This window comes from Ruditapes philippinarum, unplaced genomic scaffold, assembly GCF_026571515.1.
Source record: "Ruditapes philippinarum isolate M1 unplaced genomic scaffold, ASM2657151v2 ctg2817_1_1_1_1, whole genome shotgun sequence".
Taxonomy (NCBI): domain Eukaryota; kingdom Metazoa; phylum Mollusca; class Bivalvia; order Venerida; family Veneridae; genus Ruditapes; species Ruditapes philippinarum.
The window spans coordinates 2,079-74,167 of NW_026863189.1; the positions used below are offsets into that span (position 1 = coordinate 2,079).

The window sequence follows — 72,089 nt, forward strand, 5'->3', positions numbered from 1 at the left end:
TTGACAGTTTTGGAGAAATATGGAAAAGCAATAATATATATTTTTGAAAACATTTCCAAGATAAATTGCCAAGTTCATGAACTAACATTGCCTGTAGAGTTCTGACAATATTAAAATGTAATGAAAATAATTCCAAATGTTTATTTTATTGGCCAAACTATTTGGGTGTAAAAAAAAAAAATAATGTATTATCGCTTGTCTAAAGTCAGCACATGTGACGCGGTGGTAATTGTGTATAATTTATTTTTAAAATAGTGTTAAAGGGGAAGCGTACTCACACAAAGCTAAATTCATTAACGTTGCGCACTGGTATTCAGCGCGGTGGTTTCGTCGTTCTATTTCTTTTTTCGCTGTTTATCTTCTTTTACGCGAGTGTAAATTCGAAAATACGTCAGTGTGGGTAATAGCGAGGGAAAAATAAATTGACAACGATCTAAAATATACTTAAATCATAAACGGTCCCTACGCTGAATTATCAAATGCAAAATAGTATCCCTTTAAATAGAAGGACAGTGTATTTTCAGCTGAATTCAATACATCATCATTTTCTGTGCTTTTAGAATGGTTCCATATTATGAAGTCTGAAAAAACTACCTCATAATAGGAAATCAACCAGATGAGCAGTCCATTATTTGTTTACGGAGATAGGAAAATATTATTCGTCGAATGGGCAAAAATGTAAATAACCAATGTTTTTTTTGCAATGAATTGAAAAAAGAAAATGGGTACCAAAATGTTTGGCATATGCATGTGAATGTTTTTATATACTTTGCAAACATTTTTTATATTCGCAAAATTAATCGTGTCATTCCGCAGTAAATCATGCGACTTTTTCAAACTCGACTGCTTCGCAACCGAATAGTGCAACATTCTAGAGCAAAATATTATTTTCCATAATATAAATGTTCATATTAAATTACTAAGAACTGGATAAACATTTCTTTTTCTAAGAAATCTTTAAATTTATAAGAATATCTCAATGAACATTTTTATTGTTTGTCAACATTCCTGTCTGCCATGTTAACACAAATTAGCTTTTTGTTAATACCTTGGAAGTATACTTAAAAGTTATACGTTTTAACACTTTTTTGTAAATGAATTGATCGTTTGTGAATAAACAGGCGTTTACATGTTTATTTTATGGTGAACTTATTGTACAGACATCGCATTGATTTTCAGAATATTTATTTTCGTTGATATACGAGTAATAATACAAAAATGCTCTTATTAAAGGAGATGTTTCCTCTTAGCTGGTTTGTGATGCGATAACTGGTTATGTGCAATGGTAGATATTGATCTACGATATTTTTATATTTGGATTATAGATTTGAAATATTGTGTGCTGCGCTAAGGTTTTAATGCCATGACTGTAATAAAGCAGTGTGTAATTATCTCCGTTCTTTTGGCGAGAATGGCTGTTCTTTTTCAGACTATAAGTTTCATTATTCCTGGATGGTTTATAACTGACTTAAGTTATGTCAGTGTTAATATGGCTGTTTGGTATGTGATTTTTTGTAATGATGAACAAAATGGGACGTTTGTTGACTCATGTAAATCACTGTCATGTAAGAATTTTTTTCGGGAAGAATGGACACGTTCTGGCTAATTTAGGTAGGTGCATGTGTTATAAGGTGATAAGAATTGCCATACATATTAATTTCACTACGTCAAACCTAAATTTGTTTATATTCTTTCAAATTTCGAATTCTCTGGATAATAAGGACAGCTGTGAGACAATCAGATAATGTAATTAGTGACTGTAATAAGATCATACACAAGAAGGAAATGAATTGTCTTCCTTCTGATTAATTGAAATAATGGATGAGACAATTTGAAAGATTGTTGGAGAATTCTATTATGAGCAACTTGTATCTTATCGCTGTGGTAACGGAATGTATGTTTGCAAATCACAACTAAAATGTTAAAAGTCTTGAAATTGAAAGATTTGATTTGTTGTATATTTATATTTGATTCAATCTACTCAATTACAATGTTGTTCGTATTTAATATTTAAGACGTTTGTAATGCATGAATAATTAATATATTGTTTAGAATTAGGTCTTTATATTTATACATGACTTTGTAACTTATTGAAGTAAGACTCTCTTTTTATCAGTTGTTGTTTTCAAGAGATACTCAATGAACATTTTTATTGTTTGTCAATATTTGAAAAACTTATGGAAAATGTGCCCATTGTAGACGAATTCTTTTCATATTTAAGTTAGACTTCTTTAGTAACTTATAGATTTAAATGCTAGAAAAAATATTATCTTTTCAAAGCGTAATGTACCAACAGAATGTATTAACATCAAAGACATTTATGTTAATCTTGACATTTACAGGCAATTAAGCCTCATTAAAATGATTAGTATGAATTATCGTAAAGATTTCCGAACGGTTTGTTAAAACTTAATTGTTACGGTAATTTCACAAGAAGTAGGACATTTTATCTTCAAAGATAATTCCCCTTTTATAAAAATGTCTTTATATCTGACTTTCAAGACACGATTCTGAAGTCTCTTTTGGAGGCCGTTATATCTTTTTAATTTGTATGATACGTTCCAAAATGTCCCTAGCACTTTGTGAAATTTGAACGTTTTGATTGACTTAATGTTTAGTTAAAAAGCTCAAAATGCCCCCTGTAAAGCTTTTGTTTCTATTTCTCAAATGTTTTTTTTTTATTTATGGTATTATGTTATAGTTTCAAAGATACTCATTGGACAATTATCTGAACACTCTTTCTCCACTGTTTCCTTTTGGCATGCAGTTAAGTAATAGTGATTTGATATTTTGAATGGAAGTCAAAATACTAATTTCTTTTCACTTTGCTAAATACTTCATAATTGACTTTCAAGAAAAGATTCTCATGTCACGATTATAAGCTACTAGTATTCTTGAATTCGTTTTGAGATAATACTACCCTTACTATCTTAGACTGAAACAAAAACTTTAAAAAATTATCTTAGAAATTACACATTTTGGAATTCCTTATAACGTCATTATGGTATGAACCATAATTGTGATTGAACCGCAATAACGTCTGTGATGAATTGGTTTGGGTCGTTGACTTTGACTTTGATGAACCCCTCGAGAACAAATGAAACAAACAAAAACAGTTGTAAATCGAAGCTTTATCGTAAGCTATATTGAATCTGTTTAGAAGAGTAAATAAAAAGTGTAAGATCTTTCTTGCCCTTCAGCGGTATTTAACACTAAAATATATTGGAAATAATATAATAATCCTACAAGCAAGATATAACAATACTAAGACTGAGTACGAAGCAACCTTTTACAGCTTTAGCACAGTAAAAACACATGTAATTATGAGTATAAAATCTTTAAAAACGGAAATTTCTCGAAAATAGTTATAGTTCAAAAGTGCAAATTTGGTTTTATTGACTCTTTTATGAGAGATAATGAAACATCTGTCAACGGCTATTTTATTCTTAACCCTAAAATGTTGGAAGCAATGATGCCGTACATGCAGTCAATGTTGTTGTATTTTACGAGAGATTGTCCGGCGTTCATTGTTTGTTGGTCCTATTCATGTCCTGTCTGCAAAGACTTCTGCCTTTTTATTCATTTTGTATGTTACACGCCTCTTGTTCGGGGTTCAGTGTCGGTGACTGGATTTTGCCAAGGCTGTGTTTATTGAATGCCGCCCTTCCTTATTGATCACCCATATTTTAATATACTTTATAGTTTATTGCAAGTGTGTACCTAGTCACTATAATGATTATTCTTGAAGAGTCGATATAATTAAAGATCTACAATAAACAAATGTGTTTGTGAAGGGGGATATTTTTCTCTATTATGATCAAGTGAATGTTATAGGTAATAGACAACTTTTTGAATGTATATATGTATATGTATATAAATAATCAAAACAAATAATGAATTACATCGACATTCCTTTCTGCCATGTTGTAGGGAGATATTTTTTTCTAATAATCATGTGCAAAATTCTTCCAAGTTATAAATAAAAGACAATACATTGAATGCTCCACAATATACGTAACAAATAATGAATTGCATCAAAATTTCTGTCTGCCATGTTAACACAAATTAGCTTTTTGTTAATACCTTGGAAGTATACTTTACAGTTATACGTTTTAACACTTCTTTGTCAATGAATTGATCGTTTGGGAATAAACAGGCGTTTACAGGTTTATTTCATGGTAGACTTATTGTACAGACATCGCATTGATTTTCAGAATATTTTCTTTCGTTGATATACGAGTAATAATACAAAAAATGCTCTTATTAAAGGAGATGTTTGAGTAATTTCCTCTTAGCTGGTTTGTGATGCGATGACTGGTTATGTGCAATGGAAGATATTGATCTACGATTTTTTAAAATTTAGATTATAGATTTGAAATACTGCGCCTTGGTTTTAAATGCCATGACTGTAATAAAGCAGTGTGTAATTGTCTCCGTTCTTTAGGTGGGAATGGCTGTTCTTCTTCAGACTATAAATTTCATTATTCCTGGATGGTTTATAACTGACTTACTGTCAGTGTTAATATGGCTGTTTGGTATGTGATTTTCTGTAATGATGAACAAAATGGGACGTTTGTTGACTCATGTAAATCAGTGTCATGTACGAATGTTTTTCGGGAAGAATGGAGACGTTCTAGCTAATTTAGGTAGGTGCATGTGTTACGTTGATGTAAGGTGATAAGAATTGTCATACATATTAATTTCACTACGTCGAACCTAAATTTGTTTATATTCATTCAAATTTCGATTTTTTTTCATTAGCTTTATGTTGATTCAATTCACCAAGCATAGTATTTGTCCCTGAATGATAAAGACAGCTGTGAGACAATCAGATAATGTAATTAGTGACTGTAATAAGATCATAAACAAGAAGGAAATGAATTGTCTTCCTTCTGATTAATTCAAATAATGGATGAGACAATTTGTAATGATTGTTGGAGAATTCTATTATGAGCCAGTTGTATCTTTTCGCTGCGGTAACTGCATGTATGTTTGCAAATCACAACTAAAATGTTGAATGTCTTGAAATTGAAAGATTTGATTTGTTGTATATTTATATTTGATTAAATCTACTCAATTACTATGTTGTTCGTATTTAATATTTAAGACGTTTGTAATGCATGGATAATTAATGTATTGTTTAGAATTAGGTCTTTATATTTATACATGACTTTGTAACTTAATGAAGTAAGACTCTCTTTTTATCAGTTGTTTTTTAAGAGATACCCTTAGACTTTTATTTTTTATAGCCATTATTATAAACAATCAGAAAACATTTTCAGTCATATTCATACTATGTTTAATATCGTGTGCTGTGCAGTAATAATACAAGATACCATTTAGAAATGCAAACTGATAGTGTAAATACCTTCCTTAAAAAAGATTACTCAACAAAGGATGGCAAGTGGAAAATATATTTCAAACAAACTCATTGCATTGTTGTTGTTCTATAAATTATTTAACATCTACTTTTTTCTCTTTTATTGATTCTGCTTTCATAGTTGTTAGTAAACCATTCATTTCCACAAGCGCGAAATGAGATGGCTTTACGGAACATACACGAAAACGTTGGCGTGGGTGCTGCAGTTATGTTAAGTGAGTTATTTCATCAATGTTAATGATGCCACTGAATTAATTGCTGATGCTTAATTAAGTATATTCTGCTGATGCAAGTTGTTGTTGCCAAGTTATTTGGTTTCTTGGTTTTATATATATTTGCATAGAATGCTTACATTAAAAGAGCTAATATCTAAAGGTAAGAGGTTCACATTAACCTATTTATAACTAAAATTGAAAAAAAATGTTCTGTTTTATTGTAATTCTAGGACTAATATCTGCAGCAAAACGATTATTCAAAATAATAAACTAATCACAATGAATAATGTACTATTTCGCGTTTTCAAATATAACGGATTAATTTTAATGATATATGTGGGTGTTTGAGTATGTTTTGTTTTTCAGAGGGAAATTTGCTTTCAAGTCCACTTTACACCATACTTAACGATTTGCTTCATAAACTATCTTGTTTGGGGTTTATGTTTTTTTATTACAAAATTAGTGTGTGTGTGTGTGTGTGTGTGTGTGTGTGTGTGTGTGTGTGTGTGTGTGTGTGTGTGTGTGTGTGTGTGTGTGTGTGTGTGTGTGTGTGTGTGTGTATTGGGGTACTTTATTGTTCTTTTTTTAACTTTCTTTTGTTAAAGGTGCATTATTTACATTTCAATCAGAATACCCATCGTGTGAATTTTAATTGGAAATCTAACGGAATTTCAATGCTAGTTTATTTCTTGAACTTTATCGCAATGGTATCTTGTAATCTAGATTGTCAAATAAATAGTCTGGGTTAGCAGAACGTCAACAATAAAGTGGATGAAATGAAACATAGTCCCGCATGTATAATATTCTTTTAATATTCTGACTACTAAGATTATGCTGGCGACAGATCGTTTTATTTATAGACATTGATTAATGTTGGACATTACTACTCTGATTTTCCATATATAGTAAGAGAACGAAAATAGCTGTTCCAAAAAGTCCTTTAAAAGCGGACGCGAGTAATCTTCGTAAAATGACATGCCTGATACTTTATGTCTATAATTATTCAATAAATCATTTCCATAATACACTGACCGATATCTGATCATCTTAGTTATTGTGGATAGGAAATTAGCTTTATAATCAGTTCGTTTCCCGAAAAGATCTATTCTCTCCTTATGTTTTGTGTTTTTTTTTACAAAAAAGGGAATGGAGGACAAAGATAATTAGCATAATTGCATCGGTTTAAAACATAATTCATCACTAGATTATCAAGTTTTGTATGCAAATATTGATATAAAATCAGAAATGAAAAAGTCTAAATTGAACTCTTCAACAAATAAAATTTTACTTAAAACTAAAAAACTGAAAGCATTTCCTATGTCATCCATTGATTTGTTAAAATTATAATTACATTATAAAGATGGAATAGTTATGAATTTCAAATTATAATTTTTTCTGTTAAGAAATAGTTTATTTTGAAATTATGTGCAGTTAAAAAAGATATTTATTTTAACAGATGTTTGAACATGACATCATTATCACATGTAATTACTTACATGCTAGAACTATCATTCTTCTACCGGTTTAACATTTCATTTGTCTGAACTTATTTTAAGACATTGTAAATATGCTGTTATCCTGCAGCAAACAAAATAAGAAATCTCGTTTATATCAAATACTGTGTTGACTTTGGCTTCTCATTTATAGTTGGATTTTCGCGGAAACTTTAAATAATTCCTAATTGCCACCTTTGTAAGAATTATATGTTTGATTATTTTCAATAAATACTCGTACGTAAAAATCTATTTGGTGCTTGAGAGTTTCGTTTTTATATAAAGAGCAAGAAATATAATAATCTGTAGATACTACATAGAGCTATGATTGTTGCACTGTTGATATGAAAACCTCTTAATACATTGCATTTAGATTCCGATTGGCAGTATTGTGCTTGTACAAACACATTGTTCACACGTAATTAGCTATATTTGTCAGAATCTTGGTAGTAGATTTTACAATCAAATATAAATCACTTCTTTGTTAATGATTTGTAGATGCGTGTATTAATGGCACACATTAAGTGAATTGTTCATTGGTGAATTAAACGGTCGTTTACAGTGATGTTGATTTTTTTTTCATAGAGAGCTTATTTTTTCGCTTCGCATCTCATTGATTTTCAGACTGCTATCGCTGCTTGTAGCCTTCGTTGATATAGTAATACTAGAATAAATAGCTTTTATTTATTAAATATGTTGTTTAGCTTATTTACTGTTATACGATGTGCAGAGTGCTTTGAGATTATGGTAGGCACTAAGATTTTCGACTTTTGGAATTAGTGTTGACATATCATAGTGAAAGCGCTTCTAATTTATGCCATGACTCTTCTTAAGCAATGCGTAATATCATCCGTTATTTTAGCGGGAATGGCTGTTTTGTTGCAGACGATTTGTTTTATTATTCCTGGCTGGTTTATAACTGAAACAAAGGTTGTTAGTGTGAATATGGCTGTATGGTATGTGATTTTCTGTGAAAGTAAACAAAATGGAACTCTCAGTGACTCATGTGGAACAATGTCATATAAGGAATTATTTTCTGGAATAAATGGAAAGAATTTAGCACAATTAGGTAGTGTATGTTTCTTAACTTTAAAAAAGAGTAGACTCTGTGTTTAGAAAAAAAAGGAAATATAAATCAGAGCAAAAGTTTGATACACTTTTTTATGAAAAAGTTTTGTTCATTATTATGCTAATGAATGTTGTGAATATTAGTATGTACATCATATTTCCTTTTTTATTTTTGTTTTAACGCTTTTCTTTCTGTCTTTATTCTTAGGACTTAAGATACATGCAGTATCTAAAGATACTCTTATAACAAAACAATCATTACTGTTGCAAGACAATTTTCTGATGATAACACTTCACAGATGAAGTTGAAATGAGTTTCCAATAACTTGAAGTTTGTATCAACGTAAACAGTTTGATACAATAATTTCCGTTATACTTAATTATTCTTTTCTATATCCAAAACACCATAAATAGAGGCATTTTTATGTTTATATGAAATTGTTTCAATATGTGACATATATATAATTATTAGACTTTGTATTGATCTTAAAGTTATTTTTATACGGTCACCGTTTAACTGTTTATAATATTTTATGCCCACATAAAAGATTTTATGTAATTGGACCCTATTTGTGACGTCCGGAACTTAACGATGTTAATCAGATTTTAGCTAAATGCATAAATTATGCTATTACCCAATCAGATGTTTACATTTTAGCATGTGATGTTACTAAGCCAATAGATAGGCAGATAAGCCATATCTTTGTTCATTTTGGCGTACATCGTTTTGTTGCCAATTTTCTAAAAGAAAAAATAACGTTTTTCGTAAGATATTCTTCGAGGAAAAGGTTAAATTACATGTATTATTTTACTTAAGTGAATAAGTTATCATAAGGATCTAAACTTTTAGGACGGCGACCCGTAATTCAACCAGGCTTTGAGTTATATTGTGAAACGTTTAGCGAACATTTCGAACAAAGGAAATCCGGCTGGAAATTGGAATACGAATATGACTTCTGTAACATCACAATCGACGGTTCTTAAAGTACAACTGTTTGGTCATTCCTTTGTGAAAAGGTTGCGACACTTTATTCGTCTTAATAACTCTTTTCGATATGATTTAAAAATACAAGGCAATCCACTTGTTCAATATTCTGGCTTTCCCGGATCCACGGTTCACAAAATTAGGAACAATCCGGAGGTTGTAAAAGATTTCAGCCCGGATTTCGTTGTGCTGATCATTGGGACGATTTTCAAAATGTGCACTGTATGAATATTTCTAATGTTAAAGTAACGTCAATTTTTGGGTTAAATTCAATAGAAAGTCAATTCATTATAAATTTCCTTTACAAACAGTTTATTGATCTAAAAAAGACAGCTGCAAAACAACCATATAATGAAATTAGTGAATGTAATAAAAACATACTTAAGAAGGAAATTGTTTTTCTCTCTGATTAATTCCAAGAGTGGACAGGATACTTTGTAGGACCATTGGAGCTATTTGCTATAAGAAAAATTGGAGGAAGAGTTTCGTTTAACCTATAAAGAAAAAGTGAAGTCATTTATTAAGCACAAATACCTAGCATTTTAATCTCCTGACTTGAAACAGAAGAATAGGATTTTAATTCATATTTTACCTTAAGTTAGGAATGACCGCATTTCTTTTCGTTGTTTATTGTCCGAATGGTAATTTTAATGTTTGTTTTTTACTGCCAGATTTGTTGTATTTTCATTATTTTTGTTATTGTTGCTGCTGTTTTATAACATTTGCTGTTGTCTTTTCTGTCGTGTTATGTTTGGTTTTAAGTGAAGGTAATATGGTGACTTTCTATCTGTGCTGAAGAAAAAAGGTACCAATGTTTAATGCTTGAGACATGAACAGGTAACCAGTTGGTACACCGGTCATTGATGCTACAGTGAAAATAATTGTTTGATAATAAACGAAATTACGGATATACATGTATCAAAATACATTTCTTTAAAAAGACTTTGACCATAATTATTGTTATTCCTTTGTATATGTATGCATGTTTGTTGGCAATAACTTTCTGATATATATGATTTCCTACGGATAAAGATGTCATCCATAACTACCTTGTCAGATTAGATTATTGTCTTCTCAAGAAATAAAAAAAACTGTTAGGATAGACAACCGTAAGTCAAAAGATATTGTTTTATGTTAACTACAGGATACAACATTGTAAACTTTTACATTGTAATGATGAAGCTGCATTATTGGTGAAACTATCTTTTGAAGATTAAGACCTTTGCTACGGTAATCAATAACTCTTTAGCGTGTTCAATAGCCTATTGATATTGTTAAAGACTAATAATCAATAAACGCATTTGTAACCGTAGCACTGAAGGAAAATGTATTTGGTTAATATTATTCTATTAATTTATTCTATCATTTATATAAAAAGTACACTTGTTAATAAAATCGACATTTATGTTTAAACCACCCCCCCCCCCTTCCCCTTTTTTGAAAAAAATTCCCATTTAAAAATGGAAACCCCTTTTTTTTTGCCTCAAGCGGGAAAAGGCCCCTTCCCAAAAACCCCCTTCCCAAAATTTTTTTGGGTTGTTCCGGGTTTTTTCCTGGGACCGACAATCAACATCAAGGTCCTTTTTCCCTTAAACTTCATTTTTAATTTTCTAGAAAAGCCTCTTAATTTCAATAAAAATAAAAATTTAAAAGCGATATAAATCAAACATTTTTTAAAAAAATGTTTTTTTGCCTTAGTACAAAATAAGCGATGGTAGATAAAATGCAAACAAATGATAAAAAGATGTATGTGTATGTCAGACGAGAAAACAATTTCCTAAAAATGTTACACTTCAGGTGTATACACAATACTAGTACTATTGTAACAGAACATGTATTTATCTTCTCATTCTTAACTCTTGACAATACGTGTTCGAGTACACTATTGTTTTAAGAAGTGCTTTATTTTCCACGTACACTTATTGTATATTATTTTCTGCTGATGCATAGTTTGAAATTGGCACTAACTGTTACATTTCATCACTGTTTGCGCATACAGTCTAAAACTTAATTTAGTGGCGCAATATTGTTAACATTTTCCTGACGCTGTGTTTGTTGAATTCAAAGTGAAATAAGTCTGTGAAATGATATGGTATTTCTGTGTACATGCGTTGTTAAAAGGAAGTGTATTGGACAAACAATAATTTCCAAGGTCTACAAAAAACATTGTGAAACTTTAATTGTAATGAGCACCAATTTATTGCATTATCTTTGCAAAATCGAGCATAGTCATTCAACCGTTAAGGTTATCAATTTTAATTTAATTCAGTTTTAATCATCAGAGAAGTTTGTTATTTAATATACAAATATATGAGCAAAATCGAATCTTCACTGTTATGTGCACGATTAGAACATATACGAAAATATCTCTTATCTCTTATTAAGAGATATAATATACAAGAGAAAATGTTAATTACAGTACATACAATTGGCCACGAGTATAACAGAGACCAACACAAAGATATACTAAAACTCATACATATTAAGCAATGCATAATAATGAAAAACAATTCAAACACATATATAATTACTTTATACACATTTCAATTCAGTTAAACAAAAATCAAATATTTTCGTAAGTAATCTAATTGGATTGATTTAACTGCATTTTTTGCATGAATTTAACAATAATTTTACGCTAATTATATAGATTAAAATATTAAACAAACAATTTGATAAACATTAAACATCACTTTTCACCATTATAAATCAACATCAGTCGAGCTTTAAATATTAAGTATTAATAATGTAGTAAAAGTTTTGATAGTTTTACTACTATTGGTGTATGTTTATATTTAACAACCTATTTTAGGAAAAGTTATCAAATTCATTTAGATTAGAAATTCGTTACGACAACACGTCTCTAAAGATTTTAAAATTGTAATTCAACTTTGTAGTTATAACATTTTTATTGGCTTTCAAGTTAACACACTTTAATTTTCCTGCACAGTGGTTATCCGTGTCTCAAATGTTTTTGTAGTAGAATAATACTTCATTTACTGTACTTTAAGTTTTTTTTAATTTTCTTTAATTTTCGTTATTGTCCGTAAATGCCTGGACGTAGACTACAGTAATCAATGGTATGCAAAAGGTTTTATTCAAAACAATGCTCAGTTTAATAAAGGACTGAGGAATGAATATAGATAAATATATATACTTGTGTAACCTATGTCGGAGGAAACTTTTGCATACCTACAAACGAAAATACAATTAAGTGGTACTTTCATGGTTGACAATTGTATACCACTTAAACCGGCGCTTAGAGACGTATGAGACGTTGCACTTTCTATTGTTTTTCATTTGACAAAATTAATAACAATGAGCCTGCGATTTCTAAGTATCGAGAGTCCACTCAATTGATTTTATACGAGTATAATAACATACATTTTATACATCGAGAAAATAAATTATAGATAGGTACTGACTGTATAAATTATGTCATATTGAGCATTGCCAAAATAGGCTAATTATGTTTATTCCTGGTCTGATCGGATTTATAGAATATGACAATAAGAGTATAAATGTGAAAAGTTTCTTATACTTGATTTCCCCCATTCAACATACTTTCAATTAATAACCAAATGACTTAGTGATGTCATATTAATAGTTAAATGCCATTAGTTTTAATGTCTGAATGACTCAACACATTGTTATATGTTGTGAAATATTTCACTTTTCATTTACGGAATGCAAAAGGATAACATATTATAGATAAAACACAAAGCTTTGTTAATTGAAATGTTAAAATGACAACCTGTTTATTCATTGTCTGCCAAACAAATGTAATACACTCTTATCTTTGTCAATTATTCACAAAAGTGTGTCTTATTGTTTAATATTCTAACGAATGAGAATCTTTCTTTTGGAACAAATTGGACGTCATCAGTGTTGTATTCTTTCAATAGTCATCCTGTACTACAGACATCTCATTGATTTTCAGAGCACTGACACTGTTGCTTCCTTGATATAGTGGTTCTGAAATAAGTAGCTATAATTATTAAAGAAGTAGATTTTCGCATTTTCCGTTTTACGATTTGCTGAGTGCTTTGCTATTATGGATTGTACTAGAATGTTCAGGATTTTGAAATTAAACTAAGCAATATCGTGTTTGAAGCGTTTGAAATTTATGTCATGACACTTGTGAAGCAATGTGTTGCATCCTCAGTTGTTCTCGCAGGAATGTCTGTTTTGTTGCAGACTATAAGCTTTATAATCCCTGGATGGTTAATAACTGAAACGAGTTGTTACAGTGTAAATATGGCTGTATGGTATGTGATTCTGTGTGCTGGTAAACAAAATGGAACGCTCAATTACTCATGTAATTCAATGTCGTATAAGGAACTGCTTTCTGGAAAGAATAAAAACAGTTTAAGTCAAATAGGTAAGTTTGTGAATAATGTTATTAATACAACATTCGTTTAAAAAAAGAATTGTTGTCATTTATCATTACCGGTATATTACTTTTTGATTTAGTGTATATTAAGCACATCATGCTTGTAGGGGAAACTTAAAATGATGTAATTGTGTTGTTGTTTTCTCCTGCTATTTTTAGTTAGTTCTGTGGGCAAAGAATTTATATTGCTAGAAAAGTCATGTTTTTATTTGTTAATAACACTTTATAAGATATCCTTTTGTTTAGTCAGACAATGCACATTTCTCCTTTTTTAAACTTCTTTAATGTTTTGCTTGTCTTTCAAAGTTATGATTGTCAATTTTTTATTAAAATATATATTAATTGCACTTACTTTATATATATATCAAACACTTCATTGATTTGAAAACAAAAAGGAAATATATGAAACAATCAGATAATGCAAGACGAAATTAATTTTCTATGTGATTTATTCGAGAAAAAGACGAGATACTTTTCAGGACCATTGGAGATGCTCTCTAATTTCTAAAGCACATATGCTAATTCTGAGAACCATCTCGAGGTTTCATATACTCTACAAAAAGCAAAAAAATATACATTGAATTATTAAACCATATTTTACTTTAATTTGCTTTGTTTTATTTTGTCTCTATCTTTTGTCTCTATTGTACGAATAATGACTTTATGGACATATTTTTACCGTAGGAATGATTGTTTTTGTTATTCCAAAATATGTATTTTTCTATATATTTTTTTCATTTACAAGACACATGTGGGCAATAGGCCCACGAGTATACAGTGCTATACATTTTATACATGAATTTATGTCAAGATTGTTGTTCATGTTTATTAAAATGTGTCATAAATTTCTATCATGCACCTGATTAAAAAGAACAAAATCTGCAAAGGGTAAATGGGTAAAATTGTCACCGTTTAACATATGGTATCAGCTATAATATCAAAGTATCCTTGAAAATACTGAAAATGAAATAACGATTTTATTTCATCAACATTTCTCAATATTTTATTTATAAGACTTGATAAATCTATAGACTAGTACACATGTAAATAAGTATATAGTGAGAAAGTATTTTTTTTGTATTTTAAAAGAAAGGTCTCAGATATCCCCCAGGTCCTTTTTTCAGGAACGAACGAGCATCTTAAAAGAATCGTTGGATAGCTTTCTCACTTAAATGACTCTGAACTCAATGGCGGGATTCGAACCAACAGCAGAAAGGAAGGCAAACAAATTGAAGTTAGTAACCTTAGTCATACCACACAGGACCCCTACTATAATTATAATCTTTAAAATATATCAATAGTGCAATTACGGGTTAACTCATATCAAATTATATAAGGAGTTAACTCGTTACTGCATATCATATTGTATTAGACGTGAAAAATAAGATCTTCTCATCAAACGTCATTAATTCTTGATATAACTGTCAATATTTCTTGACAATGACGTTTTAATACGTAAGAGTTTGGGCTGTGTTCCTACGATTGATAAATATGACATCCATAACTTCCTTTCTCAAATAATGTTATTGTCTTAGACATGTGTGCGCCTCAAAAATAGACAGTATTAAAGCATGGTTTACTTGTAAAATGTGTAACAAACTGTCTGGCTAAAACTTCACTATTTCATTATTGATATATACATATTCTCATTTTCATTTAAAACTATATAATTATTCATATATTGTTTGTATTGAAAGCACAAATTTAAGACTTATGCACCTAAATAATATATGCATCATTTTTATAAACCTGGTGCTCAAATAAAGAATTAACAATATTTTAAGTAACAGAAAACTTGTCTTACAAAGATATGGTTGACATTCACAATTTCTGAAAATCAAGGGTGATCGTTGGAAATAAAATTAAATTATTGAAAACGTTTCTACATATTCTGCACAATTATCCGATGTTGAAAAATAGTGCAACGTTGGGAAACATAAGCAATTGCTTGTACAAGTAAGCCAGCATTAAACAGAGAAATAAAACACTCTCGTTTGATTCTTTTTTTACATTTGACGGATAAAAAGGCAATTCAGCATTCTAGACAAAACTATTTTCACTAACATATTCTAATGCTCTCGCTTGGTTCTTTCTTTTACATTTGACGGATGAAAAGGCAATTAAGCATTCTAGACAAAACTATTTTCACTTACATATTCAGATGTAACTACATTATTTATAGACGGCTTTCAGTTTCACGCCCAGCTATCAACATCAATTGTGTGGCAGGTGTTTAGCTGTTTTTCAGAGAACATCTCACTCTGCATTGTTGGAAACGACACTCGGGGGGTTTCATGAAAAAGAGTCAGGGATATTTGAAAAGCAGTTAAATGTCAACAATTCTTAAATGTAATTTTTCTTTTGTACAAAAATATTTTGGTTAAATTGAAAAAAAATGAAAATAAAGGCGATGTACCTGCATGTATATCTATATACAGAATTGTTTGAATGACAATATGAAGTGCAAATCGTAAGCGAAAGGACACAAACATATAAAAATTATAGACATCATATCAAAAAAAGTCATAATAATAACAATCTACTCAGCAATGTCGTCCGATGACTAATCGTTTTCCGGAAATGACAAAGCATATAAAATCTAACTGAGCGTTGTAGCTTTTATATCTATCTACTCGTAAATTCAGTCTGATAGAATAATTACTACTTTTAGTAAGATTGAGCAGGAAGTAGCATTTGATTACAAGTAATTGTACAGATATATTCGGGACAATTACATTGAGGCTATTGGTTGATAATGCAAATAGGTAATAATTTAAAGTCTTTATCATACCTTTCAAATAAAGAGTACATGTACAGTGCATGTGGTATTTCAAATAACTATATAGAGTTTAAAAGCAATCAATGTATACTTTTCCCACCATTTATTCGTTCACAAGTAGGGTTGCTATTCTACGTTGAAATATAAGGTTTCATGGTTGCACGATGCATATTAATTGAATAAAAAGAAAGAAGTGTTGCAATTAAGTATAACGTAGGATTAATTCTAAAATGTTAGGAAGCAATAATCGCAATATGTTTTAAGCGGGCACACAGGTCGATTCAAATAGAACAAAGAGGCAAAAGGAAATCTTTTCCTGGTTATTTTGCGGAGAAATCATTCTTCGGCCTATATAAAAACCTATACGAAGCGGGCAGTTTACTGTATTACTAAGGTATTGATTAATATCGGATCGCTACTCACTAAATGATTTTGCCTTATGTATATAGGTGTAGGAAAAAATAAATGAACCGGACGTCGGACATAAAGCGGAGGGTTATAATATAGGGAAAATAAGATAACAAGTAATTTATTTCTAAAGATATAAGAAACCCCGTTACAATAATAGTCTGGCAATTTATTATGCAAAGATTTACTTGTTCGTATTCGTTTTTTTAGACTCCAACCAGATATGAAGTACAAGCTAGGCAATTTCGATCCTAACTTCAATAATTTGATTTGCTCCGTGGCAGCATTTTGTTTGAAATTTAAGGAGCAAGTGCAATTGATAATTGAACAGACTATTGAGGACAAAAATTGAGAGTTGTGAAAACATAACGCTGAAGAATTTGTTATTGAAAGAGGACAGAAATAGAACACTGCAGTCCACCCAAGAATCATTCGTTGTTTTAAATCAAACAGATTAGAAAATCTGATAAAATACAAAGTAATGAATATATAAAACATTTGTTGTACGAACGTGCAAAAATAAAAGGATATAAACGTAAATATTTTAATCCCTAGCTTAAGAAAATATTTTCTTTATATAAACATATCATTCTGCATCTTAGAAGAAATAATACCACTACGTCTTTTAATATAAAAATGAGTTTTTGTGTAGACGTGATTCAATTTTAGAGAGAAAGTTAATTTGCAAAGCCTTTTTTTCCAGATTCAAGATTAACTGAAATGCGATGTGTCGTTATAAGAATGTAAAAGATTTTCCTGAAAAACAGTACTTAAATAAAAAAATTTCTTATATGACAATAACTTTCATACGAATATCAATATCAATACAATCGCTACCTTTTTGACGGTCAATTTTACGTCGTACAAAAGGTTTATCTGTCTGTATGTCATATATAATGTTCATATGATACCTAATAGGCTTATATCTGTGAATATGTAATTAATTTGTCGGAAGACACTGTCCGCATTATCCTCTTACTTAATTAACTAGTCTACATATCACTGCAAAATTTGAAAGTTGCTTCCTATGTTATGTCTACAATCTTCTAAATTAGTGAATAGCAAAGACGCAAATTTTCATAAACAACACATAATTCCAGGATCCAGAACACATTTGTTGGAGGAAACGTTCTATCGTAATGAGATAGTTTGCCCATCCAACGCTTCCTTTCTTGTAGGAATGACTTGTTAACATCAAACATAATGTTGTGATAACATGTTGCTTGACAGTTTTGGAGAAATATGGAAAAGCAATGATATATATTATTGAAAACATTTCCAAGATAAATTGCCAAGTTCATGAACTACCATTGCCTGTAGAGTTCTGTCAATATTAAAATGTAATGAAAATAATTCCAAATGTTTATTTTATTGGTCAAAATACACATGTCAACACCATTTAATGTTAAGCAGTTCTCCAAATATTTAATGTTAAGCAGTTCTCCAAATATTTAAGGTTAAGCAGTTCTCCAAATTGCGCTATGTTGAATGTTCCTGCTGGCGACTATTTTGATATTGTTATTTGATTATTTCAGCTTTTTAATTATGTCATTAGATTACGGTTTTGTTTAGTAATATGACGAAAGTTAACTATTCTTTTGATATATTTTAGTCTGGAAAAGGAGTTATCCATCGGAAGCAATTAAAGCTACAATATTACATAAAAATTGCATACTCGCTTTTATTGAGTCTGTTCCATATATGCCAATCATTGCCCAGTTCGTACCTAATCTTATTTGGACAGTTAAATCTCATTCAACAACTTGTACTTTTGTTGTCAATGATTTCGTGTTGTCGGTAAGGAGTGTTGTAGTGTAAAATGTGTCGTATATCAATTGAATTTGTCACCTGTAACCTTTCAGAAACAAAATCTTGGCTCTAAGTTTTCCTTGATTTCCTCATTTTCTTTATAAAAAAATACGTTTCGCATTTTATTTCAAGTTTTAAAGAAAACGATAATTATATGACATAATAACCAGTTTTAACCAGCAGAGTCTCTTAAATGGCTTTGTCACGCTTATAGTTTTTGAACTGTCCATTACCAATTTTGTGGATATCGAGATGAAAATTCGAAGTAAGTTATCCTTGTAGAACCTGTAGAGCCTGGTCAGAAAGCATGGATGTTCAGGCTTGCCAGGCTCTATACCGGTGGCAAATGCTGATCACCGTCTGTCCAAGCAGCTCAAAAGTAGATGCTTATATCAGGAAAACTTATTATGTAAAATCGAATTAAGTCAGCAAATAAGGCTCTTTACAGTTATCTGCACGAATAAAAAAATGATATGAGACATGCATAGTAATTTCAATAACTGCAGAGCATAATATATCTGATTAAGAATAAAGCATCATTTTACCTGAAGGGATTCATATAATAAAAGTTAAAATCACTCTTGCCTAAATGTACTCTATGTACCCCGAAGTATGCTCTCTGGTGTAACTGCATATTCTGAATGAAAATATTACTTACACAAAAAAACTTAACAACCTCTTGAATAAACATCAATCGAAATTTAGCGATAACTTTAATTAGAAATGAAAAAAATTAATACAAGTTTGAGGGCTGTATTTTTTATTGCTTTTTTTATTGTTTTTATTTAATTTTTGTGTTTCATTCAGCAAGCCACTTACAGAAAAGCTATCAATTTATGGAAATTTAAATTGAAAAGCGACGATACGTCTCTAAAAATCTTAAAATTATTTCATTTTACGACAAGCACTCTTAAATTGGCTTTCAAAAACAATTATTACTCTCTGTAAATTGGTTATTTCTTTTTCTAATTTATTTTTATAGAATTATACCTCATTTATTGTTATTAAAGTTGTTATTTTATGTAACTTCACTGTCGTTATTATTTCTAAATCTATGTATGTAGACAACTTTATTTGTTTTGATATTCAAAGTGTATGGAACATGATGATAGACTAAAAGGTTTTATCCAAAATAATGTTTTGTATGATACACCAGTGAGGAATAAATTTAGATAAATATGTACATGATCACCCAATGTTAGATAAACTCTTACATCAATGCTTTCTAACACAAACGCACATACATTTGTAACAAGTGTGGTAAATGTAATCACCTGTAGCAAGTTATTTTTATCTGATCATTCATTTGTTCTTTTGATATTTTGTTTACCGAGTTATGGAATCAGAGAAAAAAGGAAAAAGCAAATATACTTGTAGATTTAGAGTATTTAAAAAATCAAACAATTAAAATTTACAGGAATATCTGAAAATCTTAAAGGTATGAAAATTCACTCACTATTTTTTGTAATTATTTTAGTACATGTATAGTTCACATGTTGTATTATTTGAAATAAAATAAATATGTAAGACTTAATAGGTTGTTGTAACCCTTCCATGTTATATATTTTATAATTTGTTTTAACTAGTTATACATATAGAGGATATTTGTTTGTTTTGCGTGTAAGATTGAAATATAATTTCATTGAGTGAACACCAGTTGCAATATTTTCACGAGTGGCGTAGCCACGAGTGAAAATATAATAGCTGGTGTTCACGAATGAAATATAATTCAATCTTATATGTAAAACAAATAAATTTTCTTTTTATTTTATGCTTTTTAAGTGATTTTAAGTATTTTTTTACTGATTTTGCCGCGTAACGTCGTGCATTCTCCTTTGTGACGTCATTATATCATGACGTCACATCAACAGTTTTGAAATCTAGTTCCGTTAAATTTCACTAATTTTGTTAAATTTCTAACATGATGTATGATGACATTGACTTTCTTTTCCTAAAGAAGCAAAATATACGTATGGCGGCATTTATTTCTGCCTGTTATTCCATTTATTTATGATTTTCTGTTCATCCGCATTCAGATATAGTCCGGCTACAGTGAAAATTATATTTTATAAATTTCACTAGTGGTTTATCAGAATATAATCATCTGATATATTACAATAAAACACTGGAAAGCATGAAATAAATACATTTGTCAATATCTATTTTTGAGAATTGAGTTTAAAATTCAGAGGTCAAAAAACTAGATGACCTATACTAAGTTATGGTTGATATAATGGAATAATGGAATGATCAAATCGTCGTCGTATGTATAACTATTGAAAGTAATGTCGCCAAGGAACAGGTTATTTTTTGCTTTAATCTGATAAAATCATTTGGGATATTTTATGTTAATTATTCTTTATTTTGCTGATTACATTTCAAACAGTCTTTTATAAAGTAAAAGCGTTGTTGATTTAAATAATAGCACAATTTGTAAAGCATATGGCCACTCTTAACAACAAATAAGTCTTCTGTAATGTCTAAATGCCTTTGATAAATACATTGATCTATGGTGTGAGATATTTCTCTTTTCATTAATGGCGTGCAAAAAGATAACATATTACAGATAAAGCACATAGCTTTGATTATTGCACCGTTGACATGGCAACATCTTTATACATTGCATCAAGATTCAGAACTGCCTAATTACTCAAAAAAACTATCTCATTGCTAACACAAATTAGCTTTTCTGTCAGGCTTTTAATAGTATATTTAACAATCAAACGTAAAACACTTCTTTGTCAACTAATGGAAGTGCTTGTCTCGCTTTCATAAAGATAGGGAGTATTGTTGACAAGGGAATAAAACGGACGTTTACTGTGTTATTTCATAGAGCGCCTATTCTGCAGACATCGCATTGATTTTCAGCATTGGTTGATATAGTAATACTGGAATAAATAGCTCTCAATGTTTAAGAAGCTGTTAAGGTTATTTTCTGTTCCATGATTACAATGTATTTTGCTATCATATAGTATGTTGGAATTGTCGGATTAATCTAAAAAAGTTTAAAAATTTTGATCTGGAATAGTGAAGGGTGCGTATTCTATGCCATGACAGTTGTTAAAAACTGTGTAATTTTTTCCGTTCTTTTGGCGGTAATGTCTGTTTTGTTTCAGACGATAAGTTTCATTATTCCTGGGTGGTTTATAGCTGACACAAATTCTTTAAGTGTAAATATGGCTGTGTGGTATGTGATTTTCTGTGATGGTGAACGAAATGAAACTGTGTTCAGTGACTCATGCGAATCTATATCATATACACAATTATTTTCTGGACAAAATGGAGATAAGCTCGCTCGATTGGGTAGGTGCATGTTGCTTTATATTATTAATCTTCCTGGTTGCTTGGAGAAAAAAGAACTTGCTAATACATGTTCAACGATTATAGATCAGGGCCAGGTGTCACGTGTGTGTAGTTTGAGCATATTTTTCCTATTACCATAAGAATAAAAAATTCACTGACATTCACTGACAATAGATTGAATCTTTGAGCATTACAAGTTCAAAAGTGCATTAAACGAATTGAGCATATTAAGATTTGAAAAGTGTGCGTTATTATAAAATATGTATAAGTAACATAAAAGGAATGTTTATAGGCCCATAGTACACAGCTCTTTCTTTCATGGATATGTTACATTGTGTTTCTATAAATAATATCTCCCCCTTGTGGGCAACAAAATTAAAGCCATCGTTTATGCCTGCATGATCGTAGGAAGCGCCTTAATGCAGGAACCTAAGTATTTTATAGCTCCAGCAGGTGAGGTGGTTTTGCACCTATGGAATTGCTCTTTACCTTAAGTCATCTTTCCTGTCTAAATTGTGTTGATGCGCCGTAAAACCAAACAAAACAAGACAAGCATAAAATCTATAATGATTTGTCTACTCAATGATGTATATGCTATACAATAATAGATGAACGTTAAATGGAAACCTCATATTGACACATTTTAAATAGACCTTTTGTCAGAGTATGTAAGATATTGTTCTTAATTGTGGCATGTACATGTATATAACGATATTATAACAAAGAAGGAGAAAAATACAACCGGCGCATTGTGCTAACTAAATACATGTTATACAGGACCCTTCTTTTATTAATATAAAAGTAAAACAATTTATATTATTAACGCTTTTAAGGAAATTTGGGTCTTACTTAAGAATAATGAATATCAATATGCAAATAAGAATAGTAAATTAAAACGAATTGTTGTTTTAGTCATTTTAATACAAAATAATGATACATACCAATAAATGTGCATTACTTTATTACAGATAAAATCTAAACGTGGTGAAATAGGCCGAAAGCATATATGCTCTTAGAAGCACTTGAGAAAATGAATTCCTAAAGGCTTATATTCAATTAAAAATAACACTAGGATTGCTAAGTAATCTAATATTAATAAGAAAAGTAATGCCATTATTGACGACATAAATGTGTGTAAAATAGAGAAACGGAAACCTCCCAAAAGAACCCTGAGAACTACAAAAAAATAAATAAACGTTGCAGACTCATTTTGATTGAGTCTGAACAAAGACGGTACTTGAAAGCCCCCCCCCCCTCACGTACCGGCTTAAGCAGAATTCATCATTTAAACATGAATATTTGTGAAAATTTAAATTAAAGAAAATCCATAGATGTGTTTTTAATATCATAGAACCTTCGTTATAACACTTTCGTGCCATTACATAAAAATCGGTGTATGAAAAGTCAAGAATGTCTGCTCACTGATTAATATCATTTCACAAAAAATAAGTATTTTCTTTTTAACATACAGAGAATTGTTCAAGATAACAATAGCTTTACTTATTCCTTCTACAGATCTTTTGTAACTGTGAATAATGTTAAAGGTACAGCTGTGAGACACTCAGATAATGTAATTAGTGACTGTAATAAGAACATACAAAATAGAGAAATAAATTTCCTTCTTTCTGATTAATTCTAAGAATGAACTGGACAATTTATATGGACAGCCAGAGGATTATGTTTACAAGGAACTGACAGTGTTTCGTCACACTAATGAAATACATAAAACTCTTTTGTCTGGCATAGGTGCTTAGCGTTATGCGATTTATATAGCTGTACAGTTTATTTTAAAATTGATAGGCCTAAAATGGACATATTTTCCATAAATATTTAAAATATTCATAAAAATCATAGATATGGATCATTTGGATATTCTTATGAATTTTTGCTGGAAAAAAAGTTGATATGGTTTTGTTAGATTTAAGATGAGCTTTTATATCATGAATGCTACATTTTGTTCTAGAACATTTTATTATCTGTTGTATACATGTAAATAAATACATGTTGTTTCGGATAATGAATCTCACACATGCCAGCAACATTCGTGTACAATTCGTTTGGGGTTTGATAAATTGTGAAATTGTTTGATGAATTGTGTTGCATAAAATATGCATGATTTCTGAAAAAATCATATCCAAATCATTAAAATGATTGTGAATTCATGATTAGCAGTATTTGTTTACATAACTTCGTTATTAAGCGTGTGTCTTCTTGTAATTTGCTTTGTTACATTAACCAAAACAACTAAAGTTATTGCTTGCAAATGTGCTAGAATTCATAGAATTCACGGAAAGTGCAATATGTAATAATTATTGTTGGCGGATATATTGATAAATGATATATATTAGTCATTTGATTAATGTTTTATACCGACATTAATTGCCGAATATAACGTGATTTATGATGAGTATAGTGCACATTTTGTTACGCTACCTAGCAACCCGCATTTCTCATATTTGCATGGAAAGATAAACCTAAATATGGACAGTTTGTCTAGGTCAAATCTTATCGATATACTAATAAGATTTATAAGATTGAATAATAACTGTAGCATATGCATATCAAACCACTTGGGAAACAATTATTGTAATGGCAAAAAGTTTCATATTACACAACTTTTTTAGCTTTATTTACTATCATTTATTCCTGGTGTGAAACAAAAACATATTGCTTAATGTTTTAAACCTTCGTTTAGTTAAGTTCCGGTTTTAGCATATGTTTATATATTATTACAACTTTTCATATTCCCGTAAATTATACATGTATATGATTTTGTTTGTTTGTTTGTTTGTTTCAAAGGCGTAAAATGAAACAAACAAACAAACAAAATCATATACATGTATAATTTAAGTAAATGTATAATAAGTTAGTATCATTTAAATTCATCAAAGATTTATACAAAATCAATTTTCAGTCCTGAATTGACGCCTTTTTATTCATGTGGTTAACATGTAGTCTATCTTTAGGTGTATTTATCATTGTTTCCATGGCAACATTTTTTATTGTCTTTGCTTTTTCGCTTTTGCATTATTCAAATAATTGAGTTTGTCCTCGATGTCATATATCTGTATGCATGTGCAGACAAAGCAAAACTGAATTATGTCTATCAAACTGTATCTCTGTGATTTAATTAGCGAGTCTGCAGCACGTCTGCTGCACGTTGCTAACTAATGAATACACAAACAGATGTTGCATTTACATTTGTCTTAATAAGTGAATAACAAAAAGGATTTGTAGTTTGTTGTATGCTCAAAATAACGTATGAATACAGTTCAGTAAATTGCGAAGAGCGAAGACATTTTTATGTCTTTCTGGTTTTTTTTTGTTTTATTTTTTTTTGTTATTTTCTGGGAGCAACTAAGTTATCATCTAACAGTGAGATGAAAATAATTTGGTTCTAGATAATTACTCAGAACTAGATAGCATAAATAATTTAGAAAATAATATCATGTATCTAATATTTTAAGTATTTACTTTAATAAAGCACTTATGTTATCTTATCTACGATTAGATAACAACTTTTTATTACTCGTACATTTGTATTAATTTTTTGCCTGATGGCCTTTATCAAATAAGTGAAATTTATCAAGAAATGTCTAATATTAAAGTTTTATATTTTATCGTTTTTATAGTTATCAAAGTTACAATAATAATAATAATTTCAATTTAAGGTCATGAGGTCATAATGTAAATAAAATATATGATTTACAATAGAGATTTTATCATTGATGGTCTTTTCCAACTTTTATCAGCATATGAAATTATATTATTTGTTGTAACAATTAAAACACTTAAGGTATAAGCCCCCTAACAGGCACTATAAGAAACTATAAAATTGACAACATAGGTCAGTTAAGTACCTTAAAAGACACATGTATGCCAAATTTAAACAAAGTTAACCGTATGGTTTACGAATTCTAGAGATTTTCCTTAACTTAAACTTGGCTATCACAAGGGCTCTTTTTCAGAAATGAGAAACTAAATAATCTATAATATAAACATTATAAAAATTGTTTTCCTGTTGAACATTGTTAAGAAACAAAAAATAGCATTCAGCTAACAAATGGCACAAGCAAAACTATTGTTTCTACTCTAATTGTTATAAATATGTATGAAAATGTTATCCTACCCTACCCATTTTAAATAGTTGTTTGACCATTGTCCTACTTGGCGGACCTTATTCAAAATATCCCTAAAATATATCAAAATGAGAGACTGTTTTCCAAGTTTGCCTATTTTTTTTAAATTTTATTGGCTGAGCTTGTCAAATATAAACTACTTTTACCGTCTAGTTTTTACTACTTTATTAGCCTTTGAAAATATCAGGTGCCATATTTGTTAATAAATTAGAGATTTTTTCACATTTTTATTGCAATGTTGCAACGCTTTTAAATTGTGAGTCAATATTTCAAAATTACTGGAAAAACGAAGTGAGCGAGTGATCTGAAATTGTGCACACAAGTTTATGGAATAGACCTTCATTTATAGGTATATTTATCTTGAAAAATTATTTGCAATCCCATCATATAGAAAAACACTCAGTGGAGTCCCTTTAGAATAGTCATTCAAATGTATTGAGCGAACAATATCCTACCATATCAATAAAAGTCAATTAATTATTTTCACAAATGATAGAACAAACACCAGGCTTTTTTGTAAATAGTATCCTTCCTTTTAAAAGATTACATTTCTTGATTTGATAGTTTTTGTAAGCATAGACATTTTCATTCTAATATTATAATCTATTGTAAATTAGAATTTACCATCGCATCAGCTACCTTATGTTAACGCCAGGTTTCCTCATCTTTATTTTTTTTTTTTATTTTATTGAATCAAAGTTAACTTTGTTCATTTCTGTTATTTAAATTATAAAGTTAACATGTAAAACTTGAAGCGTATACCTTTGTGTTTCAAGTACTTTATAATTAACATTTTTGATTTTCTATTTACAGTTTGCATTCACATATTTCTTTTCTATCACTTGCTTACCGTCATGTTCTATGCATATTTTATTAACCAGCTTTAGACTGGCGTTTTGCTTGCTATAATAGTGTAAACTCGGTTTTACGCTTTAGCGTTGATAATTGAGTATCCTTCATGTAAAGACTCAATCAAACCGAGTTGCAATTTCATGTTATTTTGTTGTAATAAATGCTTCCGAGCGATCACATTTTTTTCCAGATTGTTTTTAACAGCTTGCGCAGTCAGTTTTATAAATCAATCAAACTGAGCATGCAACATTTTGATGTTGCCGTTTTGTGTTTTCTTTAGGAATTCAAATTTTCGCTACTTTATATTAAGATTATTTCACAATTTATCAGAGGACTTGTTTTGTATATTTTCAGGCGCAATGTTCACGTCAGTGGTTGGTACTCAAGTTCAAGTAACAGCATGTCTGATTTTGGCAGCTGGAGCTTTCATGCTTATCATTTTTCAATTTAAAACATTCCATCAGCAAACGCCAGGTCAACCGAGCATATTTGTTGACGAACCAAGAGGCACGTGTAATGTAAGGGCAAAGTTTATTTACAGCGGGGGATTTTCAGCAATATTTCAATTATTTTCAGGTAAAGTATGATCGTCTTTACGATTTTTTTATTTGTTAAGATGTGGAGTGATATTATTACTATGCAATAATATTGAAAAAAAATAGAAGGGAATTTAGCATCAAATAGTTAATAAGCTAACAAATTAGCTTACAAATGTAATAAATCCTAAAATTTGACAGGCGCGTTTGGAATAAAGTTGATACAAGGTTTGATGATAATATTGTTTCTAATTATGTTTGTACTGTATAACTGTAGAAATATATTTATTTGATGTGTATATTCACAACTTGGGCTTACAGAGCATATCTTAGAATATTCGACTCTAACATAATTCACATTATATGACTTTTTAAATAATTATTATCGCTTATTTTAATAAAATCTGGCAATATTTATAAAATTCATACCCGATTGACTTTTTGCTTAAAAATATATAAAAAAATTGAATTTGTTTTTTTGTTTCTTTTTTTTTAGTGTCTTTTTTTTAAGCTAGGTACAATGAAAGACTTTATAAGTCATCCATGTAGTATTTCGTTGTCAGTAAATTCGTCCATGTAGGTGGCTGAATTTTATTAAAGACCCACACACTCTGAAAGTCTTTCAGTTTGATATCCAAGGGAGGGCAACTCCTTTACACAAATTTAGAAGAACAAGGATAAAAAAGATGAAATTTTTTTTGATAGCTAACACGCAAATCTATTATATAATAAGTATTGTTAGTTTATATTTTATTACACAAAAGCTTACATAAAGTGTGTTAATGGTTACACGTAGGAATCCAGAACACTGCTTCATAAATAATAAAAACATATTATGAAAAAGTCATGATGTAAAAAATAAACTTTAAGCTTTAGTCAATTGTTTTTCCTCCATTTTTACGGAAGGGGTGTTGCGATCTTATCTTCCTTTTATACTTTTAATTGGCAAAAAAAAACAAGAGTGTCGTCTCGCCAAACTTGTTTTTGTTTGTAGCCTAGCTTCGGTATTTTGTTTGACAATAAAGTCCCGTAAAATTTAAACGGACTGTTTAAAACTCAAACCAGGAAACATTCACTAAATAATTTTTGCAGGTTCAGTGTTAAATGAACGATTTTTACATAGAAAAGATATCGAGGTCAATGGCATACGATACCAGTGATTGTTAATGTCAGGCAAGAACTCTTGGCTACTCAATCCAATTACTGTTGCTTGTTTCTAGTAATTGACTGGACAGCTACCGTCTCGGAAATCTTGTCTAGTATTAATTCTGGAAATTCGCCATTTGACCTGAATGTATTATGAAGACTTATTCCTGCTAGATCATTGACTAGATTATTGACTGGACTATTGAGAATAGATATATTTGGTGATTTATTTTCAAGCGTAGAATCAAAGCAAAGTTCACTTTTTTGTGTCAACAGCAAAACCATTTAACACATTCCAATGTGTTTATTGAAGAAGATATTTTTAATAATATTTGTTAAAACCCATGTTTAATTATTTTATAATTTGTGATATTTTAATAAATAAAAATGATATTTCCCTAATAAAATACAGGAGTTTAGTTTCATGGTAAGAAGAGTAATCTAAAAACAGTTATTTCTCTGTTTAGATATTTATGTATCTATGTTAACTATTTATATGTTTTAATCACATGGATTGTATCTTATATTAAACTGATTTCAGGTATTTTACTCGGTCTGGTTATCATAGACTTCGGCAAGAAGTATTACGCCTTGGGCAAGCCAAGGCCAGCAATTCCGTATACATTATTCATCGCGGGAATAGGAGCTGCGTGCTCTGGACTTTGTGGAATCATTGAGCTAGCGATAGCCTTCCGGACAAAAGAGAACGGTAGCCGACGCTCTAGCAATGCGGCAGATAAACACTGTTCTCCGCAGCAACTTATACCTCTAAATCAAGTTCAAGGTCAAGGTAAAGGTCCCCATCATCATCACCATCATCACCATCATCATTATGATAAGCAAGCCAGAACGGTATCTCTGGATGATGGAGATTATTATGGACAAGATTATGATGTAGAAAATCCGGCATTTCATACACAGGGTGGAAGGAAATCTGATGCATCCAGCTCACTTTTTCCAGGATATAGACTAGGTAGACAAAATTTACAAGGACATGACAAGAAGTGGTGGAGAAAAGTAACATTTGCAGCGTTTACAGTCTTGTAAAAACAAATTCCAAACTTTACAAATATATATTGGTTTTTTTAAATACTTTAACATTCAGTGTACATGGGTTTTCTTTTTCCTTTTCGAATATGAATTTGAAATGAAATTTCTTCCTGGTCGAAATATGCGTATTTTTTATTTTTCGCATTAAAATTGTCAAAAGTTTTATATTGTTTCGTATTAAAATACTGATTTGAGTTACTTTGTTCAAAATTTCGTATTGTAATATTTTAGACTTTGAAGTCATCTTCTTATCAAAACTACAGTGTGTACTTCATCACAGTGTGTACTTCTTATAAAAATCTAGGATATTTTGATTATTATTTTTCTATTTACAATAACATATAATTTTTTCTCGATTTTGCTATTATTAAATGAACAAAAATATTTATTTCTTGCTTTTAAATCTACAACTTTGTTTAATATTTATAAGAAAAAAGTGTTCTAAATTTGATAATATTTTTTTTTTTTGCAGCACTGATTAAGGGACATTGAACCGTAAATATGAATATATTTTTCTTCTGTTAAATAAGAAAGGGCAAACACTGTTGAGGACTGTTTTAATAATATGTTAAGAGCGTATAAAATGCTTTACACACTGAAAGTGAAATATTTTGTTGTTGTAAACAGAGTAATATTTTGATTTCTAACATATAATATTAAGTCACTATTTTGTACAATTTGCAAACAATTAGAAAAAAACATTCAAAAGATGGTTAATATTTATTAGCCAATGATTTAATATTTTTGAAATTGGAAGGGACACCAAGCATTACAAAAAATGACATGTAAAAAAAATAGTCTCATTTTTTGGGTGTTAACAGGCCTTTCTTTTCTTCGGTAATATGTATGTCCACATATATCTGGATATCTTAACAGACTTTTCAAATGACTTTGATAAGTAGACGTTTTAAGTATGCATCGTTTCATATATGTTCAGTTTCCAATCAAATGTCTGTTTTATATCGATTATCAACATTTAAACAGATTATTCTAAAATTAACATGCCAAATGTTTAACATGCCAATTCAACGTTTTATTTGAGGGTGGATATGAATGAAGCTGAATGCTTATAGTTATAAGAAATGAAATGTAAAAACTGCTCAAGTTTTCCTTTACATATATTACTTATATTATCAATTGTGTACGTATTTATAATACGCTATTTGTATTTATATTTTGAATATTTAGCTAGACTTTCTTAAAACCTGTGAAATGTAAATCATGTTTAATATTTATAAAATTTATTTAGAAAGTTCTTTATAGGCTTGGTATTTAGATTGTGTATATTGTGCAGAAATTAGTAAGAACCATATGTACCAAAACCATGGCTTAGTGAGATTCTGTCACATTTTTATAGCTATTTATTATTATTATTATTATTATCATCATTATTATTATTATTACTATTATTTTTATTATTATTATTATTATTATTATTATTATTATTATTATTATTATTATTATTATTAAAAATTATTATTATTTTTTTTTATATCATCATTATTATTCACAACATTTTATATAGTGGTATAGCAACAACATTTAACGAGCATATAGTACATAACGATAAAAGTCGTATATTGGTTTTATATATATTTAACAAATAAATGATGTAAACTGTCTTTTAGTTTAAATTATGTGAACATTTAACCCTTATTGTGTCCTAGTTGAGATTTAAAATGGTTTTGTTTGAAATATTTTTATCTTTCCTATTAGCATATTCCTTTTATTTCATTGTATCAATTGGGGTGGGGTTATAATAAGATAGTGTACCTTACAGAAACATAGTTGATTTTAAATAACAAATTATGTTCATTTCAAACCGTTGGAATATATTTTATATCTTGTTTTGTTTTGGGTTTGTATTTGTTTTTTGTTGTATGTCAAAAGATGTTGTTCACAAAAAGAAGCAAAGCTATGATTGGCTCAGAATAAAGTTATGTGATTTTACGTACAATTCTAAAAATCGGTGGTGGCGTATATAGATATGTGAGTAACCATTATACAGTCACTGAAATATACGACTTTTTTTAAAGATAAAAACTGTCGGACTTCCTTATTCAGGAGTGAGTTAGGTATACGGACTGTATACGTACGGACTCCAATATCTAGGCAAATATAAAATATTTGCGTATGGCAGTATTGCAAGTAACATCACTGAGTCTTTGTCGATATTTCAGATTATTTAAGCATAGGAGTTGGCAGTTATATTTAGAAATATACAAGTCAGTTTAATTAAAAATTGATTCAACATGATCGTTTTAATTTCAAATCTGTTATATGCAAAATAAACCAGGTAATATTGATCAATATTTCTTCCCGTTACTGCCATGTGGCAGCTGTAAAAAGTTGCCCCGTACTTCACTTCAATGTTGTTGTTTTTTCTCCTTTAGGATAATTGATCCATCACTTTTAAATGTTGAAAATTAAGAACCACTCAAGCAGTGCTAGGGGGCGTGAAAGATGTTGCACTTTTTTATTATACCTATGTACAGACTCAATCAAACCGAGTTTGCATTTTTCATGTTATTTTGTTGTAGATAATGCTTTCTCAAGATCTTAGCATATGCTTTGAAAGGCATAGATATGCCAATAAATGAGTGTCAAATTAGTCTGCACCTCTTCGCAGTTTGACCATACACTTAACAATTGATCACTTGCCAAACTTTTTTATCACCTCATCTAAATCCCTAAAACTACCATGTTTTGTTCCTGGTTCAAAGCAGGCGATTCTTCAAACATGACTTTTACTGTCAGCTTATTTTTGAAACATTAATGATTTCATTAAAATGTATGTCGAGCATTATAATATTATTTACACATCTTTGAACTTTTGGCAAAATTTGGGCATAATGTCTTCCTCTATAGAACAATATTCCTTTTAATTCATTTTTTGACGTTGTCACTTTTACACCAATCAGAATGCCATAGATTTCAATCATTTTATATATGATGCCATAAATTTGTTGTGTTTCGTGAGTGAGACTAGGTTTATTGCAAAAGTTCAAATATATTACATGTGTATTTTTAAATTATATACGTATATATTTCAATATAAGATTATTTTATCAAACTTGTAAATTTGAAATATGTGAATGAAATAAAAATTCAAAATTGTCCTGTATTGTTTTGTTGTTTTTTATATGAAATGAATTGACATCAGGGTTTTGTCACCTAATTCAATGTATTGTTTAAGGGTATTCCATGCATCAATAGCACAAATAGCATTTTATGCTTACACTCAAGAATATGTAGACGCTGATTTGATTAATGTTACGAAATAATGTATTTTACGAACACAATGTGGAAAATAAAAAACTAATCTTATTGCTTACGTTTTTCCTGCCTGTCTGCTGGCCTAAATTGAAAAAAAAAGTTTTTATTTAAGAACCTCTAACTCCACTGTGTTTTCTTCTATTCGACGAGCAATTTTCGTAAAATCCATTTTACATATAGCTTTTACATAGCAAAATTTATTAAAAACATGAGTGTATACAGATATTCAGATGATAAATCACGCCTGAAATCAATTACTATGCCTGTAAGGAAATGGTAAACCCTGTTTGACATTCGTACATCACATATTTCATATGATTAATTAACCAAGTACAGTACATCTCAGTTAAAAAAACAATTGAAGATATGTTACTGATCTATATATTAGCTTGGGAGAAACAAATACTATTTTAATAAAAATACGAGCGTACAACTGTTTGGAACAAACATTAATTAACAATCTCAAACCTTACTGTTTTACCTTAAAACCTGGATTTTGTTTCTTTTTGTTACAGGTACATGATAGTGTAAACTTAAAGTCATTTTTAATTCAAGTTCCTATGTAAAATGAACAAACAATTTTACAAACACTTCTTTACAAAAAGGACTACACATTTTTCTGAAGTATATTCCGAATGGAGATAAAGAAGGAGATATAACTGTAGTTTGTTAACATAAAAATTTTAAGTTTATTACAAGGTAAAGCATTCATTTGATATACTGCAAATATTAAGCTAAAAATGGCTGCTGACAGTATGGCGAATTTGACTCTCAGAATATTTATAGGAAGAAAACACTAAACTTTAGTAAGTAAACTTTTGTTTTAAGCCTTGTCCCTAAGCTATATTTCCACCGTTGTCGTGAGCAATACCAAACATTTGATATTATTACCCCTCACTTTTTTCGTAATGTTAATTTCCCCTCTGGTAGTTATTTTTACTGTTTACGCAAGTGTACCACGTGACTAAGACTTTTGTACTGTTACATAGGTAACAGTATTTTTTAACAGTATTAAATGGTGGTCTATTTTCTAAATAAAATGAAATAAAATGGACGCCATTTTTATTTGTTTGGGTCGTCAGAGCAAACAAATAATGGTAGCGGAATTTCAGAGTCTAATGTTCTTAATTGCAAATGCCGAAAGTAGTCCACTTTTTTGAAGCGGTTACTTCCCTTTTGTATGTACACTTAAGCCGAAAAATTCAGGGGAGATCACTGCGTAAAGATGGTCAAAGACAGGCGCATCGATTTTCAAGCAAAGTAATTCCCGAATGGTCGAAGATTTCTAATATTGTTTTCTGGTATTTTCTGATCGAAAATAACTAAATACAAAGCGGACATTCAATCTCTGACACAGAAGTTTATGACAAACCTAACAACAAGTAGTTCTCAAAACAGCTTAAAACTAGCGATTTAAAAGAAAGAAATATTTTATTTTGTTACAAGTATCCAACAAATTACAACGCATTTAAAGTTAAACAATAGCGTTGGCTTATAGAATTGTCAATAAATGCACAATCACAAATTACGCGGATGAATATGATTTTATCAATGAAAATACTATTTTTAGCCATGTAGATTACCGAATACTACACAAACCGAGTAGTGCTACATGTCGGACTGTTTGGGCGAGATGATTTTCGCTAAAATATTTACTTCAATTTTAAACAACAGGTTTACCCTGAACAAAATACCTCGAAATTAATAAGGATTACAAACCTGAATGCAATGGAAGTTCTAAATTTAGAATCACTTGATATTATTCAGATATTCTGTGTAAAGCTTCTCCGTGGTACAGTGGTAACGCGCTCGCTTAGTGAGTGAGAGGTCTCGAGTTCGAATCCCAGTCGAGGAAATTTTTTTTTTTGTTAAATTCTTTTTTTAATTGTTTTTGTTAAGGAAGTAGCCATGATTTACAAGGATTAAGTGTGGCTGTCGTAAAAAAAGTACATAAATGATTTTTTGATGCAACTCCAGTTATGCAGAATTCCGTATGTGCCTTACAAAATGAATTATAGTACATAAAAATAAACTTATACAGGAAAATGCATACAGATATACAGTACGATTTAGATTGCAAAGATCAGAAAATACCAAAGAACTTGAAGCCCTTTGATTCTTTATAAATATACATGCTTATAGTAAGCTTCAGGATTATTTACATCTGTGTTAAACAACAGTTAAAAGTCGTTACAAGCCCTAATTTAATATATATAAAATATAAATATAAATTTAACCGTGGCTGAAGGGTTTTCGGGCTCGCTTAGGAAGCAATAGGTCTGGAGTTCAAATCCCAGTAAAGGTAACTCATTTTTTTAAATTGTTAAAGTCAAATAAACATTGGATTGAATATCAGTGTTGCAATTAGTCTTATAGCCAATTTAATACAATTAAAACCCTGGAAAGCATTGGTGGCACTAAACATATAATCTCACAACCTGCACCTTTCTTACATTCTGAGACCCAAACAAATTCAGCGCCTTCTGTGCTTTGATTTTTCTTGAAACGATATCATTGATATTGCAATATCATGATGGAAATTTAAAATGTTAGTAAGACAACAATATAGAGCCTGAAAAGATTGCATATGTGTTCAGCTTGACTTGGTTTTAAACTGGTTAATTATTTAGGTTCCAGCAAGGTAAAGGTGCAGATTTTTATATAGTTGTCATCTTTACAAAATACATGTTCTGCCTACATAGACTTTTATCGCTTCAACCGGACTAGTATGGACGCCTGTAACATTCCCAAGAAAATATACACTGGGTTGATATTTTCCATGCATACATGGACTTAAAGTGATGATTGTTTATGTGTATATCACTAAATCCGTCTATTTGATTCAAACTTGAGATATTTTGAATAGAAAACAGCCGTTTTCACGGATTCTTCCAAAGCCGCACAAAATATTTTATGAAAGTCCAAAAAAAAAAGGTTAATGTACAGAAAGTCTATAGCAATGAAGTTAAGCTTATCTGCGTAATATAAATACACCAACCAAGTTTATAACCCGGTAAATTTTACATTTCTGTCATCACTGTATCATACTGTGTAAAGAATAGCGCCATCGGAAGACAACGATATACGTAAAATATGACAGTCAATTCCTGATTATTTCCCTTGCAACAAATCTAAGTGATTCTGGTAGACTTCAAGGTGTAGAGAGGCACGTAATATGTAATCCGTTCGCGTTTGGTTAATTAATCACTCTTGCATTATAATGCATTGAAGTCCATGATTATAAATGAGTGTGCTCTCCAATTCTGCAATTGATAAACTTACTGCCAAATCCTGAAATTTATAAATAGGAGAGAGTGAAGTGTAACTTATTAAGATCATGGCCCCGTATTCACTACGAAAAGATCGGATCAGGATCAAGTGATCCTTATTTTATTTTATTGTTTTATAGAACTAAAATTGATCGTATTTTGCTAAAATTAGATGGTACTTATTCAAAATGTAAAAATGCTGATACCTAATTTTTGGATAAAATCAAGGAATAATAAAACAGAATTAGAAATAATCAGATCAAAATAAGGATCAGTTTTAGGATCAAGATCAATACTCAGCTCAACATTAAATTCCCATATCTTGCAAAATAACAATAAATTTATTCTAAAATTTCACAAACACGCCATTTTAATCCAATTTTATCAAATTATTATTAGATATTTAATCTATGATGATAAACAATGGAGAATATTTGACTTTTTGCATTTTAATCCAATTTTATCAAATTATTATTATATATTTAATCTATGATGATTAACAATGGTGAATATTTGACTTTTTGAATTTGATTCTGATCTTGATTCGATATTTAAATTTTTTGTGAATTTTTTAAAATTGCATGGTGTTATTAGACGATGATATTTTAATATACCAGTATAGTATCACAATAAATCTATTTAAGATTGGATTCTACTTGTGTAATACTAAGAAATTATGTAATGTGTTTTTAATGATTTTTAAATTCCAAGACATTTTTTTAAATAGCTAGATAACAGAAAATGTCGTACACTTTGTCAGTGACTTTGATCTACATTAACTATTGCACTAATGTACGTATAATAACGCTTATTTTTACTCGCTATGTTTCGGATAGTGTTAGAAAGCAAGAGGTCGAATTATTGCTACATTTTCCTGATATTACTTTTTTTTATAATATTATTATTTATCATAGTCTCATAATTGTGGTACAATCTATACAATATATCATAGATAAAATCATATTAGACCTTTCAAAAATGTACATTGTCACTCTTTACAGAATTATAAGGGACTTTGTATCTAGTAATATGATAATACATTTTAAATTCACTTCTACATAATATAATATTTAAATTCACTTTAAATCTACATCTGAAACATAGTATAATATATTCAACTGCATAGGACAACAATGATTTTACGTAAGTATACATGATTGTTAAAAAAATAACTTAGATTGGTTTGGGCAAAATTAATGGCTGTATTTGGATGTACATGACGTAACCAACTGTATTTTTGTATAGGACGAGACAAGTGATAACATGAATATATAGGACATGACCAAGTACATGATTGTAATAGAGATAACCAAGTAAGAATATGAATAACAGGACATGACTAAGTACATGATTACATTCTAAAATCAGCGAAAATAAATTACAAGCAATACTACATGCAAAAATAACTAAAAGAAGATAAAAAAATTCTCGAGTTACATCAATTTACATCCCATTATATCTGAATGCATCGTCGAATGAATTAATATCAGTAAATTATTGAGGTAGAAAATGACAACTGGTTGTTCTTCTTTCCAATGCTGAAGATATAGTTCGAATTTTTATCATTTTTGTATGCATATTTCGGATACAAAATTTAGTATCATAATTACTTTATACAATCCGCGTTCTCGATAATTCATCGACTAAAGTCGAAAATGAAAATTTATTATTAATGAAAAGAATATCATTATCTTTAATTGACATTTGGCACTAGAACAATAGAAGATAGACATGTGGCTTTTAGGTTTGCTGGAATGTAGTTACACGTTACTTAAAGGCAACACTCCAAATATATATCGGGCACAGAATAATAGGACTCAAAGAAAGACTATTTAATAAAGAATATATAATGCATGATGTAGAAAAGTTTTATAAAAAACAATCGTAAAGGAAGATTAAATATGGGGACGCATTCTTTCAAATGGTGATGTTTCAATCTAAATTGCCGTTATCGGCATTGATCGATACATCAGCGGTTTTTCAAGAGTATTTTTTTCCATTTTTTCTGTATTTAGCAAAATACTTTTTACTGACATTTTATATACAATGCAACCAGCATGTATTCATAATAGTAAAACAGTTGCTTAAGGTAATACAAAAAAATATATATAATGACGGATCGTTATACCTTTTTGTACGCAACATAATGCATTGCCATGCCACATGCACAAGACATTTCCGCAATAAGTTCAAAATGGCAAAATATGGCAAATAAATTTATATTTTAAGTAGGAGTGATAAATTGAGTATACCATTCATATTTTGGGTTATTCCGAAACAAAGTCCTGAATACATTTATAACGATATACAAATCTTGGAAATTCTGTCGAACTCTTTTATTAAATTTGCAAAGCATTAAATTGATGATTAAAGGTATTATATATAATATATAAATATATATCATTTAAGACTTTTAGTTGGCAGACAAAAAAAGCTTGTAATTACCAACAGGCTCAAACCGGCCGAGCCTTGAACATTTTCATTTTTTTCATTTTTGACGTTTTTAGGGATTCTTTCTGTGTTTTTTTTTTCTGAAACTAAACATAATAGATTAATTATTAAATGAACATTGTTTCAGGCTAATGAAAGGCAATCGATAAACTATGTGACACTATTTTATACGTTGACATGACGTTAGATTACTTTCAATTCTCATCGGCACGATAACTTGCAACATATAGACATATGCAAATAAAGTCACTCACTATGTATATGAATTGGAGTTATTGTTTACAGAATTGATCACCAGCATTTTGAGTCAATTAGTCATTAGTAAATGCTTCATAGATTGATATTGTATGAGTTACTTAACAATATTAAACAGACATCTCGTCGGCATGACCATAGATGTGAATAGACGTGGATAGAACAGTTTGGTTATTGCATTTTTTATTTAGGGAAACTACACAGTCTTACAGGTTGTTTTTTTTGCAAGGTTTATACAAAGTAAAACAGCATGTCTATAATTGTACATATATTTTTACTACATGGGATTTTAATCCACAGATGTGTTTGTGTTAAAAATTCTACGTCTTTAAAGGATATGAGCAATGCGGAGTTTATGGAGAAATTATTTGAAGGATACAGCGTAAATATCCCTCCAGTTTTGAATTTCGAAAGACCAGTTTTGATAGACTTAGCTTTATACCATTTATCTATAGACAATATAGAAATGAAAAGCAAGATTATCAGTGGTCGCATTATATTTGGTTTAGAATGGACTGATGAATATTTAAAGTGGAACTCCTCTGATTTCAAGGACATTTCAAAGCTTTCATTACAACCAAACCAAATTTGGTTACCTGATTTGTATATTGGCAATTCAGAGGATTTGTTTACGTTTTTAAAAGCAGAGAACGTGCAAGAAGTAATTTTGACAAGCAATGGTGTAGTGGAAGCTTGGCTGTATCTACATATTGAAGTCGGAATAGATTTGGACATTTACAAATATCCCTTTGACGAACAAATATGTGAATTTGAGTTTAGTTCATGGATGCATAGTGACCGCAAAATAGACATATCAGTTAGGCAGGGTGCTGAAGAATTAAAAGCTTCGGAATTATCCAGGCAAAGTGGGGAATGGGACATTATACAGATAGAAAGGAAAAGAACAATTAAGTCATTTGATGAATATTTGACCAATTTTACTCTAATTCAGTATAAATTCTCATTGAAGCGCAAATGGCAATATACAATTTTGAATTTGGTAACACCCGTTGTCATAACATCGTTACTGAATCCTTTGTCATTTTTGCTCCCTGTTGACAGTGGGGAACGAATATCACTAAGTAATACTGTATTTCTGACAATGGCTGTATTTTTCTCGATAGTGAATCATTCTCTTCCAAAGACATCTGAAGGAGTTCCAATTATTGTTGCATATATCGGTCTACAAATGCTTGGAAGTTCTCTCACTATTGTGTTTACAATTTTCAGTCTTGCCCTGTATTATAGAAACCAAAACAACCCGTCAGTATTCAAGTTCATTTGTGGAAAAATAAGAAAACACAAAAAAGAAATCAACGATGAAAATGGTTCAACTGATCCAGTTAGTGAGACGAATATTCAAAACAACGTCCAAAGGGAATCTTGGATGAAAGCTTCAAATATGTTGGACACAGCTTGTTTTTGGCTTTCACTTTCTTGGAATGTGGTACTTTTAACACTAGTTATGATGAAAGTCACTGGAGAATAATGATGTTCGTAAATCATTTCTTTTTAAATTTCTGCAACAATTATTGTGCAATTTGAATTTGAATTATGACAAAAAACACGATGTGTTATCATTCTGAAAAAGAAAATGTCATTTGCATTGACATTACTTTTTATGATAATTTGTCCTGATGTTGTGGCGATGTTACTACATTTAGAATAAAAATTATAAACTAAAATACATGATGTTTTTAATTCTATTCTATTTATTTATCATAATTTATTTTATTTTATTGTATTTTATTTTTGTGTATGGGGTGGGGGTGCGTTGCACCAACACTGCATTATTTCAGGCACGAATTGGCACCTAAGTAAAACCATCGACGCTCCGTAGCTTCCTCACATAAACAAAATCCAAAGTTCATGTCGGGATTCGAATCCACAACGGGCCAAGTTAATGTATATATAGGTTCATTTTGTACATATCGTCCATGTTTTTTTTCTTATATTACTGTACAATGCTTACATTTGGTCATACTTCTCGCAACACCAACATTCTTAACGAAATATTAATATTGTAAGATTTCACACAAATATACTGAAACAAAAAAGAAACTTTCTCCAAGTTTGAATGTAGATATGTTAGTACAGTTTTTCAATCCTTTTGAAACTCGATTTTTACGTTGAATAAACATATCGGGCTTTTATACGTGATTAGCTGGGCGATTTTGCAAACAAAACGAGTTTTACAAACTACTAATTGTATATATGTGTGTGTACATCTAAGTGGTACCTTTGAACAACTGGCACATACTTTGCGAAAGTTTCTTTTTTGGTTCAGTATATATATGTAAAACTTAACTTGCATAGGAAGATCCTCCAAGTGCTTTGAAGGCAAAGAATATTGCTTTCAAAAACAATAGGGATCAACAATGGTTTGCATAAACCCTTGTCTCATGATTTTTGTCGATCGAATATATAGTAAAGTTAAAATTCATCTGAAAAGAAAGTGCAATAAGTTCATAAATAGCAGTATGTCATTTTCTTTTAATCGACTAGTTAAGTCCAAAGAGCAAAACATATTATAGAATACGACTTTGGATATGAAAGTTCTATACAAGAGTTGACACCAGTAAAGGAAATCAGTGATAGTCCTTTTTATTATTTCAAATGAACAGAAATATTTAGTATTGTGGGACAAATGGCTTCACCTGTGATCTTCTATTTTGATCTATCCCGTGATGCTTTTAAATTTAAAATTTTATCATGATAAATAGACAATATGAGTTGTTAGCTAATTATGTAAAAAAAAAATTTAATCATTTTTGAAACTGCGCAAAAATATACTGCTAGTATTTAGTGAGCACAACTGATTGCTAAAGTTCGTTTCTTATCAAGCATTGGAATGAAATGACTCTACAAATATCTTTGATTAATACTGATCAATAAATATGAAATTATTACAGTACGTCTTTGTTGCAGCTATCATACAACATTTGTTAAATGTTTTTATCTATATTATGTTAATATTGTAACATTAGCTCATTCCCAATCAGATACAATGTATAGTCGATCTCTTAACGAATGAAACTTAAAAGATGCATTGTCCTGGCTTGTTTACAATATTGATTTATAATTAGGTAAGATTTTAATTACAATATAAATAGACATATGTAAATACCAATACTAAAAATCATATTGAATATAGAAAATAGTGTATATCTGTTGAACAGATTATAAGAAATCATAACCTAGCGTTTTTAGAAAGAAAAAAAATATGTCTTTTTTAACTTGTAACTTAATTAACAGCGGTGTTGATATTTTAATTGTTCTATAATATACGTATCCTCGGACTGGAAAACTTTTCCCGCATTGTACTTATTTATATGTGGTATCAATTTGCATGTTTTACTGTGTATTTGTATTACTATTTGACTCATTATTAAATGTCTGCCATGAAATGACTGGAAATAAAGAATTTACTTGAACAATGGCATAAAGGAGAGTTTCATAAAACTGTTATTCTTTATTTCACTTAGCAATTTATATTCCTGTTTAACGATGTTCTTGATGTAATTAACTGTATCAATAAATTTAATCTCATTAATTTTGTTTAAGAATGATATCGAAGTAGTAAGAGTTTTAGAAAAAAAATAAAGCAGTTGTCGAATAGTTACAATCAAAAACAAATATATGCCACGGTTTTAAGTTTTGAAATTGTCTTTTGAATAACCAGATGATAATCTGTATCATCCGTTTTAAAGTGAATTAGTATTTGTCTATATATAATAGGTATGCTATACATTAGATAATTGCGTTTATAGTATTTAGTATCAGACATAACAGCAGACCAAGAAAAAATAATATATGCCTGTTGATGGCAAATATGTGATACATAATCCAAACTTTCATATATATATATATATATATATCAAAAACGCTATTTAAATTTGCCGTAGCTTTCGGCCTTGCGGTTTTCTTCAGCAGCATTTATTTCATATACAAATATATCAAACAAAACAATGGAAGTGACGTAACGTCAATGAACGACGCCCGCCGTGGCATTGGTTGCCGTCTGCCGCGTTATTCTTTTGTATTAACTCCATACGGTCTATAGGTTCTTAATTTATTTTTCCACAAATTTTCTATTGTTTTCGGTAGTGGTCATTACCGTATAGCTTTTCCAGTCCCATATATATATATATATATATGGATATATTAGATAATGAATGAATGAATGAATGAATGAAGCATTTAAAACTGTATCAAAATTTTTTCTATCAATGATTTTATAAGAGTAAGCAAATGATTTTGTATTGTTTTTATCAGTATTAATTTTGAAACATTCCTGAAAAATGTATTCATCGTAGACCGATCATCCACTTGAATAATTTGCAATAATAATGATTAGCTGATAAAGTTTAAAGGAACCATAATGTCGTCTCTGGCTGTATATGATTACAACAGTAAAAAACATGTTTGTTCTACTCGATTACTCAAATGTGTTATATTAATCAATTAAACACCTAGAAATATCATTATTTTAAATCAAATGGAAGAAAAAATCTATTTGATCTCTTTGTCTTGGCCATTAACAGAGCCCTAAAAACACGTTAAAAGCATTGTCTTATTTGTAAATATCTGTTCATGTTAAACAAATATATTTAGCCAGCATCTCATTAACATTTTCCTGTTTATTTACTTCAAATGAATCAATATCAAGTGACAATTTATAAAAATAGTTTGTATACCATTTAGCTCGCTTAGAAAAGTAGTAGAGAGAGGAGAATGCTGTTTAACAAAATGGGGAGTTTGATGAAAACTCTTCAAATAATTGTACTTCAGTATTTTTTATCTTTTAAATCGGCTTCCTCAAAAAACAAAATCCGAAATGGAGAATTTCTGGAACAATTATTTGACGGATACAGCAAATATATGTTGCCTATTTTGGACATTGAAAAACCAGTTGACGTGAATCTTTCTTTGTATTATATTTCTCTGAATGATGTAGACACAAAACAAAAGACAGTCAGTGCTACTCTTATTCTAGAGTTGCAATGGATTGATCAGTATTTGATATGGAATAATTCTGGAGAATATGATGTGCCGTCTAGAATATCCATTGATTCGAAATCTATTTGGTTACCTGATTTGTTCGTTGGAAATAACGAAGGACTCTTAACGTTTTTAACACCAGATGATATCAAAAACGTTATACTTTTAAGGGATGGACATATTTCAGCATACCCGTATAAAACGTTTGAACTTGGTGTTGATATAAATATCTATAAATATCCATTTGATACACAAGTGATTGAACTTGAAATTATGCCTTGGAGCTACTACTCGCATGAACTAGCAATAAGGGATATAACGGAGGTTAATGAAAGCAATGCCGTTTTTAAACAATTCAGAGGAAATGGAGAATGGGATCTTGCTACCTGGTCTCGAGAAAACTTTTATTTGTCTAATGAAATTGACAGTTATACAACAGTTTCAACAGTTATTTATAAATTTACTTTAAAGCGAAGATGGTTGTATACAATTTTAAATTTAGTAGCGCCCGTTGTAATCACATCGTTACTGAATCCTTTGTCATTTTTGCTCCCTGTTGACAGTGGAGAACGCATATCACTAAGCAATACCGTATTTCTGACACTGGCTGTGTTTTTCACAATTGTGAGCAACTCATTACCTCAAACATCTGAAGGATCACCGATATTTGTCACGTATATCGGTCTACAAATGTTCGGAAGTGTTCTGACAATTGCATTTACAATCATAAGTCTGGCATGTTATTATAGCGACAATGACCTTAGACAAAACAATGCACTACTTCGTGTCCTGTGTAGTATGTGTGGTAAAAATAAAACCGAAAAATGCGCTGATTCTAATTCTGAAAACCTGGAAGAGTATGATTCTGAGCATACACATAGTCGGGAAATAGGAAAAATCTGTTCTAAAATTATTGATAGAGTGTGTTTTTGGATGTCTCTTCTCTGGAATCTTTGTCTTTTATCCATTACAATAATTATAGCAATGTCTTAGTTAGACTTATGTCTTCTAACTTCTTTCAATGGTAAAGCAGACTACATCTTAACGGCGTGTCATCAATAAATACAAAATCCATTTGATTATCGACCTTATGAACTACAAGCATTTGCTTTATACAAACTATTTTTATTTGTTTGGGTCGTCAGATCAAACAAATAATGTTAGCGAAATGTCAGACCCTGATATGCTTAATTGCAAAAATCCGCAAGTAGTCCGTCACGAATTCCTCGAAGCGGTTACTTTATAAGTACACTAACGCCGAAAAAAAATTAAGGGTAAAGATTGTCAAATGACAGGCGCATTAATTTTAAAACTTTTTCAGGAAAGAAAAAATAGTTCCCAATTGGTCGAATATTTCTAATATTGTGTAATTCTTTAACATTTCCGCAAATGACCGAAAATATATTCAAATAATTTTGTTACGCGGATGAATATTATTTTAATCAATAAAAATTGCTCGGCTATTTCCGTAAAGCTTCGGATTATTGTGATCCCCTAAATGAACATTTATTATTTAGACTTTCTGAAAAATAAAGTAAGAATGGTGACTCTAGGACAGGGACGACTTTATGCAGTCGACGATCGATAATAATTTAATTTAATTCGAAATTAATAAGGATCACAAACACTAATGAAGAATAATTTGGTTTGCTTCAGGCTGTTTTCTTATAACTTCCCCGTGGTCCAGGGGTTACACGCCCGTTTCAGAAGCGAGAGGTCAGGGGTTTAAATCCCAGTTAATGCAACTCATGTTGTTGTTTGTTCTTTTTATTTAATTGTTTAACCAAAATAAACATTGAATTGCATATCAGTGTTGCAATTAGCCTTATAGCTAGTTTACTACAGTTTTAACACTGGAAATAGCATTGATGGCACTACACAAAAACAAATTGGTTTATAATCTTACACCATTCACATTTCCGAAATTCTGAGACCAAAACAAATTCAACGCCTTCTGTGCTTTGATTATATTTTAGTATTGGTATTGCATTTTTTTCCATTCCTTTGTAGGTTTTATTTTTACCTAGATTAAAACATTTTTGTAACAGCCTGTTCATGTTGTATGTTTCGGAATATTTATATATTTATTGGACAAAAAGGCTAAAAAAGCTGATTAAATGTGAAAAAAGGAAAGTACTAAGAAAAAATCTGGAAAACGGGAAAAACTTCGTGAGCAATAATACCAATAGTAAAAATGTGGAAATTGCAGACTCGGTTTGATTGAGTCTGATCCTGAGGGATAACGAAAGATGCAATATCTCTCACGTCCCCTAGCACCGGTTTCAAGCAGTGTTAAATTTTCAACACAATCAATGAATGGATGGAAGATATTAGAGGACAACACTGAACTGATTAACGGTGCAACATTTTACACTTGCCGCACAGCACTTGATAGCTGATGCTGTGAATTAAAACAAAAACTCAGAATGGACATAAAAATTTTAATTTTAAATTAATGCCTATTAACAAAATATCATCAAATTCATCAATCTTTTCAAAGGGCTAAATAATTAATTGTTTAGCCTTTGTATGTCCTTGATTTCATAGTCTACGAATGCAGTAGCTTTAAAGTTATAGATCTACATTCAACGCGAAATAAAACTGTTTTAATTAAGTTATCAAAATATATCCTTGAATCTTTATCATTGACAAATACAATCATAAACTCTTAACATAATTAGTTGTTTTTTTCTTGCATAAAGTTTTTCTTTCAAATTATTGTTTATTTATTTCAAAAAGTTGTATATAATTGGGTGTATTTGTGTGTTTTAACCTTCTACGGGACTATTTTTAATCAAATCTTTATTAACAAGACGATGTACATATGTATAACTGTAAATAAAATTATTTTATGGTTTGTTCTGTTCTGTAATGTAAAACCATGCGTTGAGAAATAAGGAAAGCATCTGGAAAACAATATAAAATACAACAACGTGTTATTGACTTTATAAGGGATTAACTTTATTAATAAAGACACCACACTGTTCTTTTTACATCCGCATGTGGCATTTTCTACTCACTTTCTACAGACTAGTACTAAATTCAATACAGTGTGATTTGATGTCAATTGAATATATGCGAAAGAAGAGTAGTTTGTATTAAATGTGTCCATAATATGCAAAGATACTGTATAGTGTTTGCACTTAATTCATCCATAATATGCGAAGAAATAAGACGTTTATGGCTTTTATCCATAATTTGCAAAGAAAAAGAAAGTTAAACTCTGAATTTATCCATATTTTGCAAAAATATTGTATAGTTTTTGCATTAACTTTATCCATAATATGCGAACAAATAATAGTTTAGCACTAAATTCGTTATACGAAGATACTGTGAAGTTTAGTGCTAAATTTATCCATAATATGAATAAGAACAGAATAGTTTAGCGTTTAATTTATCTATAATATGCGAAGAAACATTTAAATTTTTGCGCTTATTTATCCATAATGTGGAAAAAACAGCTTACTTTATCCAATGATAATAGGTCAAAAGAGATAGGATAAAAGAAAACAAGCTTTACAATCGTAAACGTATAGATATGCTTTAAATGCATACCATGAAATAGCTTTAAAGGCAGTAATGAAGCGGAGGAAGTCTTGTGAGCTGCGTCAACATAAGAAACAGCAATTTTGGAATAATTTACGTCAGAGCTTGATAAGAGATCATGTGATGTAAAACCTGAATAATGCCGGGAAATTTTTTGTAGATTATTTCGAAACTTTAACAGGATATTATTAAAGTATTCTATGTCTATGTAATTATCACAATTTATGAATTATATGTTTCATAACAAGTTTGTAATAGTTTTATTTCTAACATATGTTTGACAATTGGTATGTTTGCAAATGAAAGACAGTGACTATAGATGCATAAAATAGGGGAAAACAGAATCCCTAAAGAAATCCCAACACGTCAAAATTGAAAATGACGCAGGCTCGGTTTGATGCTGTTCAAGCCTTGCAACATTGGGAAATTGTGTTGTAAAACTCCGATTTACTGTTATCACACTGCGATATTCGTTTTGAGATATCCAAATCGTAATCGTATACATGTATGTTTTGGATCGAAAAATATTCGCATTGTTCAGCAACTGCAGAAATAAAGGTGATGTTTTTATTAATGTTATACTGCATCTTTTGTTTCACCCCAACAACGCTAAATCATTTTGAATGGACAATCCATATATAAATCTGGACAAAACTATTTAATTTTAAAATTTGCAGTAATTTAAAAACGGCTGATCTTGGTCTCCACTGGTTGAATGTGTAGTATCTGTTGCCAGCAAGCTTTGTAACTGTTTAAAAGATTTTTTGTTAAATCCATCTTATAACTAATTGAATCCTTAGTTTCAATTGAATAACACAAAAAATACTGATGATTTACTATTACTATTTACTATTACAAATTTCAGATTGTTCTAAAATCAATTTCCTTTTTTATCTTGTTTGTAATGAATATTATAGTTCAAAAACATATAAAAAGAAATGAATAATGAATTGAGAATTAAAATCAAAACTTGTGATAGGTTTCTTTTAAAGCATTTTGTGATCAGCAAATGATACCAGGTGTCATTCTTCTAATTAATCGTAAATGAGTTTTTCAATAATGGTACAACATCCAGTATTCACTGATAAGAGTAAATGAGTACGGAGAGGAAATCAGGCAAACATTATATTGTTTTAACATATAGTTTCTTGTGTTGTAATGACTCTTAGATCACTTAGAATTATATTCTTTTAATATCAAATGAAGAAATATATGAAATATCTTATAACTTGATATAAAAAAATAAAACGTTAAAAGCATTGTAAGTATTTGTTCATATAAAACAATGAAAATGGCAAAAGAAATTAAAGTTTATTTTCAATATCTTCTAAAATCACATTACCTGAATGATATTGACTACATAAAAGTAAAGATTTAAGACGAAATACAAGGAGTCTATCATATAAAGAAAAAAAAACAGTAAAGGAAACATAATACTGTTTCTAGCTCTAGATGAATACAGTTTAATAACTGTTTGTTGTACTCATCTGCTTAATCGTGTTATAATTATCCTCTAATCACTTAATATCGCATTTTTTTTTATCAAATGGAAGAAAAATCTATTTAACATTAACCCTAAAAAACATAACACGTTAAAAGCATTGTCTAATTTGTAAATATGTGTTCATGTTAAACAAATATATTTAGACACTATCTCATTTACATTTTCCTATTAATTTACTTCAAATAAAACAATATCAAGTGATACATAAATTGTAATTTATAAAAGTAGTTCGTATACCATTTAGTTCGGAAAGGAAAGCAGCAGAAAGTAAATGTTCATTAAACAAAATGGGGAGTTTCATGAAAACGCTAACTATTCAAATAATTGTAATTCAGTATTTGTTATTTTCTGAGACGTTTTCTTCGAAAAACAAAATACGAAATGGAGAATTTCTGGAACAATTATTTGACGGATACAGCAAATATATGTTGCCTGTTTAAGACATTGAAAAACCAGTTGACATGAATCTATCTTGGTATCTGATTTCTCTGAATGATGTAGACACAAAACAAAAGACAGTCAGTGCTACTCTTATTCTAGAGTTGCAATGGATTGATGAGTTTTTGATATGGAATAATTCAGAGGAATATGATGTGCCGTCTAAGTTATCCATTGATTCGAAATCTATTTGGTTACCTGATTTGATAATTGGAAATGAAGAAGGACTCTTAACGTTTTTAACACCAGATGAAATAAAAAACGTTATACTTTTGAGAAATGGACACATTTCAGCATACCCGTATAAAACGTTTGAAGTTGGTGTAGATATAGATATCTATAAATATCCATTTGATACACAAGTAATTGAACTTGGAATAATGCCTTGGACTTATTCCTCGCAGGAACTAGTAATAAGTGATATAACGGAGGTTGATAAAAGCAATGCCGTTTTTAAACATTTCAGAGGAAATGGAGAATGGAACCTTGCTATTTGGTCTCGGAAAAACTATATCATGTCTTATGAAAACAACAGTTATTCAAAATATTCAGCAGTTAATTATAAATTTACTATAAAGCGAAGATGGTTGTATACAATTTTAAATTTAGTAGCGCCCGTTGTAATCACATCATTACTGAATCCTTTGTCATTTTTGCTCCCGGTTGACAGTGGAGAACGTATATCACTAAGCAATACCGTATTTTTGACACTGGCTGTGTTTTTCACAATTGTGAGCCACTCATTACCTCAAACATCAGAAGGAGCACCGATATTTGTCACGTATATCGGTTTACAAATGTTCGGAAGTGTTCTGACAATTGTATTTACAATCATAAGTCTGGCATGTTATTATAGTGACAAAGACCTTAGACAAAACAATGCACTACTTCGTGTCCTGTGTAATATGTGTGGTAAAACTAAAACCGAAAAATGCGCTGATTCTAATCCTGAAAACCTGGAAGAGTATGATTCTGAGCATACACATAGTCGGGAAATAGGAAAAATCTGTTCTAAAATTATTGATAGAGTGTGTTTTTGGATGTCTCTTCTCTGGAATCTTTGTCTTTTATCCATTACAATAATTATAGCAATGTCTTAGTTAGACCTATGTCTTCTAACTTCTTTCAATGGTAAAGCGGACTACATCTAAACGGCGTTTTATCAATAAATACAAAAATCCATTTGATTATCGACCTTATGAACTACAAGCATTTGCTTTATACAAACTATTTTTATTTGTTTGGGTCGTCAGATCAAACAAATAATGTTAGCGAAATGTCAGACCCTGATATGCTTAATTGCAAAAATCTGCAAGTAGTCCGTCACGAATTCCTCGAAGCGGTTACTTTATAAGTACACTAACGCCGAAAAAAAATTAAGGGTAAAGATTGTCAAATGACAGGCGCATTAATTTTTAAACTTTTTTCAGGAAAGAAAAAATAGTTCCCAATTGGTCGAAGATTTCTAATTTTGTGTAATTCTTTAACATTTCCGCAAATGATCGAAAATATATTCAAATAATTTTGTTACGCGGATGAATATTATTTTAATCAATAAAAATTGCTCGGCAATTTCCGTAAAGCTTCGGATTATTGTGATCCCCTAAATGAACATTTATTATTTAGACTTTCTGAAAAATAAGGTAAGAATGGTGACTCTAGTACAGGGACGACTTTATGCAGTGGACGATCGATAATAATTTTAATTTAATTCGAAATTAATAAGGATCACAAACACTAATTAAGAATAATTTGGTTTGCTTCAGGCTGTTTTCTTATAACTTCCCCGTGGTCCAGGGGTTACACACCCGTTTCAGAAGCGAGAGGTCAGGGGTTTAAATCCCAGTTAATGCAACTCATGTTGTTGTTTGTTCTTTTTATTTAATTGTTTAACCAAAATAAACATTGAATTGCATATCAGTGTTGCAATTAGCCTTATAGCCAGTTTACTACAGTTTTAACACTGGAAATAGCATTGATGGCACTACACAAAAACAAATTGGTTTATAATCTTACACCCTTCACATTTCCGAAATTCTGAGACCAAAACAAATTCAACGCCCTCTGTGCTTTGATTATATTTTAGTATTGGTATTGCATTTTTTTTCCATTCCTTTGTAGGTTTTATTTTCACCTAGATTAAAACATTTTTGTAACAGCCTGTTCATGTTGTATGTTTCGGAATATTTATATATTTATTGGACAAAAAGGCTAAAAAAGCTGATTTAATGTGAAAAAAGGAAAGTACTAAGAAAAAATCTGGAAAACGGGAAAAACTTCGTGAGCAATAATACCAATAGTAAAAATGTGGAAATTGCAGACTCGGTTTGATTGAGTCTGATCCTGAGGGATAACGAAAGATGCAATATCTCTCACGTCCCCTAGCACCGGTTTCAAGCAGTGTTAAATTTTCAACACAATCAATGAATGGATGGAAGATATTAGAGGACAACACTGAACTGATTAACGGTGCAACATTTTACAGTTGCTGCACAACACTTGATAGCTGATGCTGTGAATTAAAACAAAAACTCAGAATGGACATAAAAATTTTAATTATAAATTAATGCCTATTAACAAAATATCATCCACTTCATCAATCTTTTCAAAGGGCTAAATAATTAATTGTTTAGCCTTTGTATGTCCTTGATTTCATAGTCTACGAATGCAGTACCTTTAAAGTTATAGATCTACATTCAACGCGAAATAAAACTGTTTTAATTAAGTTATCAAAATATATCCATGAATCTTTATCATTGACAAATACAATCATAAACTCCTAACATAATTAGTTGTTTTTTTCTTGCATAAAGTTTGTCCTTTCAAATTATTGTTTATTTGTTTCAAAAAGTTGTATATAATTGGGTGTATTTGTGTGTTTTATCCTTCTACGGGACTATTTTTAATCAAATCATTATTAACAAGACGATGTACATATGTATAACTGTAAATAAAATTATTGTATGGTTTGTTCTGTTCTGTAATGTAAAATCATGTGTTGAGAAATAAGGAAAGCATCTGGAAAACATTATAAAATACAACAACGTGTTAATTAACCTTATTAATAAAGACACCACACCGTTCTTTTTACATCCGCATGTGGTATTTTCTACTCACTTTCTACAGACTAGAAACAGCAATTTTGGAATAATTTAAGTCAGAGCTTGATAAAGATCATGTGATGTAAAAAATATAATGAGTAAATGAGTACGGAGAGGAAATCAGGCAAACATTATATTGTTTTAAAATATAGTTTCTTGTGTTGTAATGACTCTTAGATCACTTAGAATTATATTCTTTTAATATCAAATGAAGAAATATATGAAATATCTTATAACTTGATATAAAAAAAATAAAACGTTAAAAGCATTGTAAGTATTTGTTAGTATAAAACAATGAGAATGGCAAAAGAAATTAAAGTTTATTTTCAATATCTTCTAAAATCACATTACCTGAATGATATTGACTACATAAAAGTAAAGATTTAAGACGAAATACATTTGAGTAAAAACTGTTGAGTTTCATACGAGAGTGAGTCTACATGTTCTGCAATACTAAGTATATTTTCTAATTTATTTAAAGAGTTATACTACAATGGTTAGCTGATAAGGAGTCTATCATATAAAGAAAAAAAAACAGTAAAGGAAACATAATACTGTTTCTAGCTCTAGATGATTACAGTTTAATAACTGTTTGTTTTACTCATCTGCTTAATCGTGTTATAATTATCCTCTAATCACTTAATATCGCATTTTTTTATCAAATGGAAGAAAAATCTATTTAACATTAACCCTAAAAAACATAACACGTTAAAAGCATTGTCTAATTTGTAAATATTTGTTCATGTTAAACAAATATATTTAGACACTATCTCATTTACATTTTCCTATTAATTTACTTCAAATAAAACAATATCAAGTGATAATTTATAAAAGAAGTTCGTATACTATTTAGTTCGGAAAGGAAAGCAGCAGAGAGTAAATGTTCATTAAACAAAATGGGGAGTTTCATGAAAACGCTAACTATTCAAATAATTGTAATTCAGTATTTGTTATTTTCTGAAACGGTTTCTTCGAAAAACAAAATACGAAATGGAGAATTTCTGGAACAATTATTTGACGGATACAGCAAATATATGTTGCCTGTTTTAGACATTGAAAAACCAGTTGACATGAATCTATCTTGGCATCTGATTTCTCTGAATGATGTAGACACAAAACAAAAGACAGTCAGTGCTACTCTTATTCTAGAGTTGCAATGGATTGATGAGTTTTTGATATGGAATAATTCAGAGGAATATGATGTGCCGTCTAAGTTATCCATTGATTCGAAATCTATTTGGTTACCTGATTTGATAATTGGAAATGAAGAAGGACTCTTAACGTTTTTAACACCAGATGAAATAAAAAACGTTATACTTTTGAGAAATGGACACATTTCAGCATACCCGTATAAAACGTTTGAACTTGGTGTAGATATAGATATCTATAAATATCCATTTGATACACAAGTAATTGAACTTGAAATAATGCCTTGGACTTATTCCTCGCAGGAACTAGTAATAAGTGATATAACGGAGGTTGATAAAAGCAATGTCGTTTTTAAACATTTCAGAGGAAATGGAGAATGGAACCTTGCTATTTGGTCTCGGAAAAACTATATCATGTCTTATGAAAACAACAGTTATTCAAAATATTCAACAGTTAATTATAAATTTACTATAAAGCGAAGATGGTTGTTTACAATTTTAAATTTAGTAGCGCCCGTTGTAATCACATCTTTACTGAATCCTTTGTCATTTTTGCTCCCGGTTGACAGTGGAGAACGTATATCACTAAGCAATACCGTATTTCTGACACTGGCTGTGTTTTTCACAATTGTGAGCAACTCATTACCTCAGACATCTGAAGGAGCACCGATATTTGTCACGTATATCGGTCTTCAAATGTTCGGAAGTGTTCTGACAATTGCGTTTACGATTATAAGTCTGGCATGTTATTATAGCGACAATGACCTTAGACAAAACAATGCACTACTTCGTGTCCTGTTTTATATGTGTGGTAAAACTAAAACCGAAAAACGCGCTAAATCTATTCCTGAAAACCTGAAACAGTACGATCATAAGCACACACATAGTCAGGAAATAGGAAAAATATGTTCTAAAATTATTGATAGAGTGTGTTTCTGGATGTCTCTTCTATGGAATGTTTGTCTTTTGTCCATCACTATGATAATAGCAATGTCTTAGAAAGACCTGTGTCTTCTAACTTCTTTCATTGGTAAAGCAGACTACATCTTAACGGCGTTTCATCAATCAATGCAAAAGCTCTATTTGATTATCGACCTTATGAACTACAAGTATTTGTTTTATACAAACCATTTTTATATTTAAGTATTGGTACTGTATTTTTTTTCATTCCTTTATAGGTTTTATTTTTATCTTGTTTAAACATTTTTGTAACAGCCTGTTTATTTTGTATGTTTAGGAATATATCGATTGGGTAAAATGCTAAAAAAGGTGATTTATTGTGAAAAGTGGGAAGTACCAGTGAAAAAAAAATCTGGAAAACGAGACAATCTTCGTGAGCAATAACAACAATAGTAAAATATGAAAATTGCAGACTCGGTTTGTTTGAGTCTGTTCCTGAGGGATTAACAAAAGATGCAATATCTCTCACGTCCCCTAGTACCGGTTTAAGCGGTATCAAATTTTCAACACATGCAGTATACGGATGGAAGGCATTAAAGGACAACAATGAGATGATTTTTACAGTTGCCGCACAACACTTGATAGCTGGTGCTGTGAATTAAAACAAAAACTAGAAAAAGGACATGAAAATTTAAATTATAAATTAATGTGTTTAAACAAAATATCATCAACTTCATCAACTTTTTCAAAAGGCTTAAAAGTTAATTGTTTGGCCTTTGTATGCCCTTGATTTCATAGTCTATGAATACAGTACCTTAAAAGTTATAGATCTAATTTCAACGCGAAATAAAACTGTTTTAATTAAGTTATCAAAATATATCCATGAATCTTTATCATTGACAAATACAATCATTAACTCTTTACATAATTAATTAATTTTTTTTCTTGCATAAAGTTTGTCCTTTTAAATTATTGTTTATTTATTTCAAAAAGTTGTTTATAACTGTGTGTATTTGTGTTTTAACATTCTACAGGACTCTTTTTAATCAAATCTTTATTAACAAGACGATGTACATAAAAAATAACTGTAAATAAAATTATTTTGTACTTTGTTCTGTTTGTAATGTTATACCATATTGTGTTGAGAAATAAAAGAGGAAATAATCTGGAAAATAATATAATTTACAACAACGTGTTATTGACTTTATAACACATTAACCTTATAAATTAAACACGCCACACCGTTCTTTTTACATTGGCATGTTACATATTCTACTCACTCTCTACAGACTTACTGCAACTAAATGCAATAAAGCGTGATTTGATGTCAATTGAATATATGTGAAGAAACAATAGTTTTGCATTAAGTTGTCTATGATATGTAAAGATAAAGAAAGTTTAGCTCTGAATTTATCCATATTTTGCAAAGAAATTGTATAGCTTTTGCATTAAATTTATCCAGAATATGCGAATAAACAAAAAAGTTTAGCACTAAATTCGTTATTCGAAGATACAGATTGAGTGTAGTTTAGTGCTAAATTTATCCATAATATGAATAAGAACAGTAAAGTTTAGCGTTTAATTCATCCATAATATGCGAAGAAACATTTAAATTTTAGCGCTTATATATCCATAATGTGGAAAAACAGCTTACTTTATCCAATGATAATAAATCAAAAGATAAAAGAAAACATGCCTTCCGATCGTAAACGTATAGATATGCTTAAAATGCGTACCCTGAAATAGCTTTAAAGACATTAATGTAGTGGATGAAGTCTTGTGAGCTGCGTCAATATCAAACTCCTCACAGTGATTACCTCCCTTGGCAGAATTGTAATCACAGCCTTCAAAGACGTCACATGATGATGAAAGTCACATGACGTAACGTCGAAATTCAAATGTAAATATTGACCGTTACAAAGAAAATCTAACGTTATTTTTCTCTTTCTGTTTTATTTTTAACTTTCAGTGCCTACGTTCGATATAGTTTATCAAAAAATTATCGAAAGTATACAAAATAACGAAAAATAAATTCAAAAGCTTAAAAATATAAAATATCAAAATATTGTCTCGGTAGAAAATAGGCCCTAATCTCATAATTTTTAAAATTATTTCTAAATATTCATATTATTTATTTATTTATTTATTCATTAACATTGTTAAATAAATGAGAGAAAACTTATCTGATAGATAAAAGCTGTAGATAAAACAATTTTTGAAAAAATATAGTATATCAGAAATTCTGATATATCGGGACCATGGTGGCAGAGATCTACGCCGAAGAATTAAGGGGAGATCACTGTGGGGAGATTGCGTCAATATAAGAAACGACAAGTTGGAATAATTTACGTCAGAGCTTGATAAAGGATCATGTGATGTAAAACCTGAACAATGCCGGGACTATTTTTGTAGATTATTTCGAAACTTCATCAGGAAAACATTAAAGTATTCTATGTCTATGTAATCATCACAATTTATAAACTATATATTTCATGATAAGTTTGTAATAGTTATATTACTAACGTAGGTTTGACAATTGGTATCTTTGCAAATGAAAGACAGTGACTAATGATGCATAAAATAGGGAAAAACAGACTCCCTAAAGAAAGCCCAACATGTGAAAATTGAAAATGTTGCAGGCTCGGTTTGACTGAGCCTGTTCAAGCCTTGCAACATTGGCAAATTGTGTTGTTAAACTCCGATTAACCATTATCACACTGTGATATCCGTTTTGAGATATCCAAATCGTAATCGTATACATGTATATTTTGTATTGAAATATTTCCACATTGTTCAGCAACTGCAGATATAAAGGTGATGTTTTTCATCGTATGTTATACTGCATCTTTTGTTTCGCCCTAACAACGCTAAATCATTTTTAATGGACACTCCATATTTCAATCTGAACAAAACTATTTATCATTTTTGGAAAATTTTAAGATATGCAGTGATTTAAAAACGGCTGATCTAGCTTGGTCTCCACTGGTTGAATGGGTAGTTTGTGTTGCCCGCAAGCTATGTAACTGTTTAAAAGATTTTTTTATTAAATGCATCTTATAACTAAATGATTCCTTAGTTTCAATGATTTCCTTTTACATCTTGTTTTGAATGAATATAATAGTTCAAAGTAAAAAACATACAAAAATAAATGAATGATGATATGAGAATTAAAATCAATACTTGTGACTGGTTTCTTTTAAATCATTATGTGATCAGCAAATGATAGCAGGTGCCATTCTTTCAATTAATCGTAAATGAGTTTGAAGATAATGGTACAACATCCAGTATTCACTGATAAGAGTAAATGAGTACGGAGTGGAAAAATAATCAGGCAAACATAATTTTGTTTTAAAATATAGTTTCTTGTGTTGTAATGACTCTTAGATCACTTGGAATTATATTCTTTTAATATCAAATGAGAAAATTGATATAAAATATCTTATAATTTGATATTTACAAAGTAAAACGTTAAAAGTATTGTATATTTGTTCATATAAAGCAATTAGAACGGAACACGGAATTAAAGTCTATTTTCAATATCTTCCAGAATCACATTACCTGAATGATATTGACTACATAAAAGTAAAGATTTAAGACGAAATACATTTCAGTAAAAATATTGAGTTTCATACGAGGGTAGGTCAACATGTTCTGCAATAAGAAGTATATTTTCTAATCTATTTAATTTATTTAAAGAGTTATACTACAATGGTTAGCTGGTAAGGAGTATATCATATAAAGAAAAAAAAAATAAAAGGAAACATAATATGAGCCGCGTCACGAGAAAACCAACGTCATGCGTTTGCGACCAGCATGGATCAAGACCAGCCTGCGCATCCGCGCAGTCTGATCAGGATCCATGCTGTTCGCTTACAAACCCTATAACAAGTAGAAAAACTGAGCGAACAGCATGGATCCTGATCAGACTGCGCGGATGCGCAGGCTGGTCTGGATCCTTGCTAGTCGCAAACCCATTATGTTGGTTTTGTCGTGACGCGGCGGCTCATAATGTTTCTAGCTCTATATGATTGTAGTTTGATAACTGTGTGTTGTACTGACTCACTCAATCGTTTTATAATTATCCTCTAAACACTTAATATCGCATTATTTTTTATCAAAAGGAAGAAAAATCTATTTCATCTCTTTGTCTTGGTCATTAACAGAACCCGAACCCTTAGAATCATAACACGTTAAAAGCTTTTTCTAATTTGTATATATTTGTTCATGTTAAACAAATTTATTTAGACAATATCTCATTTACATTTTCCTATTAATTTACGTCAAATAAAACAATATCAAGTGACAATTTATAAAAGTAGTTCGTACATTATTTAGTTCGGAAAGGAAAGCAGCAGAGAGTAAATGCTCATTCAACAAAATGAGGAGTTTCATAAAAACGCTAACTATTCAAATAATCATACTTCATTATTTTTTATTGTTTAAGTCTGTTTTTTCGAAAAACAAAATCCGAAATGACGAATTTCTGGAACAATTATTTGACGGATACAGCAAATATATGTTGCCGGTTTTGGACATTGAAAAACCAGTTGACATAAATCTATCTTGGTATCTGATTTCTCTGAATGATGTAGACACAAAACAAAAAACAGTCAGTGCTACTCTTATTCTAGACTTACAATGGATTGATGAATATTTGATATGGAATAATTCAGGGAAATATGATGTGCCCACTAAGTTATCGATTGATTCGAAATCTATTTGGTTACCTGATTTGCACGTTGGAAATAACGAAGGACTCTTAACGTTTTTAACACCAGATGAAATAAAAAACGTTATACTTTTAAGAAATGGACACATTTCAGCATACCCGTATAAAACGTTTGAAGTTGGTGTAGATATAGATATCTATAAATATCCATTTGATACACAAGTAATTGAACTTGAAATAATGCCTTGGACGTATTCCTTACAGGAACTTGTAATAAATGATGTGACGGAGGTTGATGAAAGCAATGCCGTTTTTACACAATTCAGAGGAAATGGAGAATGGAACCTTGCAACCTGGTCTCGGAAAAACTATATCATGTCTTATGAAAACAACAGTTATTCAAAATATTCAGCAGTTAATTATAAATTTACTATAAAGCGAAGATGGTTGTTTACAATTTTAAATTTAGTAGCGCCCGTTGTAATCACATCATTACTGAATCCTCTGTCATTTTTGCTACCTGTTGACAGTGGAGAACGTATATCACTAAGCAATACCGTATTTCTGACATTGGCTGTGTTTTTCACAATTGTGAGCAACTCATTACCTCAAACATCTGAAGGATCACCGATATTTGTCACGTATATTGGTCTACAAATGTTCGGAAGTGTTCTGACAATTGCGTTTACGATTATAAGTCTGGCATGTTATTATAGCGACAATGACCTTAGACAAAACAATGCACTACTTCGTGTCCTGTTTTATATATGTGGTAAAGCTAAAACCGAAAAAGGCGCTGAATCTAATCCTGAAAACCTGGAAAAGTATGATTCTGAGCATTCACATAGTTGGGAAATAGGAAAAATGTGTTCTAAAAGGATTGATAGAGTGTGTTTTTGGATGTCTCTTCTCTGGAATGTTTTTCTCTTATCCATCACAATAATAATAGCAGTATCTTAGTAAGACCTATGTTATCTTTATAACTTCTTAAATTAGTAAAGCAGTCTACAACCTAACGGCATTTCATTAAGAAATACAAGAATTCCATTTTATCATCAATCTTTTGAACTACAAGCATTTGCTTTATACACTATACAAACAATACTTCTGCATATTTTTGCATTTCTATTTTGTTCTTTGTATTCCTTTATAGGTTTTATTTGATAGTATAACATAGGTGTCGTGCCGACAAAAATTGAAAAAACACAATAAACTTTGTCCTTCGACTGGCATGAAAGGTTTGAATTTTCTGCATGACAACGCTCCTGCACACAATGAAGCTATAAGTAATTTTTGTTGGAGAAAATCAGTAACTGTCCTTCCAAATCCATCGTTTTCTCCAGACATGGGACCCTGTGACTTTTCGCTCTTTCTTAGACTGAAGAAAATACATATTGTAGATCATTGCTGCTACAACAGCAGAAATGGAATTGGATCGGCAATTTTTCAATTATTGAAAAGTTTACCTAAGATGGTCCATGTTGTTCCATTCAAAATAAGATTTTGTCGTCTGAAACTCTGTATTTCAATGCGGAGAGATAATTTCGAAAATCGAAAGGTTGAAATAGAAATTTGTACAATATATTTGCTTTTTTAATATAATTATTGACCGTATTGAAAAATAAATTAGTGACCCACCATTGTAAAGCGACTGCGAATACTTCAAATAGTTTAATTTCAGTATTTTATGTGTTGAATCTGTTTCTTCAAAATACTTAAAGCAATGGAGAATGTCTGGAAGAATTGATTGAAGAATACAGTAAATGCATTGTGCCGGTTTTGGACATTTTATGCCCTTACCATGAATTTTTTGTATACATTCACAAATGTTGTGTAAATCCGATGAACAGAAATATGTAATTTAAATGTTGTTATTCATTGTATAGTACGTTACGTATTTTCATCTTTTGAAAGCCAATGTACAAAAAATAGATGCACATTCAAAAAAATATGCAAATAGATGCTGTTTTGACTAAACAAGATAAAAGTCCAATTGATAACTAACAATGCATACATTTCTTGCATGAAGACATATAACACGTATGTTAAATGTATGTGGTGTGGAGGGTCTATAATTTGAAATTTCGTGTTGCACAAGAGTGTGTGCCTCACACTTAACTTCTGTTGAGTATATAAACGACCCAGAATGAAACGGAAAGACTAATATAGTTGATAAACGACTGAAATGATGTTTGAGATATTGATATATATTGTGGTATATTTGTAGTTGTTTTGTTTGTTTGTTTGTTTTCTGTTGTTGTTTTTGGCCTGTTTAAATTTGAGGTCAATAGACTTGGAATCTTATTGAATTATATCTTTGCCGCAATTAAAACTGTCACAAGTGCTTATGGGGCTACAAATTATAATTATACCAATAAGTTACTAAAAATGACTAAGATATTTGATAATGATGTCAAAGTAAAAATAGTATGAATCAGACACAGAAAAATTAATCTAATGTACGAAAAATAAGATAATTAAAAGTTTACATCAATAAATTTTTCTATTTATTGCTGATGAATATTGTGTTACGCACCTTAATAATTATTTATTGGCTACTTGAGTGACTATTTAGCGCATACATTTATTGATAAATATTTATGACAATTGTCAAATACATTTTAGTATAATGGCTACCAGTAAGTCATAATTGCCATCAATTATGGACTTTGGTTTCACTTAGTTTTTATGAATAGTTTATATTACAATGCTATTCATTCTGGCCAATGTTTCGTGCTTTTGTTTGGATCTTTTTATTTACTTTGTCCAATACTATCAATTTTCCATTAAAAATTTTAAAAGAAAAGTAATCAATACATTTCTATTCATTTAAATCATAGTACCAAAACAATATTGCTAGAGAGACTCGGACATTAAACAACACTTAAAACATTTCGATTTGATATTTCAACCTTCATTGACAACATTGATCATGTACAATTAGTTGGCAGTCATAAAGCAAATATATAAAATGACTTTTAGTACTTAAATATGTTCCATTATGATACATGGATAATTTATTAAGTACCAGAAAGCAAAAGTATATACATTTGTATATGAAAAGCATTAAGATATCAAGTTCTTTCATTTAGTAATCATTTTGGAAACATTATCTGAACGTTTTTTGTTGTTGTTTTTGTTGTTGTTGTTGTTGTTGTTGTGTTGAAGTTTTTTGTGTTGTTTTTTTTTTCAAGATACGTTTTAAGTCATGTTGTTACTTACTACCATCTTTCAAACAATTTTATTAAATGGATTGTCATGTCATCAGGAATCAGCACCATATACAGGTGTGAACAATGCACAATTTATCAAGAATCTATTTGATGGATACAGCGTAAATGTTCTACCGGTTGTGAATATTGATAGACCGGTTACAATAAGTCAGCATCTATACCATATGTCTATAGATAATATTGACATGAAAAGTAAGATTGTAAGCACTCGTATTGTATTAGGTCTAGAATGGATTGACGAATATTTGAAGTGGAATCCTTCGGACTTTAGAAACATTTCAAAGTTTTCAATGCAAGCAAGTTCAATATGGTTACCAGATTTGTATGCAGGTAATTCAGATAAATTGCTAACATTCATCAGAGCAGAGGACATAAAAGAAGTGTTTTTGAGCAGCAATGGTAAAATTGAAGCTTGGTCGTATCTGCAAATTGAAATTGGAATTTCATTAGACATTTACAAATATCCCTTCGATACACAGATATGTGATTTTGAGTTTATTTCTTGGATACATAGCAATAGCCGTATAGACCTATATGACATACATGAATCCGAAAATACAGACCCGTCCAAATTGTCCAGACAAAATGGAGAGTGGGACATGATTAAAGTGGACAGGTATAGATTTAACAAAACCTATGACAACTATGTGACTAACTTTACGATGATACGGTATAGAATTACATTACGACGTAAATGGCAGTACACCATTTGGAACTTAATAGCACCAGTTGTGTTGACATCATTACTTAATCCTTTGTCATTCTTGCTTCCCGTTGAGAGCGGTGAAAGAATATCACTAAGCAATACCGTATTTCTGACATTGGCTGTATTCTTCTCTATCGTAAACGATTCTCTCCCAAAGACATCCGAAGAAGTTCCAATTCTTGTTGCGTATATTGGCCTGCAAATGCTAGGAAGTGTGCTTACCATTATGTTTACAATATTCAGCCTGGCACTTTACCACAACAATCGAAACATTGATCAATCAAGCATTTGGAGCCTTATCTTCGGTAAAAGGGGTCAGAAGAAGGATGTGAGTCATGAAGAGGTAAACGGTGCAGCTGATATGGGCAAAATAATGGGCACTCAACAAGAATGTGATAACAGAGATGCTTGGACCAAAGTGTCAAATATTTTCGATAAAGCATGCTTTTGGCTGTCATTGGCATGGAATATCATTCTGCTGGCAATAGTATTTATAGAAGTAAATGCAGATTGATATTTGACTTTTTAAGAACATGTAAGTTTTATCTATTTTCTTCATATAGACCTGTATTAATCGTTTACAATATGTGAGTGAATCTGTTTTCATCATTTTACTTTACAAGCTTACTAAGTATGTTAAACATGAAGTTGACTAAATTCTACAAATACATGTTGAAGATAAGATTTTTTTGAAAATATATGATACACGTTATTAATCAAATGTAATTTTTTGTTTTCTCTATGTGTTCAATCAATAGAACTTGAAATATTATTTGAGTGAATCTATTCTTATCATTTTTCTTCACAAACTTAGTTCATGAACATGATGTACTTAAACGTGAAGTTGACTAATTTCCATATAGATTTATTGAAGATAAGAATGTTTTATTCTGCAAATATATAAAACTCTGTATTAATATACATGTAATCATTTGTTCTATGATGGTTTAAAGACAATAAAATTTTAAACATGCTCGTTGTATTTATTTTCTTGAGATGAAGTGTTTTATCGATCAGAATGACTTTTCCATGAATTAATCATTTTGTAACTTATGGTGCATTACATTTTGAAACATCACTTTTTTAAAAACCGGACAATCAGCGGAAACGAGCATAATTATATGAATATTTATGTTTTTTTTTCTTCTGGTGGTGAACAAATTTGATTCCATATAGATAGGTGTTAGTTATATACTTTGCCCGCAGTCCATACCGTGCGGTAATACCGTCTGTACCTGGGTTTTGAAATATTCATCCTCACCATACAAAATTAAAATATTCTAGCTTAAAATCAAATTCATGCATATGGATAGTTATTTTTCTAAATAACTGTTTCGATAATATATTTATATAATCAGAAAATGGTCGCACCTTTAAGAAAGAGATTTTGAATTTAAATTAGTAAAACATGAGACATCAGGTACGTTTCACTTCAAGCGCAATTTGTTAGATTGTAGTTTCTGTTAAAGACTTATTTGTTAAAGTGACATTATGACCACATTTTCATTGTCAAGATGAGCTGATTAACTATATATTTCAAAATATTGACTGTTATAATGTGACTGAATAAACAATTGCTTATGAAAAATGTTTAGGATAAAATATAAATCTGCCTAAAAGACTCCCACTCCATTTTTACTTCTCATCCTACCGCTATTTACACGTAGTTATCAAATTTGTCAAAACATGTTTGCACTTTTCCCAAAATATAGGAATTGCGCTGCATTTTGCTATGTTTGGTTTGGGTTTACGGTGCACCAACACAATTTATCTTATATGGTGCCAGAATAGAGAAAAAAATAAATCCCCAAAGAAAGCCTAACACGGCAAAATTGAAAATGTTGCAGGCTCCGTTTGATTGAGCCTGTTAATGGGGACGGAACTGTCAAGTGCAAATTACCGTCCATGCCCTCTAGCACCGGCTTAAGTAGAATTCAACATTTAAACATGAAAAGGTATAATTTTGAATTTACAAACTTTCGCAGATGTGTTCATACGGCGGTCATCATGGAACCTTCAATGTGACACAGTAGTGCAATTCTATGAAAAGCGGCGTATGGTCCCCAAATTATAAAAAGCGTTGTGCCCTAAACGAGAAAACAATGGGTGGACCGAAACAAAATGGAATTATGAAAGATGAGTTTGGCTAACCTAGAGTGTAACAAACTTAAAGCAACACCTGGGGTCAAAACCATTTTCATCTACAGGAGCTAAGAGATACCTAGACTCAAGGAATTCGAACTCATTTAGTCGCCTCTTACGATCACGCCGGATCAAGGGTGCTCTGTATTTTAAGTTGAACTTCGTTAAAGAGTTACGCTGTTGTTAGGTACATCATATATCATCAATTATATCGTGCCATAAAACCTATCAAATATCTTAATTTATAACTAATTTTACAACAACATTCACACTATTTCTATTTATCTTAGAAAAGTATCGATGTGAGCGGCGTTCACCGACTGTTAAACACCGCATTGGAGTTTTGATGCTAGAAATTGACAACTCAGGTCGTAGGCATGTTTGCATGAAAACAGCAACTTTTCTGTGTCGTGAAATTGCCCAACGTCCGCTTATTGCCAGTTAAACTTTGCGGTCAACGATCGAGTGGGCAAACAAGTGATTAGAAATGTTTAATGATATAAATTGATAAATTTGATAAACAAGGTTAGAAGTATTAAAAACTGGAGAAAACAAATATATCAAAAATATGTACTTACTCAGTAATTGTAAAGTGTCGAAGGGTTTTCACATTTTCTTCATTTCTTTACTACAACAAGAACAAACAACAATTACCTAATATTATAAAAAATAAACTAAAAAAGCACATGTTATATATTTTCAAACATACAAACATTTGAACAAACAACAACATATTTTAATAATTTCGGTTCTACTACTACAACAACAACAAACAACAATTTTTCAATATATAACAAACATAAAAAAGCGCTAGTAACTTATATATTTTTAAACATACAAAATTTGAGATTTAAAATAATACAACACATCTGTATAATCAATTTTTGTTTCATAAAAATCAACACAAAATATCAACAAAATTGCGATACATTGACTTTATTCACTTAAAGCGGAAATGATTTGTGTTTTATATATTATGTCCCTTGGCGATGAATATTGTTCATTCAGAATTGCAACCAAATAAATATTTAACTAATCAGTCATGTACATAATATTAAAACACGAATTTTAGTTTATTTTAAAAGTCACAACTTTCGTGTTTGGATGTTTCCCTCCTCGCAATTAAATATACAATGCGGAATGAAAGTAAGTGTCATTTTGTTTTTTGATTTTGACAATTTGTAAAATTCTTTTGAATCATATTCTTATTTCTGTTTAATGAATTTGAGACCATATATACAAAAATCACATATGATAAATTTAGTAAATAGGATAAAAGATCACATATGATATATATAATAGAGGATAAAAAGATCACATATGATGAATTTAGTAAATAGGATAAAACGATCACATATGATGAATATAGTAAATATGAGAAAAGATCACACATGATGAATATAGTAGCTAGGATAAAACGATCACATATGATGAATAAAATAGATACGATAAAACGATCGCATATGATGAATTTAGTAAATAGAATAAAAGATCACATATGATGAATATAGTAGAAAGGATAAAACGATCACATATGATGAATATAGTAGATAGGATAAAACGATCACATATGATGAATAAAGTAGATAGGATAAAGATCCAGATGGTGAATATAGTAGAGGATAAAAAGATCACATATGATGAATTTAGTAAATAGAATAAAAGATCACAATCATATGATTGATATAGTAGATAGGATAAAACGATCCAGATGATGAATATAGTAGAGGATAAAAGGATCACATATGATGAATATAGTAAATAGGATTAAACGATCACATAAGATAAGATAAAAAAGTCATATATAATTTAATTTAATCTAATTTATATACCATATTAAACGCATACTTTGACCCTCATTTAGTGTAATACCCTCTTTCGTTCAAGTTTATATGAAGTAAGGTTTATTGACTTCCAATAGTTTGAGTGTTGAAAACTGAATATCGCTTAAGTCGGTGCTGGCGGGGGTCGAGAGATGTTGTCCATTGTATTATCTCTCATGAACATACTCTGCAAATGTCACATTAGTTGCTTTGTTTTCATTGTTTTCAACAACAACAACAACATTTATTCAGCATAAAGTAGTATCTTACATCACTTCTAGCCTACATTTTAACATAAGTAGTATTTACACATCAAATACAAACACTTCAAGTTCTAAGACAAAAGAAAAGTCACAATAAATCAAGAACAGTAATTTAAGAGCAAAACCTGTTTTGTGAATTTTGTGAAAACCTGTTTTTTTTCAGAATTGGAATAAATGATTATATATTAAGTTCAAAATGTAAAACAGTGAAGTAAAATGTATGAAGCAATAAATATGTTCAAGCAAAACTATGGGAAAGCTGATAATTAATTAATCAAGTTCTTTTCGAGGGATCTCCCTTTTGTCGGATTTTTGACCACACCCTTATGTACAAAATGTTGGCTGCTGAGTATTATTAAAATATAAATTTTGAAACAAGACATTTGTTCAGTTGGTATTTTGTTTTTAGTAACATTCAACCCTAATGGAGTTTACTCTATCCGAATATTGGAAAAGAATCATTTTTTCTTGTACTTAATCATAAGAATATACCACTAAATGGACTAGATATGTATACGTGTTCAAATAATAATACGGCCCTGTATCAGGCTGTATGGCTGCGACCCTACCTATCCCTATATCCTGTGGAAAATCGGCGAGGAATTCCGAATAAAAGAGCTTGCTTTTTGTTACCATATAGAAACATGAATCAAGAATAACCAACGGTTTCAGTGATGGTCACATGGTAAAAATTGTGCAATTTAATCATGTATTTAGCATGCAGGGAAGATTTAGATGTTAGTCAAAACTACTCATCATACCTCTTTACAGGAGCAAGACAATATTGAAATGCATATCTAATATTACACGAAGAAATCCTCGAGGACATGTCAATGGCCACGCCCATTGTATTAGTCACCACTAACTACGGTGAATTTTTTTCCTTAATCTAAAATCAAGCATCCTCTTTAATTTATTCACATTGGAGAAACTACTTGTTCCTTCTCCTGATAAACATGTTACACTAGTAGTCAATGTGCCTGTTTCTCAAACCAGGGATCGTGGGTTTGAGCCCTTCTCGGGTATTGACTATGAAATGACACCAGTATTAACTATCTGGAGTTAATACTATCAGTATTAACTATTAACTATAAGGTGATCCCTCGAAAGCCTTAATCACAACAAAATTACATGAAAATTGCAGACACAGATTCGGTTTGATTAAGTCTGTACATGAGGGATAATGATGATTGTATGAATTTGGTACTAAAACGATTATAAGTGATTCATGAGTAGTCAATCGATAATCTATATGGTACTCAAATCAATATAATAAGTGGTTCTTAAACCGATACTAGTAATATGCGGTACTTAAATCTATAATATCTGACTCCTGGGTATTAAATCGATTATATATTTTGTGTTATTAATACCAAAAATAAGTACTTCTTAAATCTATAATATGTGGTACTAAAAACGATGATAAATGATTCGTGAGTATTAAATCGATAATCCATGGTACTTAAATCGATAATAAGTTGTTCCAAAATCGACGATATGCGGTACTAGGATAATAAGTGAATCGAATCGATATGTCGTGAACTCAATTATTTTTAGTACAATACTGGGTACCAGTTAACACCACATATATAGTTGTTACTTAAGTCTGTGGAGAAGTATTTTCCGTTCCCCCCCCCCCCCAACAGAAACCGTTCAAACATCTGACAAAATATTGCAACAAAATATTGCAAAGGGAGCGGTGGCCAAGTGCCTTTCAACCCAGCGATCATGGGTTCGAGCCCTAATCAGGTCACGACTATGTTGTTCTTCATATGACACCAGTACATGGTTGGTTCCAGGAAGCGGACTCGACAATGATTAATATAAGTTGCAAGAACTTCTTTCGCAATCGTGCTTTAAATAAATGTGTCTGAACCAAAATATTACACATACATGATAACTAATGACTTATGTTCGATATATTAGACATGTTTTCATAATAATATATATTATATAATATTTTTTCTTATTTAAGTGAGACAAGTTTTAGAAACTGCATATTTTTTTTTCTGTACCACAACCTCTATTTATGTCTGTCTTTCCGGAAAAACGCGAAATATTATATACCACATTACAAATAGTTTATCAACTTTTTATTAAATCAACTTCTGTACCCTTAAGGTATATGTAAAACAACTTACCACAACTTAAAAGTTATTTTTCTTCAACGTGACAAAACGAGGGAAACATCCAAACACGGAGGTTGTGACTTAATATAGGAAACTTTTCGAACGGAATTATCTTATGTATATTTGTTGTTGTTGTTGTTGTTTTACAAACACAAGATTGTTCAATCTTTTAAAAACATGCAGGTATGTCTTCAAATATTTGAGAAATCTTCCAGTTATGAAAACAGATCTTATATTTACTGGAAAGAATTATTCAACAATAAGAGTCATGCAGTCTGTTGTTGTTGGTGGTGGTGTTTATTCTTTTGTTGTTTTGTTGTGTTTTTTTGTTGTTGTTGTTGTTGTTGTTGTTGTTGTTTTCGGTTGTTGTTTCTTTTCATGATTCAGATTTTTACAAAGTAATGGCTAGAGATATTAGGAATGTAGAATGCACATGCCATGTATGCATCAACAAACTATGAATTAGATAATGATTATGAAACATAAAAAATAATTCTAAATCGTTTCATTTTAACAAGTATTGGGTGCCAATTTAAATATTAGTGTATCGATTTTTTTATGAAAGTGCGATGTCGTACGATAATATTATACGGTTTAGAATTCAAACATTTAACCACATATGACGTATGCCCACTCCTGACCAAAGCATGCTATATTTCAAGGGAAAGCGGTGATTTGAAGGGTATTAAAAAATGATAAAAAGTCATAATTTTTTTTGAGGTAACATATTAAGATATAGCATCGTATAAAATACAAATAACGTAAATTTTGAATATGACCTTCTAAACAAAAACAAATATAACTATTACAAAGAGTTAATTTTTATTACAGCATCACATGATTATGTTCTTTGACAAACACTCATTTTAAGTAATAAATACTTTAATACAAATTACATTTACTTTATTATATTATATTATTATACATCAGAAACGAATAGATTTTTCTCTTTTTTTTTAGAAAGGGCAAACATGAGTTTATAGAGTTTAAATAATTATTATGGCACATGTGTCAGATGCTTATCAACTGAAGATAGTAATGCTTAATGTAATTTAATACTTTATTGGAAAGTACGAAAATGTAAACAAAATAATATTTTGACTTCCCTACAAAATACTGAATCAATGTAACTTTACTAAATGCAAACAAGCAACTGAAGAAAAGGGTGGTTTAGATGAATTGCCAATGCGTATCTTTTGTCAAACTATAACCACTGATAACAGGGCAACAAAAATTATAAAAGATTTTTGGAAATAAAGATACTAATCATTTCAGAGGCAATACAATAATTGTTCCATTCTGTCTGTAAAAGAAATAAGAATTCGTCACAAGAATGCGATTTTTGAGTTACATTTTGAACCAAAACAATGAATTATCTATACATGCTATAAGAACACCTATAAATTTTCGTATCTTCGTATTTTCTTTTTTCTTATACATGTAGATAATTCATTACTCGTAAAATAATTAGTTTTTTTTTTGTTTCGGTCATATAATGCATGGTGTTACGTATATAACAACATTTATTTTGTTTATTAATTGTTTAATTTGTTGAAGTTTGTACCACATTCAATCGTGCTATACCTACTGTTAAGATTGGATTACTGCCCATTCTTTTCATAATTGAATTACTGCCCATTCGAAAGGCAGGACATTTGCAAATTTGTGACGTGAAAAAAGTCATTATTTGTACATAACGATCCGGGTGACACTATTCTTATGTAAATACATGACGGTTTAGAGTTGGAGAAAAGAGCTTCACTTAACTTAAAAGGCAACATAATTAGCCTTGCTATTTAGAAAGGTATAAAAAGCCCAACGTCACACTTTGACTTTGAGGTTGAGCTCAGGTTCGTTAGTCTTGATAAATGCTAGTATTCATAAGAAATTTCAAATAAATCGCTTTTATTACAATTATTTTTGTTTAACAATTTTTTTCAGGTTCGCAGAAAAAATTCCAGTAGTCTAATTGACAAATTGGTAAAATGGACAGGATTTGTTCTACTTATTACTTCAACCTCACTCCCAACTATAGAAACAAGTAGGTAGTTTTTTGATATTGTTAACAATACACATGAATCTATCTTGTGTTGATTTAAAAAAGGTATTGTTACAGTCATGTCGTGTTGCCATCAGCAAACTTCTACCTTGATCATAACTTTTTCAGTTTTCATATTTGGCCACAACAACTCTTCGAACAAGACCTTCAAGTAGACCAAACTAACTTTGACCTTTATTCATAAAAGACCTTGACCTTCAAGGACAGCCGTCTAAATTTTGCTTTTTTGTTGAATTTTGCTCTAAGTGACTTAAACTTTGTTATTTTTGAATAGATTGTCTTCAAACTTGAACATGATAATCTTTTAGGAGAGACCTTAAGGTTAACCAGACATAAATTTACCTTCAGACATAAATTACCTTGAAGGTCAAATTATTGAAAATTTCTTCTTTTCTTTTTTTTTGCTGTAACTGGTTATATATTACTTTGTAGTTGATAAATGGATTGGTTTCATATTATAATAGAATATTTTTAGGCTAATACCTTCATGTATATTGAACTCAAATTGACCTTGGCTCTTTTATGACCTTGACCTTGAAGGTTAAATTATTGATTTTTCACTGATTTGCTATAATTGACTGTCACTTGGTATTAAATTAATAAATTAACATTTTGGACAA

General features: G+C 30.2%; 7 protein-coding genes across 8 annotated transcripts in view; all 7 read left to right on the forward strand.

The window, feature by feature from the left end:
* Positions 1-7,726: 7,726 nt before the first annotated feature.
* Positions 7,727-32,674, forward strand: LOC132721427 (uncharacterized). Of its 2 annotated transcripts, none has more exons than XM_060705735.1 (3): positions 7,727-8,157; positions 27,179-27,400; positions 29,048-32,674. In XM_060705735.1, exons 1-3 carry the CDS (start codon positions 7,908-7,910, stop codon positions 29,551-29,553), a joined length of 978 nt encoding a protein of 325 aa, XP_060561718.1. In that variant the 5' UTR covers positions 7,727-7,907; the 3' UTR covers positions 29,554-32,674. The 2 variants fall into 2 exon arrangements, with proteins under 2 accessions (XP_060561718.1, XP_060561717.1); XM_060705734.1 differs by lacking the exon at positions 7,727-8,157 and adding an exon at positions 21,252-21,833.
* A 6,142-nt stretch (positions 32,675-38,816) lies between these two features.
* On the forward strand, positions 38,817-40,364 carry LOC132721423 (5-hydroxytryptamine receptor 3A-like). The gene has a single exon (XM_060705729.1). The coding sequence runs from the start codon at positions 39,058-39,060 to the stop codon at positions 40,294-40,296; it is 1,239 nt and encodes a 412-aa protein (XP_060561712.1). The 5' UTR covers positions 38,817-39,057; the 3' UTR covers positions 40,297-40,364.
* A 3,192-nt stretch (positions 40,365-43,556) lies between these two features.
* Positions 43,557-44,801, forward strand: LOC132721426 (neuronal acetylcholine receptor subunit alpha-7-like). Its single transcript, XM_060705732.1, has one exon. The coding sequence runs from the start codon at positions 43,557-43,559 to the stop codon at positions 44,799-44,801; it is 1,245 nt and encodes a 414-aa protein (XP_060561715.1).
* A 4,518-nt stretch (positions 44,802-49,319) lies between these two features.
* On the forward strand, positions 49,320-50,396 carry LOC132721428 (neuronal acetylcholine receptor subunit alpha-7-like). Its single transcript, XM_060705736.1, has one exon. It carries the CDS (start codon positions 49,320-49,322, stop codon positions 50,394-50,396), a length of 1,077 nt encoding a protein of 358 aa, XP_060561719.1.
* Positions 50,397-53,431: 3,035 nt separating this feature from the next.
* Positions 53,432-54,544, forward strand: LOC132721429 (neuronal acetylcholine receptor subunit alpha-7-like). Its single transcript, XM_060705737.1, has one exon. It carries the CDS (start codon positions 53,432-53,434, stop codon positions 54,542-54,544), a length of 1,113 nt encoding a protein of 370 aa, XP_060561720.1.
* A 4,810-nt stretch (positions 54,545-59,354) lies between these two features.
* Positions 59,355-63,567, forward strand: LOC132721430 (neuronal acetylcholine receptor subunit alpha-10-like). The gene is made up of 2 exons (XM_060705738.1): positions 59,355-60,002; positions 62,383-63,567. Exons 1-2 carry the CDS (start codon positions 59,355-59,357, stop codon positions 63,565-63,567), a joined length of 1,833 nt encoding a protein of 610 aa, XP_060561721.1.
* A 7,514-nt stretch (positions 63,568-71,081) lies between these two features.
* LOC132721433 (collagen alpha-6(VI) chain-like) overlaps positions 71,082-72,089 on the forward strand; it is a 9,525-nt gene continuing 8,517 nt past the window's right edge. Inside the window, exons 1-2 of the mRNA XM_060705739.1 lie at positions 71,082-71,214; positions 71,352-71,451. The gene's annotated coding sequence lies outside the window, so the exon portion shown is untranslated. The remainder of the gene's footprint in view (positions 71,215-71,351; positions 71,452-72,089) is intronic.

Coding starts and splice junctions, on each gene's coding strand:
- LOC132721423 (XM_060705729.1), top strand. CDS start 39,058: ATGTCTATAATTGTACATATATTTTTACTACATGGGATTTTAATCCAC.
- LOC132721429 (XM_060705737.1), top strand. CDS start 53,432: ATGTTGCCTGTTTTAGACATTGAAAAACCAGTTGACATGAATCTATCT.
- LOC132721430 (XM_060705738.1), top strand. CDS start 59,355: ATGCCTTGGACGTATTCCTTACAGGAACTTGTAATAAATGATGTGACG. Junction 60,003..62,382: donor GTTCTAAAAGGATTGATAGA/GTGTGTTTTTGG, acceptor TCATGTCATCAG/GAATCAGCACCATATACAGG.
- LOC132721427 (XM_060705734.1), top strand. CDS start 21,581: ATGACAGTTGTTAAAAACTGTGTAATTTTTTCCGTTCTTTTGGCGGTA. Junction 21,834..27,178: donor AGATAAGCTCGCTCGATTGG/GTAGGTGCATGT, acceptor GTATATTTTCAG/GCGCAATGTTCACGTCAGTG. Junction 27,401..29,047: donor AATATTTCAATTATTTTCAG/GTAAAGTATGAT, acceptor AACTGATTTCAG/GTATTTTACTCGGTCTGGTT.
- LOC132721426 (XM_060705732.1), top strand. CDS start 43,557: ATGGGGAGTTTGATGAAAACTCTTCAAATAATTGTACTTCAGTATTTT.
- LOC132721428 (XM_060705736.1), top strand. CDS start 49,320: ATGAATCTATCTTGGTATCTGATTTCTCTGAATGATGTAGACACAAAA.